At 36.8% G+C, this 72,089-nt stretch overlaps 3 protein-coding genes across 7 annotated transcripts; 2 read left to right on the plus strand and 1 right to left on the minus strand.

Moving 5' to 3' along the window:
* Nucleotides 1-25,704: 25,704 nt before the first annotated feature.
* LOC112701368 (uncharacterized) lies at nt 25,705-26,933 on the plus strand. The gene is made up of 2 exons (XM_025752135.3): nt 25,705-26,039; nt 26,147-26,933. The coding sequence occupies exons 1-2, from the start codon at nt 25,763-25,765 to the stop codon at nt 26,608-26,610; spliced, it is 741 nt and encodes a 246-aa protein (XP_025607920.1). The 5' UTR covers nt 25,705-25,762; the 3' UTR covers nt 26,611-26,933.
* Nucleotides 26,934-29,443: 2,510 nt separating this feature from the next.
* Nucleotides 29,444-30,959, plus strand: LOC112702927 (uncharacterized). Its single transcript, XM_025754164.2, has 4 exons — nt 29,444-29,569; nt 30,113-30,234; nt 30,333-30,402; nt 30,493-30,959. The coding sequence occupies exons 1-4, from the start codon at nt 29,474-29,476 to the stop codon at nt 30,700-30,702; spliced, it is 498 nt and encodes a 165-aa protein (XP_025609949.1). The 5' UTR covers nt 29,444-29,473; the 3' UTR covers nt 30,703-30,959.
* A 586-nt stretch (nt 30,960-31,545) lies between these two features.
* On the minus strand, nt 31,546-36,978 carry LOC112702928 (protein FAR1-RELATED SEQUENCE 5). 5 transcript variants are annotated; one of them, XM_025754165.3, is made up of 5 exons: nt 36,436-36,967; nt 35,446-35,600; nt 32,226-34,490; nt 31,910-32,074; nt 31,546-31,814 (listed from the first exon to the last, which is right to left on the minus strand). In XM_025754165.3, exons 3-5 carry the CDS (start codon nt 33,183-33,185, stop codon nt 31,770-31,772), a joined length of 1,170 nt encoding a protein of 389 aa, XP_025609950.1. In that variant the 5' UTR covers nt 33,186-34,490; nt 35,446-35,600; nt 36,436-36,967; the 3' UTR covers nt 31,546-31,769. The 5 variants fall into 5 exon arrangements, with proteins under 5 accessions (XP_025609950.1, XP_072055470.1, XP_072055472.1 ...); XM_072199369.1 differs by lacking the exons at nt 31,546-31,814; nt 31,910-32,074 and having other exon boundaries at nt 33,056-34,490; nt 36,436-36,978; XM_072199371.1 differs by lacking the exons at nt 31,546-31,814; nt 31,910-32,074 and having other exon boundaries at nt 33,056-34,490; nt 36,352-36,978.
* Nucleotides 36,979-72,089: the final 35,111 nt, after the last annotated feature.

Consider the following 72,089-nt stretch of genomic DNA (forward strand, 5'->3'; position numbering starts at 1 on the left):
CTCAAAGTGGATTTTCTGGAGCTACAGAAGCCCAATTGGCGCGCTCTCGGCGGCGTTGGAAAGTAGACATCCTGGGCTTTCCAGCAATATATGATAGTCCATACTTTGCCCAAGATTTGATGGCCCAAACCGGCGTTCAAAGTCACCCTCAGGAATCCCAGCGTTAAACGCTGGAACTGGCACCCAAATGGGAGTTAAACGCCCAAACTGACACTAAAGCTGGCGTTTAACTCCAAGAAGAGTCTCTGCACGAAAATGCTTCATTGCTCAGCCCAAGCACACACCAAGTGGGCCCGGAAGTGGATTTTTATGTCATTTACTCATTTCTGTACACCTTAGGCTACTAGTTTTCTATAAGTAGGACCTTTGACTATTGTATTAGGGAGTCTTTCGATCTTTGGATCTTTTGATCATGTTTTTATGATTGAACCCTCTTTGGGAGGCTGGCCATTCGGCCATGCCTAGACCTTATGCTTATGTATTTTCAACGGTGGAGTTTCTACACACCATAGATTAAGGTGTGGAGCTCTGCTGTACCTCGAGTATTAATGCAATTACTATTGTTCTTCCATTCAATTCCGCTTGTTCTTGTTCTAAGATATCACTTGTTCTTCAACTTGATGAATGTGATGATCCGTGACACTCATCATCATTCTCACTTATGAACAAAGTGACTGACAACCACTCTGTTCTACAAAGCAATCAAGGCTCTAGTGAATATCTCTTGGATTCTTTAACCGGAATCTTCGTGGTATAGGCGAGAACTGATGGCGGCATTCAAGAGAATCCGGAAGGTCTAACCTTGTCTGTGGTATTCTGAGTAGGATTCAATGACTGAATGACTGTGACGTGCTTCAAACTCCTGAAGGCGGGGCGTTAGTGACAGACGCAAAAGAATCACTGGATTCTATTCCGGCCTGATTGAGAACCGACAGATGAATTCCGCTATGCTGTGACAGAGCATATGCAATCGCTTTCACTGAGAGGATGGGAGGTAGCCACTGACAACGGTGAAACCCTTGCTTAAGCTTGCCATGGAAGGGAGTAAGAAGGATTGGATGAAGACAGTAGGAAAGCAGAGAGACGGAAGGGAAGGCATCTTCATGCGCTTATCTGAAGTTCCTACCAATGAATTACATAAGTATCTCTATCTTTATCTTTGTGTTATTTTCGTTCATCACCATTACCATTTGAGTTTGCCTGACTAAGATTTACAAAATGACCATAGCTTGCTTCAATACTAACAATCTCCGTGGGATCGACCCTTACTCGCGTAAAGTTTATTACTTGGACGACCCAGTGCACTTGCTGGTTAGTTGTGCGAAGTTGTGTAATGCCATGGTATTGAGCTACCAAGTCTTTGGGGCTCATGACCGGGGATTATGAGAGTTGTGAAAAAGTATTGTTCACAATTTCGCGCACCACGTTTTTGGCGCCGTTGCCGGGGATTGTTCAAGTTTTGAGCAAGCTTTTGGTAACATCAGTGCCAAGATCCGGCAACAACACCAAGTTTTTGGCGTTATTGCCCGGGATTGTTCTAGTTTGGACAACTGACGGTTCATCTTGTTGCTTAGATTAGGTATTTATTTTTTTCGAAATTCTTGAAGATGAATTCTAGAGTTTCATGATGATTTGTTGAAATCTGGCTGGCTGAGAAGCCATGTCTAATCTCATTGGACCGAGGTTTCAACTTATCACCACAAAAGCTTGTTGATTTTTTATCAATCTTGCTTTTGGAGCAGTGATCTGCTAAGGCTTGGCTGGCCTCTGGCCATGTCTAGTGTTTTGGACCGAAGCTTTCTTTGAAAGCTTGGCTGGCTGTGAAGCCATGTCTAATTCCTGGACCGGAGTCTTAGACTAGCATTGCACTGATTCCTGGAGTTCTCATTAAGAATTTTGATACCTTTTCCACTTAATTTTCGAAAAACACAAAAAAAATTAAAAAAATCATAAAAGCCAAAAATTTCTTGTTTGAGTCTAGTGTCTCATCTTAAGTTTGGTGTCAATTGCATGCATTCATTCATGTGTCTTAAGGATTTTCAAAAAAATTCTTGATAATTTTCGTGCTCTGATCTTTGAATTCAATTGACTTGAGTGTTTTGTATGTCTCATATGCATTTTCATTTTGTTAGTGTCAGTAGTATACAAACTGCTAAGTTTGGTGTCTTGCATGCATTGTTATTTGATTTTAGTTGCATTTTGATTATTAAAAATCCAAAAATATTTTTAATTTGTGTCTTTTCAAGTCAATAATACAGAGAATTGAAGATTCAGAACATACAGCAGAGGAATTGCACAGAAAAAGCTGGGCGTTCAAAACGCCCAGTGAAGAAGGACAGACTGGCGTTTAAACGCCAGCCAGGGTACCTGGTTGGGCGTTTAACGCCCAAAAAGGTAGTGTTTTGGGCGTTAAACGCCAGAATGTGCACCATTCTGGGCGTTTAACGCCAGGATGGCTAGAAGGGAAGATTTTGTTTTCAAATCAATTTTTTTTCTAAGTTTTCAAAATCTTTTCAAAATCAAATCTTTTTCAAATCAATTTTTCAATTAAATCTTTTTCAAAACCAATTTCTTTCCATTTTTAAAGATACTTGCTACCAATTAATGATTTGATTCAACATTTCAAGTATGCTACCTTTTCTGTTGAGAAAGGTTTAATGTTTGAATCATATCTTTTCTTGTTAGTCAAGTTTTTAATTTTCAAATCAAATCTTTTTAAATTTGTTTTCAAATCCTATCTTTTCAATCATATCTTTTTAAAACCATAACTTATCAATCATATCTTCTTAACCACATCTTTTTCAAAATAGTTTTCAATCAAATCTTTTTGATTTTTAATTTCAAAATCTTTTTCAAAAACCACTTGATTTCTTTTCCACTCTTATTTTCGAAAATGAATTAAGTGTTTTTCAAAATGTTTTCAAAATCTTTTAACTTAATTTTCGAAAACTTCTTCCTCTCTTCTCACATCCTTCTATTTATGGACTAACACTATCCCTTAATGCAAAATTCGAACTTCATCTCCTTTGTTAAGCTCGAATTTTCTACTTCTGTCTTCTACTCTTCTTTTCCTCTGACACCTAAAGGAATCTCTATACTGTGACATAGAGGATTCCACATTTTCTTGTTCTCTTTCATATGAGCAGGAACAAAGACAAAGGCATTCTTGTTGAAGCTGACCCTGAACCTGAAAGGACCTTGAAGCGAAAGCTAAGAGAAGCTAAGGCACAACCCTCTGTAGAGGACCTAACCGAATTCTTCAAAGAAAAAGAACACATGGAAGCCGAAAACAACAACAATGCAAGGAAGGTGCTGGGTGACTTTACTGCACCTACTTCCGATTTCTATGGGAGAAGCATCTCTATCCCTGCCATTGGAGCAAACAACTTTGAGCTTAAGCCTCAATTAGTTTCTCTAATGCAACAGAACTGCAAGTTCCATGGACTTCCATTGGAAGATCCTTATCAGTTTTTAGCTGAATTCTTGCAAATCTGTGACACAGTCAAGACTAATGGGGTTGACCCTGAGGTCTACAGACTGATGCTATTCCCTTTTGCTGTAAGAGACAGAGCTAGGACATGGTTGGATTCTCAACCTAAAGAAAGCCTGGACTCTTGGGAAAAGCTAGTCAATGCCTTCTTGGCAAAGTTCTTTCCACCTCAAAAATTGAGTAAGCTTAGAGTGGAAGTCCAAACCTTCAGACAGAAGGAAGGAGAATCCCTCTATGAAGCTTGGGAAAGATACAAACAATTGATCAGAAAGTGTCCCACTGACATGCTTTCTGAATGGAGCATCATAGGTATTTTCTATGATGGTCTCTCTGAACTGTCCAAGATGTCTTTGGATAGCTCTTCTGGAGGATCTCTTCATCTGAAGAAGACGCCTGCAGAAGCTCAAGAACTGATTGAAATGGTTGCAAATAACCAATTCATGTACACTTCTGAAAGAAATCATGTGAACAATGGGACTAGTCAGAAGAAAGGAGTTCTTGAGATTGACACTCTGAATGCCATATTGGCTCAGAACAAAATATTGACTCAACAAGTCAATATGATTTCTCAAAGTCTGTCTGGAATGCAAAATGCACCAAGCAGTACTAAGGAAGCTTCATCTGAGGAAGAAGCTTATGATCCTGAGAACCCTTCAATGGAAGAGGTGAATTACATGGGAGAACCCTATGGAAACACCTACAATCCTTCATGAAGGAATCATCCAAATCTTTCATGGAAGGATCAACAGAGACCTCAACAAGGTTTCAATAACAATAATGGTGGAAGAAACAGGTTTAGCAATAGCAAACCTTTTCCATCATCTTCTCAGCAACAGACAGAGAGCTCTAAGCAGAATACCTCTGACTTAGCAACCATGGTCTCTGATCTAATCAAAACCACACAAAGTTTCATGACTGAAACAAGGTTCTCCATTAGAAATTTGGAAGGACAAGTGGGTTAGCTGAGCAAGAAAATTACTGAACTCCCCCCTAGTACTCTCCCAAGCAATACAGAAGAAAATCCAAAAGGAGAGTGCAAGGCCATCAACATGGCCAAATTCTGGGAGGAAGAAGAGGCAGTGAACGCCACTGAGGAAGACCTCACTGGATGTCCACTGGCCTCCAATGAGTTCCCCAATGAGGAACCATGGGAATCTGAGGCTCAAAATGAGACCATAGAGATTCCACTGGACTTACTTCTGCCATTCATGAGCTCTGATGAGTATTCTTCCTCTGAAGAGGATGAGTATGTCACTGAAGAGCAAGTTGCTAAATACCTTGGAGCAATCATGAAGCTGAATGACAAGTTATTTGGAAATGAGACTTGGGAGGATGAACCTCCTTTGCTCACCAAAGAACTGAATGACTTGTCTAGGCAGAAACTGCCTCAAAAGAGACAGGACCCTGGGAAGTTTTCTATACCTTGTACCATAGGCACCATGACCTTCAAGAAGGCCTTGTGTGACTTAGGGTCAAGTGTAAACCTCATGCCCCTCTCTGTAATGGAGAAATTAGGGATCTTTGAGGTGCAAGCTGCAAAAATCTCACTAGAGATGGCAGACAATTCAAGAAAACAAGCTTATGGACTTGTAGAGGATGTTCTGGTTAAAGTTGAAGACCATTACATCCCTACTGATTTCATAGTCCTAGAGACTGGGAAGTGCATGGATGAATCCATCATCCTTGGCAGACCCTTCCTAGCCACAGCAAAGGCTGTGATTGATGTTGATAGAGGAGAGTTGATCATTCAAGTGAATGAAGAATCCTTGGTGTTTAAGACCCAAGGGTATCCCTCTGTCATCATGGAGAGGAAGCATGAAGAGCTTCTCTCAAAATAGAGCCAAACAGAGCCCCCACAGTCAAACTCTAAGTTTGGTGTTGGGAGGCCACAACCAAACTCTAAGTTTGGTGTTGAACCCCCACATTCAAACTCTAAGTTTGGTGTTGGGAGGTTCCAACACGGTTCTGAGTATCTGTGAGGCTCCATGAGAGTCCTCTGTCAAGCTAATGACAATAAAGAAGCGCTTGTTGGGAGGCAACCCAATGTTTTATAATTAACTATTTTATTTTGTTATTTTATGTCTTTTGTAGGTTGATGATCATAAGAAGTCACAAAATCAATGAAAAAAGCAAAAACAGAATGAAAAACAGGAAGAAAAACAGCACACCCTGGAGGACGCACCCACTGGCGTTTAAACGCCAGTGAGGTTAGCTGGTGGGCGTTTAACGCCCAGTCTGGCACCATTCTGGGCGTTTAACGCCAGAAAGGGGCACCAGACTGGCGTTAAATGCCAGAAAGGGGCAAGATGCTGGCGTTAAACGCCAGAAATGGGCACCAGCCCGGCGTTTAACGCTAGAATTGGCTCAAAACATGTTTTTGAATGCCATTTGGTGCAGGGATGACTTTTCATTAACACCTCAGGATCTGTGGACCCCACAGGATCCCCACCTACCCTACCACTCTCTCTCTTCTTCACCAATCACCTCAACACCTCTTCCCCAAAAAACCCCTCACCTATCAAATCCCATCTTTCTCTTCACCACTCACATCCATCCTTCATAAAAACCCCACCTACCTCACCATTCAAATTCAAACCACTTTCCCACCCAAACCCATCCTCAAATGGCCGAACATCTCTCTCCCCCTCTCCTATATAAACCCTCCTTCACTCCTCATTTTCACACACCTTCAAACATCATCTCTCTCCCCTTTGGCCGAATACAAAGCCATTCCCTTTCTCCTCATTTCTTCTTCTTCTACTCTCTTCTTTATTCTTTTGCTCGAGGACGAGCAAACATTTTAAGTTTGGTGTGGTAAAAGCGTTGCTTTTTGTTTTTCCATAACCATTTATGGCATCCAAGGCTGGAGAAACCTCTAGAAAGAGGAAAGGGAAGGCAAAAGCTTCCACCTCCGAGTCATGGGAGATGGAGAGATTCATCTCAAGGGTGCATCAAGACCATTTCTATGAAGTTGTGGCCTTGAAGAAGGTGATCCCCGAGGTCCCTTTTTCACTCAAAAAGGGTGAATATCCGGAAATCCGACATGAGATCCGAAGAAGAGGTTGGGAAGTTCTTACCAACCCCATTCAACAAGTCGGAATCTTGATGGTTCAAGAGTTCTATGCCAATGCATGGATCACCAAGAACCATGACCAAAGTGTGAACCTGAATCCCAAGAATTATCTTACTATGGTTCGGGGGAAATACTTGGATTTTAGTCCGGAGAGTGTGAGGGTGGCGTTCAACTTGCCTATGATGCAAGGAGATGAACATCCTTACACTAGAAGGGTCAACTTTGATCAAAGGTTGGACCAAGTCCTCACAATCATATGTGAAGAGGGCGCCCAATGGAAGAGAGATTCAAGAGGGAAGCCGGTTCAATTGAGAAGGCATGACCTCAAACCCGTGGCTAGAGGATGGTTGGAGTTTATTCAACGCTCAATCATTCCCACTAGCAACCGGTCCGAAGTTACCATAGACCGGGCTATCATGATCCATAGCATCATGATTGGAGAAGAAATAGAAGTTCATGAGGTTATAGCCCAAGAACTCTATAAGGTGGCGGACAAGTCCTCTACCTTGGCAAGGTTAGCCTTCCCTCATCTCATTTGTCACCTCTGTTATTCATTTGGAGTTGACATAGAGGGAGACATCCCCATTGATGAGGACAAGCCCATCACTAAGAAGAGGATGGAGCACACAAGAGACCCCACTCATCATGAGATCCCTGAGATTCCTCAAGGGATGCACTTTCCTCCACAAAACTATTGGGAGCAACTAAATACCTCCCTAGGAGAATTGAGTTCCAACATGGGACAACTAAGGGTGGAGCATCAAGAACACTCCATCATCCTCCATGAAATTAGAGAAGATCAAAGAATCATGAGAGAGGAGCAACAAAGACAAGGAAGAGACATTGAGGAGCTCAAGCACTCCATAGGATCTTCAGGAGCAAGAAAGAGCCGCCATCACTAAGGTGGACCCGTTCCTTAATTTCCTTGTTCTTATTTCTTCTGTTTTTCGAATTTTATGCTTATGTTTATCCATGTATGTGTCTTGTGATCATTAGTGTCTTAGTGTCTATGCCTTAAAGTTATGAATGTCCTATGAATCCATCACCTTTCTTGAATAAAAATGTGCTTAATTGATAAAAGAAAGAATTGCATGAATTTTGAATTTTATAACAGTTTAATTATTTTGATGTGGTGGCAATATTTTTGTTCTCTGAATGTATGCTTAAACAGTGCATATGTATCTTGAATTTGTGGTTTATGAATGTTGGCTCTTGAAAGAATGATGAAAAAGGAGACATGTTACTGAGGATCTGAAAAATCAATAAAATGATTCTTGAAGCAAGAAAAAGCAGTTCTATTCAAAAAAAAACCGAAAAAAAAAGGAAAAAGAAAAACGAAAAAAAAAGAGAGGAATAAGAGTTGTGATCCAAGGCAAATAAGAGTGTGCTTAAGAACCCTGGACACCTCTAATTGGGGACTTTGGCAAAGCTGAGTCACAATCTGAAAAGGTTCACCCAATTATGTGTCTGTGGCATGTATGTATCCGGTGGTAATACTGGAAGACAGAGTGCTTTGGGCCACAGCCAAGACTCAATAAGTAGCTATGTTCAAGAATCATCATACTCTACTAGGAGAATCAATAACACTATCTGGATTCTAAGTTCCTAAAGAAGCCAGTCATTCTGAATTTCAAAGGATAGAGTGAGATGCCAAAACTGTTCAGAGGCAAAAAGCTAAAAGCCCCGCTCATCTAATTAATACTGATCTTCATAGATGTTTTTGGAATTCATTGCATATTCTCTTCTTTTTATCTTATTTGATTTTCAGTTGCTTGAGGACAAGCAACAATTTAAGTTTGGTGTTGTGATGAGCGGATAATTTGTATGCTTTTTGGCATTGTTTTTAGTATGTTTTTAGTATGATCTAGTTAGTTTTTAGTATATTTTTATTAGTTTTTAGTTAAAATTCACTTTTCTGGACTTTACTATGAGTTTGTGTGTTTTTCTGTGATTTCAGGTATTTTCTGGCTGAAATTGAGGGACCTGAGCAAAAATCTGATTCTGAGACCAAAAAAGGACTGCAGATGCTGTTGGATTCTGACCTCCCTGCACTCAAAGTAGATTTTCTGGAGCTACAGAAGTCCAATTGGCGCGCTCTCAGTGGCGTTGAAAAGTAGACATCCTGGGCTTTCCAGCAATATATGATAGTCCATACTTTGCCCAAGATTTGACGGCCCAAACCGGCGTTCAAAGTCACCCTCAGGAATCCCAGCGTTAAACGCTGGAACTGGCACCCAAATGGGAGTTAAACGCCCAAACTGGCACTAAAGCTGGCGTTTAACTCCAAGAAGAGTCTCTACACGAAAATGCTTCATTGCTCAGCCCAAGCACACACCAAGTGGGCCCGGAAGTGGATTTTTATGTCATTTACTCATTTCTGTACACCTTAGGCTACTAGTTTTCTATAAGTAGGACCTTTGACTATTGTATTAGGGAGTCTTTCGATCTTTGGATCTTTTGATCATGTTTTTATGATTGAACCCTCTTTGGGAGGCTGGCCATTCGGCCATGCCTAGACCTTATGCTTATGTATTTTTAACGGTGGAGTTTCTACACACCATAGATTAAGGTGTGGAGTTCTGCTGTACCTCGAGTATTAATGCAATTACTATTGTTCTTCCATTCAATTCCGCTTGTTCTTGTTCTAAGATATCACTTGTTCTTCAACTTGATGAATGTGATGATCCGTGACACTCATCATCATTCTCACTTATGAACAAAGTGACTGACAACCACTCTGTTCTACAAAGCAATCAAGGCTCTAATGAATATCTCTTGGATTCTTTAACCGGAATCTTCGTGGTATAGGCGAGAACTGATGGCGGCATTCAAGAGAATCCGGAAGGTCTAACCTTGTCTGTGGTATTCTGAGTAGGATTCAATGACTGAATGACTGTGACGTGCTTCAAACTCCTGAAGGCGGGGCGTTAGTGACAGACGCAAAAGAATCACTGGATTCTATTCCGGCCTGATTGAGAACCGACAGATGAATTCCGCTATGCTGTGACAGAGCATATACAATCGCTTTCACTGAGAGGATGGGAGGTAGCCACTGACAACGGTGAAACCCTTGCTTAAGCTTGCCATGGAAGGGAGTAAGAAGGATTGGATGAAGACAGTAGGAAAGCAGAGAGACGGAAGGGAAGGCATCTTCATGCGCTTATCTGAAGTTCCTACCAATGAATTACATAAGTATCTCTATCTTTATCTTTGTGTTATTTTCGTTCATCACCATTACCATTTGAGTTTGCCTGACTAAGATTTACAAAATGACCATAGCTTGCTTCAATACTAACAATCTCCGTGGGATCGACCCTTACTCGCGTAAGGTTTATTACTTGGACGACCCAGTGCACTTGCTGGTTAGTTGTGCGAAGTTGTGTAATGCCATGGTATTGAGCTACCAAGTCTTTGGGGCTCATGACCGGGGATTATGAGAGTTGTGAAAAAGTATTGTTCACAATTTCACGCACCAATCACGGATGCAAAGTACTATCTTTGGGATGAACCATATCTCTTCAAGAGATGTGCAGACGGAGTAATCCGTAGATGTGTGCCTAAAGAAGAAGCACAGAAGATCCTCTGGCACTGCCATGGATCACAGTATGAAGGACATTTTGGAAGTGAGCGAACAGCCACAAGAGTCCTCCAATGTGGCTTCTACTGGCCTACCCTCTGTAAAGACTCCCGAGTGTTTGTACTTAATTGTGATAGTTGCCAAAGATCTGGCAATCTACCTCATAGTTATGCCATGCCTCAACAAGGGATCTTGGAGATTGAGTTGTTTGATGTATGGGGTATTGACTTCATGGGGCATTTCCCACCATCATACTCAAACACTTATATTCTGGTGGTAGTGGATTATGTATCCAAATGGGTGGAAGCTATTGCAACACCCACTAATGATACTAAGACAGTGCTGAAATTCCTCCAGAAACACATCTTCAGCAGATTTGGTATCCCTAGAGTACTAATTAGAGATGGGGGCACTCATTTATGCAATAAACAGCTTTACTCTGCTTTGGTTTGATATGGAGTTAGCCACAAGGTGGCCACTCCATATCATCCACAGACAAATGGACAAGCTGAAATCTCTAATAGAGAACTTAAAAGAATCCTGGAACAGACTATGATTAACCGTAGAAGGGATTGGGCAAGAAGCTTGGATGATGCTCTGTGGGCATACAGAACAGCATTCAAGACTCCTATAGGGACCTCTCTATACCAGCTTGTGTATAGAAAAGCCTGTCACTTGCCAATGGAACTGGAACATAAGGCCTACTGGGCAACCAGATTCCTAAACCTTGATGCCAAGTTAGCTGGAGAAAAATGATTGCTCCAGTTAAATGAGCTAGAGGAATTCAGACTCAATGCTTTCGAAAATGCAAAAATTTACAAAGAGAAAGCAAAAAGATGGCATGACAAGAAGCTGTCATCCAGAGTCTTTGAGCCAAGGCAAAAAGTTCTGCTGTTTAATTCTAGGCTCAGATTATTCTCCGGGAAATTGAAATCCCAGTGGAGAGGTGCATATGTGATTACAAGTGTGTCACCATATGGATACATAGAGCTTCAGGATAATGACTCTAACAAAAAGTTCATTGTTAATGGACAGAGAGTCAAACATTATCTTGAAAGCAATTTTGAGCAAGAATGCTTAAAACTGAGACTTGATTAAAGCTCAGTAATAATCTAGCTAAAGACAATAAAGAAGTGCTTGCTGGGAGGCAACCCAGCCATTAACAAAGCTTATTTTTCAATTAATTGATTTTTATAGGTTCATATTTTTTCTTCAAGGTAAAATGGAAATTGCATGAGTTCACAGAGTTACAGAAGGATTCAGAGAATAAAACATCAAAAAGAGACTCACTGGTGCGAAAAAGCTAGTAAGAGCTGTTTTGGGCGTTAAACGCCCAAAAGAAGCATCTACTAGGCAGTCAACGCCAGTAGAGATAGCCATCTGGGCGTTCAGAAAAACGCCCAGTGACAAAGGAGTTCCTGGCGTTTAACGCCAGCCAGAAGCAACAGCTCGGCGTTAAACGCCCAGGAGAAGCTACAAATGGGCGTTAAACGCCCAAAACATGCAGTGTTTGGGCGTTTAACGCCAAGATTGTGGGGAGGAGGTGAATTCGTTTTCAACTCAATTTTTTTTCATTTTTCATGTTTCAATTCATAATTTCTTGCATAAACATGTTACAAACTCTAATCTTCCAACCTTCAATTCCGAAAATTTTTAATCCTAATTTCTAAAGTCCCTTTTTCAAAAGATATCAAATGTATCTTAATTCATAAACACAAATCCTTTTCAAATACTCTCCAACTTCTTTTTAAATTTGTTTCAAAACTCAATTATCTTTTCAAATTCATCTCAAATCTTCTTTTTAAAATTCAGATTTATCTTTTTCAAATATCTTTCATAACTTTTAAATTTTAAATTACATCTTTTTCCTATCAAACTTATCTTTTACAAATCATATCTTCTATCTTATCTTTTTCAAAATTTTTGTAAACCCACCCCACCCTTTAAATCCACGTTCGGCCTCTCTTCTCTCCTCCACAATTCAAAAATTAGCTCTCCTTCTATCCCTCTCATTTCCTTTCCTTTGCTTAAGGACAAGCAAACCTCTAAGTTTGGTGTGTTTATCCGTGATCACTAAGCCATACCCACTAAGATCATGGCCCCTAAAGGAAAACAAACCACTCCAAGAGGCAGGAAAGAGAATATTCTAAAACCACTTTGGAATCAAGGGAAGTTCTTAACCAAAGAACATTCAGACCATTACTACAAAATAATGGGTCTAAGGTCAGTGATCCCGAAAGTTAAATTCGATCTGAAAGAAGATGAAGATCCGGAGATCTAAGAGAAAATTCGAAACAGGAACTGGAAAATCCTAGCTAATCCTGAAACAAAGGTGGGAAGGAACATGGTTCAAGAATTCTACTCTAATCTGTGGCAAACAGATAGGCAGAGATTAGCTGGAGCCACCTTCTATGACTATCGAACTCTAGTAAGAGGAAAGATTGTTCACCTTCACCCTGTCAAAATCAGGGAGATCTTTAAGCTACCTCAGCTGAAAGATAACTCAGACTCCTTTAATAAGGGAATGATGAGAACAAATAAAGGCTTGGACAAAATTTTAGAGGACATATGCCTCCCTGGAACCAAGTGGACAACCAGCACAAAAGGTGTCCCAAATCAACTCAAGAGAGAAGATCTCAAATCAGTCGCCAGAGGCTGGCTGGACTTCATTGGGCATTCTATACTGTCCACTAGCAACCGCTCTGAAGTCACCATTAAAAGAGCAGTAATGATCCATTGCATTATGTTGGGAAAAGAAGTGGAAGTTCATCAGCTGATTTCTTGTGAACTTTCCACAATTGCAAACAAGAACTCCAAAGATGCCAAATTGGCTTATCCAAGCTTAATCTCTATGCTATGTAAAGATGCTAGGGTGAAGATGGGAGTAACTGAGTATATCTCAGTTGAGAGACCAATCACCAAAAAGTCAATGGATGGACAACAGGTGCAGGACGACCCCATCAAAAGGAGAGCACAGGAATTCCTCCCGAAAATCCCTCAAATTGAATACTGGGAGCGCCTTGAAGCATCTGTCACCAATTTGCAAGAAGCTATGGATCAACTAAAGGAAGAATAGCAAAATCAAAATAGCATGTTTTGCAAATTGCTTAAGGAACAAGAAGAGCAAGGGCGTGAACTGAGGGAATTGAAGCGTCAAAAGCTGTCTCTTGAATGGCCAAGCACCCCACAAACTAGAGGAACATCTATTTTCCAAAATAAAGGTTGTTGAGCCCTAATCTTAGCTTTAACTCTGTGATAGTTGTTCTTATAGGAATTTACCTTAGAAATTATATATGAGTAGTAGTAATTAGTATATCTATTTTGATTTTATCTCCAATTAAGCTATAATTTATTTTTCTCATCATCATCAAACATGAATAAAATAGTAGATTTTTAGAATAAAGAGGCAATATTTTTTCGAGTTCTTAATAAGAAAAATTCTAATTATTTATATGTGGTGGCAATACTTTTTGTCTTCTAAATGAATTCCTGAACAGTGCATATTTTTTATATTGAATTTTATGAATGTTAAAATTGTTGGCTCCTGAAAGAATAATGAACAAGAGAAATATTATTGCTGATCTGAAAAATCATGAAATTGATTCTTGAAGCAAGAAAAAGCAGTGAAAAAAAAAGCAAAAGAGGTAAAAAAGTCAACAGCCCTTTAAACAAAAGGCAAAGGTGAAAAGAATCCAAGGCTTTGAGCATCAATGGATAGGAGGACCCAAAGAAGTAAATTCAGGCCTAAGTGGCTAGATCAAGCTGTCCCTAACCATGTGCTTGTGGCATCCAGGTCCAAGTGAAAATCTTGAGACTGAGTGGTTAAAGTCGTGATCCAAAGCAAAAGAGTGTGCTTAATAACTCTGGACACCTCTAATTAGGGACTTGAGCAAAGCTAAGTCACAATCTGAAAAGGTTCACCCAGTTATGTGTCTGTGGCATTTATGTATCCGGTGGTAATACTGGAAAACAAAGTGCTTAGGGCCACAACCAAGACTCATAAAGTAGCTATGTTCAAGAATCAACATACTAAACTAGGAGAATCAATAATACTATCTGAATTTTGAGTTCCTATAGATGCCAATCATTCTGAATTTCAAAGGATAAAGTGAGATGCCAAAACGGTTTGGAAGCAAAGAGCTACTAGCCCCGCTCATCTAATTAGAGTCTGAGCTTCACTTGAAACTCTGAGATGTTATTGCTTCTTAATTTCTTTTTATCCTATTTTGTTTATCTAGTTGATTGGGGACAAGCAACAATTTAAGTTTGGTGTTGTGAAGAGCGGATATTTTATACGTTTTTTGGGGATAATTTTATATAGATTTTAGTATATTTTAGTTAGTTTTTAGTATAATTTCATTAAGTTTTTAGGCAAAATTCATATTTATGGACTTTACTATGAGTTTGTATGTTTTTCTATGATTTCAGGTAATTTCTGGCTTAAATTGAGGGAGCCGAGTTAAAATCTGATTTAGGCTGAAAAAGGACTGCTCGGGCTATTGGATTCTGACCTCCCTACACTCGGAATGGATTTTTTGGAGTTACAGAAGTCCAATTGGTGCGCTCTTAATTGGGTTGGAAAGTAGACATCCAGGGATTTCCAACAATATATAATAGTCTATACTTTGCACGAAGATAAATGATATAAACTGGCGTTTAACGCCAGTTCCATGTTGCATTCTGGCGTTCAGCGCTAGAAACAGGTTGCAAGTTAGAGTTAAACGCCAGAAATAGGTTACAACCTAGCGTTTAACTCCAGAAACAGCACAGGCACGTGAGAAGCTCAAGTCTCAGCCCCAGCACACACCAAGTGGGCCCCAAAAGTGGATTTCTGCATCATCCATCTTAGTTTATTCATTTTCTGTAAACCTAGGTTACCAGTTTAGTATTTAAACAACTTTTAGAGACTTATTTTGTATCTCATGACATTTTTAAATCTAAATTTTGTATTCTCTAATGGCATGAGTCTCTAAAATCCATTGTTGGGGGTGAGGAGCTCTGCAGCGTCTCGATGAATTAATGCAATGATTTCTGTTTTCCATTCAAATACGCTTGTTTCTATCTAAGATGCTGATTCGTACTTAACTGTGATGGATGTGATGATCCGTGACACTCATCACCATTCTCAACCCATGAATGTGTGCCTAACAAACACCTCCGTTCTACATTAGACTGAATGAGTATCTCTTAGATTCCTTAATCAGAATCTTTGTGGTATAAGCTAGAATCCATTAGCAGCATCCTTGAGAATTTGGAAGGTCTAAACCTTGTCTGTGGTATTTCGAGTAGGATTCAGGGATTGGATGACTATGACGAGCTTCAAACTCGCGAGTGTTGGGCGTAGTGACAGACGCAAAAGGATCAATGGATCCTATTTCGACATGATCGAGAACCGACAGATGATTAGCCGTGCTGTGACAGAGCATTTGGACCATTTTCACTGAGAGGATGGGAAGTAGCCATTGACAACGGTGATGCCCTATATACAGCTTGCCATGGAAGGAGCCTTGCATGTTTGAAAGTGAGAAAGCATTATGTTGCAGGAATTCAGAAGACAAAGCATCTCCAAAACTCCAACATATTATCCATTACTGTATAATAAGTATTATTTAATCCATGCTCTCTTGTTTATTTGCAAGTCAATTGATAATTATAATTGGTATCTTGACTAAGATTAATAAGATAACCATAGCTTGCTTCAAGCCAACAATCTCCGTGGGATTCGACCCTTACTCACGTAAGGCATTACTTGGACAACCCAGTGCACTTGCTGGTTAGTTGTGTGGATTGCAAAGGTATGATTGCAATTTCTTGCACCAGTGGCCCTTGCTGTTGGTTGCTTTGAGATCCCTGGTTTTTCCTTTGGTGAGGTACTCGGTAAGGCTGGCTTTGGTTCTGCTGAGACCGGTTCTACTGATTGTTGTTGTTGTTCCACCTCTCATTTTCACCGTTATCTTTGCCCCTTGGTGTAGTTGTCCCTCCATCCCTTGTTGGAGTTACCTCTCCATCCCTGGTTGGAGTTGTCTTGCCAACGTTGATTGTAGTTCCCACCTTGGTTATAATTACTGCCTTGCTGATAGTATCCTTGATTTGGGCGATCATAGAAGTTATGGATAGCTGCCAAGGTGTTGTCTTCCTGTTGGAGCTACGGACATTCGTCAGTGTAATGAGTATTGCATGTGCATATTCCGCAAACTCTCTGAGGGGCTGACTATTGATACTGTTGTTGTGGAAGAGGCTGAGGTTATTGTTGATTCAGCTATATCTGCTTCAGTAAGTTGGTCATCTCATACAGAGTTTATATGAGAGCAGTATTCTCACTGCTAGAGGAAACCTCTGCAACAGTCTAGGGATGGTTGTTTCTGTGCTTGGCGTTCCGAGTAGACTCAGCTAGATCGGTGATCAGTTGCCACGCTTCATCTGCGGTCTTGTACTTTTTCAGAGAATCATTACTTGCACCATCTAATGTAGTCTTGTCCTGAGGCTTCATTCCCTGTGTGAAGTAGCTGATCAATACCAACTTGTCAATCATGTGGTGAGGACAAGCATCTAGGAGATTCTTGAAGCGCTCCCAATACTCATACAGAGTCTCTGACTCGCTTTGAATAATGCAGGAAATTTCTTTCCTCAGTCTATCAGTAACTTCAGCTGGAAAGTATTTTTCTAAGAATTCTCTCCTGAGCGTATCCTAGTTAGTAACAACTGCTTTAGGTTGAGTGTAGTACCACTACCTCGCCTTTCCCTCAAGAGAAAATGGGAAGGCGGTTAGCAGAATAGAAGTATCATCTGCACCATGACGCCTAACAGTAGAACAGGCTGTCTGAAAATCTCTGAGGTTCTTGAGAGACTCTTGAGCAGGTAAGCCATGAAACCGTGGCAGTAGATTGATTAGTGCATTTTTCAATTCAACATCTGCACCCAGATTTGGATGGCGCACTTGGAAAGGTGGCAGTGTAAAGTCCGGAACTGCTGCTTCCTGGAGAGTAACCCTTTCGGGGTGCTGCCATGTTATCTGTGCATAAATCAACAGAATCAGTAGAATAGGAGCTTATTTCTCCCTTAAATGACGCTTCAGATTCATCCTCAGATAGGACTAGTGAATTGGTAATAACCACTTCACCACCCTCAGAGGCTAACCAACGCCGACCTCGCCTTATAAGGGAAATAGTTCTTTCAATTTCCGGATCAAACGCGGCTAAGCTCAGATCAGGTAGTGAACGCGTCATTCAATGAAAGAAACATACAGCTCATGGTAATAAAAATAAAATAAAATATGCAAGTATGTAAATAAAAATATTTACACTAATCAATAACTTAGCACATTGTTGCAACTCCCTGGTAACGGCGCAAAAAATTCACGCGCGAAAAATTACAAATTAAGAATTCAAAACAGAAATTAATGTCGCAAGTACAGTTCTTAATCAATAAGAGTTCAGTGTATCAATTTAAAAGGGTTCTCACAAAATTTAGAAATAAATACTAGGAGTAGAAATCCCAGGTCGTCTCCCAACGAGCTGCTAAGAGAATGCAAATTATTGAGTAAGGGTTTTCTAAAAAATTTAGAGTTTGAGGAATGGGCAAATAAATAATTATAAATTAACAAAAGATTTTATGTAATTGAAATAAAGGCCTTGGCTTGGAGAAGATTAATTGGAAGTTCTATCCTTGTTGGATTTCCCAAGATAAATAATGATAGGTTGTTGTTTCTACTTAGTTAACCCTCAACGAATGAAGGAAAGTCAAGTAGTTAAGCTAACCCCAATTCACAAGTCCTAATCCTCTCCCTCGGGAAGGATTAGCGTTAGTGACTAGAGAGTCAGCCAACAATTTCCAATTACTATTTAACTCTTGAGTCTTCCACCTCAAGGGTCTCCAATATTAATCAACTCCAAAGCCAAGTTAAAAGTCTACTCTTGGATGCCAATTCTGCATTCATGTAAAGGGAGTAGAAAGAAGACATAAAAATTTTGGAATTGGGTTGAGATAATAAAGTAAATAAAGAAATTAAATATAAAAAGTACTTTACATTAATAAATTCCAAAATAGAAGAAATTCAATTGTAACTCTGAACAGGGTAAATGGGAAAATAACAAGAGTAAAGGAATAGGAAACAAACTAGAATAATAAAGACTTCACAGAGGTAGTAACTCTTTGTAATATCCAACTCAAAAGCATAAAACTGGAATCTATGAATATGAAGAACCCTAGAGGAAGTAGTGAATTCTCTCTCTAAGATCCCGAAACTAAAACTGAAAACTCTTGAGTGAGTGAATGTGGGAATGTGTTTGAGTCTCTGCTGTCCCCTGGCTCTAGTTTGTGTTTCTGGGCCGAAAACAGGGTCAAAACTCAGCCCAAAATCGCCCCCAGCATTTTCTGCGAATTCTGCACGTAGCGCAAGGCATGCGTACGCGTCATGTATGCGTGCGTGTCGATGGTCCTCTGCGTGATATACGCGTCCACGTCTTATACGCGTCCGCGCCCTTATGGAATGCGCCAAATGGCACGCACGCGTCAGGTGCGCGTGCGCGTCAGTGCTCGCTGGTCAGCTCCTTAGCTTCTTGTGTTCCTTCCATTTTTGCAAGCTTCCTTTCCATCCTTTAAGCTATTCCTGCCCTATAAAGCCTAAAAACACTTAACACACGGATCACGACATCGAATGGTAAAAAGAGGAATTAAAAATACACAAGTTAAGGTCTTAGGAAGCAAGTTTTCAATTATAGAACAACATTGGGAAGGATTTGTAAAACCATGCAAATTATATGAATAAGTATGTAGAGAATTGATAAATACCACTCAATTTAGCACAAAATAAACCATAAAATAGTAGTTTATCACACCCCTATTTTCCAAACACACAACTCGAACAGCAGCTCCTGAACGTGAGTAAATTAGAGACCATCTTCCATTAATGCTTGGGCCAATTCTTCAAGTCCAACCTACTCATCTCAGGTTATCTGCGTAACAATGCTATTAACAAAAAAATGGGTCAGAAAATTTAATTCTTAAAGATAATTTTAGTGTACAATTCTAATTTTAAGGACCACTTTAAAATTTTACTTAGGATAAGTTGAACGAAATAAAAATATATTTTACTAATATAAGAATTTTATTTTTTCCAATATTTATAAAATTATATAAAGTACGAATCTTTAATCATTTAGAACCATGGATTAAATAAGCCAAATTATGAGAATTACCAATCAAACTGATAACAAATATCAAAATATTAATATTGAGGCTAATTTTTTTTTAAATATTGGAGACAAAAGTGACATTCAAGAATATTTGGGTTTGAGATGTTTTACACCAAAGTGGGGGCGTGCATGCTAATTAAGAAACCATTGTCACCGAATTGCAAATTTTGTTTGTTTTAAAAATTTGAAAAAATCAATTTGGTGTCGTTGAATTGTGTTGAAGGGCAACGTTTTTTTGGAAAAGCAACGAATTGTATGGTTGGGACCACCGAATTGTCAGACCGGTATCAACGAAATGTTAGATCAAAAACATCAGGTTGTGGTTTGGCTAGTAAGAAAATATAAGATAAAATTAAACTGAGATGGCAGGTTTTTCTTTGTCATGTTTGTTCCTTCTTCCTCAGTTTGTTATTTTTCTTTGTGCGAGTGTGATTAGAGAAAAAAGTTTTGATTTAGTGACTTAAATGAGAGTATAACACGAAGAGTCGTGTTAGTTTGAAAATATATTACAACAGTTGAATTTTTTTTAAATATTCGAGTTAAGGGGATTAGTTTTTTTTTTTAAGAATCTATGTATTATTTTTTTTGTAATTTTTTTTTGGAATTTAAAATTTTTTTAACAAAGCATTGTTAATCAAATATTGAAGAGAATTATAAATATTTTTTACAGACTATCTGTGTTAGTATTTAGAGATTACGTTCAATTTTAAATATTGTGTGTGACTGACGAATAAGTATACAAACGATGTTTTCAATTTACCATCAAATCTGAACACAAATGCTATATATATATATATATATATATATATATATATATATATATATATATATATATATATATATATATATATATATATATATGTTGAGTTCAAGTAGTTAATTGTTGGGGTTGATTTATCAAAAGTTATGAAAATCGAACCCGTTAGTGAATCACTCTAGTTACTAGAGTATTAATTTAGTAGTTCAATCGGTTCAATCGTAGTTCAACTGAAATAACCGAATTATAATAAAATATAGAAAGTCTAGGGAACCAACTATAGTATAAATCAATAAGCCAATTCTCTTTTATTTTTTATTTTAAAAATCAAAAAATTAGAGTAACGGGAATTATTTTTTGTTTTGCTTTGTAACAGAATTGTTTTTCAATTAGTTGGTTGGAGTTGACTTCATCCTAATTGATTCCCTAACGAAACCAAAATATAAAATATAATGCAGAACACACATTCCAAAAAAAGTACAAATTTAATGATAGAAATCCTTTATAAATGACAGTCTGGCCGTTAGTAAACCCCACTTTATTATTGGCCGTCAATCATCTTTGTCTATAGTAGTGTTACATATGTAAAAATTAGGGTTACTTACTTCTCTGTGATAAAGATGATGCATGGATGTCCATTCATTATTGGTGGCCTACATTCTCAAAACTGAATTATATTAAAGAGGTTTAAAAAAGTAAATATTTTACTTCTATAAGTAGTGAAGCATAGTTTTACATACGTACACACAATCAATAACAATATTTCTCTATCTTTCTTATATCTTCAGTGGCAATATATAAAATAATCTTCTCTCTCTTTTACATATATGTTACTACATATATTAGTAAATAGGGCTTTGCTAGTGTGTAGATTGGCAGAATATTCTATATGTATAGAATACCACTTGTCAAACGGAGAAGTGTGCACATAAGGCTAGGGGCAGAAGCTGTTGGGCAAAGGGACCCACACCTGCATTGGGGTTCGTGTTTGAAGGAGACAAAGTCTGTTTTTGCAGTTAGTTTGGTTAGATTAGAGTTGGTGTTTAGCTGATAATTAAAAGGTAATTATATTAATTATTACCTGGATTTATGGTTGGGCTTTTTTGGGCTTATAATTGTTGCAATTTTTGGCTGTGGTATTTTCCTTTTAATACAGTCCAGATACAAAAACTATATGAATGATTTTTTAAAAAGAGGGCTTTTGTAGTTGATTTAAAATAGCTAACATTGAAGTACTTTTTTTGTTGTAAATTGTAATGATTGAGGAATGATGGTCACATAAAACCAAAAAAAAATTGGAACGGGATAAAAAATGAACCAGCATGAGATACCTTGTCGGAAAAAAAAATAGAAACATTTGCATAAATATTGTTTATACTTTAAATTATTACTGTTAGAGAAAATTGAAAGAAAATAAGTGTTTGTAATGTAATTATCAACATTTTGAAATTTATAATTAGTATTAAGAGGATATTTTAAAGAAATATGTTATGCAGGAAAGATAAAGAAGTTAGGTGATTCATTATTAAGTAATAAATTATAAATTTGTTTTGAAATAATGGTGAAGAGCATTTATGCCAATGATTTGGAAAATATTTCTGTAAGAAGCATGAAAAGAATCTACTTTAATATATTGAAACTGAGTTTTTTCCCCAGTTAATGGAAGTTAATTATCGATTCTTTATGAATCCATTTTCTCGCCAAACTGAATGTACTATCTTCTGTTCTAAGTTTATTTTATAAAAATATCTTTACTACAATGAGCTTATAATTAACATTTTAATAGTAATGCATAATTATACTAATTTAAGAAAATATCTTTATCATAGTTATATAAAATCAATGTTTAATAGATTATTTAACTAATTATCAATTATGAATCGAATATATTTTTAATCATAATAATAATAATAATAATAATAATAATAATAATAATAATAATAATAATAATAATAATAATAATAATATGATAAATATATGAGTGGGCGCAGTTATTAATAGCCAATTTATATTTATGTAAATAAATTTTTTTTTAAAAAATATTTATTATAATTATATTACAATTTTATAGTTAGTATTTAATAGTTAATGCATATTTATGTTAATTTTAAAAAATATTTTTATTATAATTATATAAAATCAATATGTAATGTAATATTTAAAGATTGTTTTTACTCCAACTTATTCTTTTCGTCTAATGTTCCAATGCGATTGTCTCTTGCCGCAATCGTTTACAATGTATCACATCCATGAAATCGCTCATCGAGGAGGGTTCACTGACTTAGGTTCCAATTACATGGATGTCAGCATCCAAAAAAAAGCAGCAAACTCTATTTTACCAAATGATGGTTGGATCTACTCACATATCGTGATCAAGCAGATGAAATGTGGGTAAAATTAGTTTCGTCGACAGGTTCTAGATTTTTAATTGAGGATTTGTATCCACGGAGCTTTGTTGGCCAATTTCAAGTTCCATGCCTTCCGTGATTTGTACGTCTGTTCAGAGATATTCGAAGTGGATTAAATAATGAGATTGACGTCCCTGAATTTAACTTCTATTTTTCTAAATTTGTGTCAAACTGGGACATGAAATTTTAATGATTGGCAATATCTTTAAATTTTCTTATGTTAAGTTTTTTGTTATTAAAATAATTTTATAAGGCATTGTAATTTTTTTCAGAAGTTAGCGACTTTCTTTTGCATCAATGTAATGCCATTAGGGGGAATAAGAAATAGTTTAGTTATTTGGTGTAGCAATTCTATACCTTGCCGTGTTGAACGGATATGGAAGGATGAAACTTATCTAACAATAGGATAGATTGAATTTGCACAAATTCTAAATATCCAAACTTATGATGTTTCAATTGGTTGTCGTTACGAGAATGTAACTTACCTATTTTTCTATTCTTTTATCACAATAATTCATGCTATAAGTCTCACACATCCTTAACTATATAATTCTTTATCTTCTATTTTATTTACTGAATAATAATAGTAATAAAAATAATATTAATAATAACAAAAATTAATAGTGGGGATAGTAGCTGTTAATTTACCAATATTGACGATAAATAAATCATAATTCAAGTAATATTTAATAATTTCGATAAATTAATTCTATATATTTTGATTTTGTTCAAATATTTTTTTTAAATTTAATTATTCTGTTAGTCTTTACTGAATCTCCAAATTTTTAATTAGATCGTTGTATTTTTATTTTTTTTTAACTTGATCAGATATCTACACTACTTTTAAGTGTGTACTGACGTCTTTTTCATGTTAATAATGTTAAGAGTAACATAATATTTTTACGAAGGCACATGCGGTTAAAAAATTAATTAAGATAAAAGTTGAGAAACTAATTTATCAATTCATTTTTATGGTTATATAAACATAAAGTAAGGTTAAATATAATGATCGATATAGGGTGTGTTTGCGAAACATGTTGGAGAGGTTAAAAGTGTGTTTAAGTCCTTTAAACGTTTTTTGATATCTGAAAATTTTTTTTGTATGATTCGGATGAAATTTTATATTCAAAAAATGCGTTCACCAGAAGCAAGTAATTACAGCTTTTGCCTTAGATTTGTTGCTAGTCATTTATTGGTTTTTTTCATAACTTTCTTAAAATAAAAAATACTGAAAGGAGTACCAAAAAATCATTATAATTTTTGTGCAGTGGTTGCTATTCTAATTTTTTACAATATATATTGTTGATCTTATTAAAAATGATAAATTAAATAAAATATTAATTATAGATAATAATAATAATAATAATAATAATAATAATAATATAACTTGTAAAAAATTAGAACTTAATATAATAATAAACATAAAATTATTAAAAATACTTAAAAAAATTACTTAAATTCTAAAGTGTTAAGAGTACAAAAAAGTACCAAAATATGTTAATATATATATATATATATATATATATATATATATATATTATTTTTAAGTTAGTAAATAAATATTAATTTTTACTACAAGTGTATACTTAAGAAATTATCAATTTTTATATGTTATTTTTAAGTTCATAAATAAATATTAATTTTTAATATAATAGGAGAAAATTATAATATACTAAAATTCAATACTATAAAAATATACTAAAGAATTAAATATACTAAAAACATAATATTATAATTTAATATTATATTTTTTGGGGTCTAATTATTTATTTATCTATAAATCATTTTAATTAATATTATTCAAATAAAATTTTCATGCCTTTTTTTATCTTTGCTCTTTGATATTATAATTTATTTATCATGTGAAGCACAAAAACACAAACTTTGACCTTAAACATTGAGTACATGAGTATATTGAATTATAAAAATCGCATAATATAATTTTTCTTACTGTTAATATAAATTAATAAATTATATTTTTTTTCTGATACTATTACTGAGACATTGCAAGACCTGCGCCATCTACCGAATTTAGGAAAGAAACTTGTAATCAACAATATTTTATTTAAATTGAATTTTTACTTAAATACGAATAGTAATTATTAAAAGTAAATTATTATGTGTTAAATTTAAATTACTAACAATAAAAAATGTGTTTGCTTTGTTAGATCCAAGTTGACATGTCTTAAATTTTTTAATATATATATTTATATTCCAAAGCTTAGTAGTTTGTGAAAGTGTGTTATTTCTTACCATGGCTGCGAAGATATTTTAGTCACGATCATTTTTTATGGTTATATATATATATATAGTAAACAATTTCAAAAAAGGATTCAAATCCTAGTTTGGTTACCCTAACTAAACATGTGACTAAGTTCAATTTGTTTATGTTGTTTCATTGAGCAAATAATTTATCCAATGGGATGAAGAGTATACCAGTGAGAATCTGTCACACATCAATGCAGCTTTCCACGATTGATGTGACTATACAAAGAGATATAGTAGGTGATAGTAGGTGATATTATTCCTCGCTGAAAAAATCTCGGTTGATGTTAAGGTAATATCACGTGCGTGGTAGTAATAATAATGGGTTAAAGAACTTTAATTTTGAATGGGGTTTTGTAGGGCATGCGTTGTAGCTTCCAGGTATTTGTTTTCAAAAAACGAAAAGACTGTAATATCCTTTTAAAAATAATTGTAATTACGCAATGAAATTAATAATTAGTGTGGGTTCGATTAATAAATTAAGAATTATTAAATATGCTCTACACAGGTTGGTAAATCCCATAAAGAATATATTTGACGAAACACAATTTCTAGTGTAGTTAAACAATATATTTATGTAAACATCACTTCACTTTTAATGTAAGTAACGAAATTAGAGGCCTTTCTATCATAGTTAATTTTTTTTTTCGTAGATAATTTTAAGTGATCTTTTGTATATCCGATCCATTGGCAGTTAATATATTATGGAAATGCGTTGGCACAGTAGAGATTAAGGGTTTTAATTATAGAAATTGTGATATTAGTACTTCTTTAGGCTTTTTTTGGATAGAGAAACAAATAAATGCATGCAACTTTTTTGAGGGACAATTGTCGTAGTTAGGAAGAAACCAGTAAAAGACAACGTGAATAGGGGAGGGAAGTGTGTTCACGTGAGGGGGTTGGACTATATATGGAGGATGGTCGTTGTTTTCATAATCGCACGGATTTCCCACCACCATCTAAAGGTTGTAAAGTTTCACTAAAGTGGTAGTTAGGGGATGCAGAGTGGACGATACCCTTACTACGCCGTGAGGAAGGACAAATCCCCAGGGATATACACCACTTGGAAGGAATGTGAGCAACAAGTGGTTGGTTTTAGAAGCAACGAGTACAAGGGCTTCCGGATGTTGGAGGAGGCACAGTCTTGGCTAAGGGCGGGGGGAATCATGCTTCATGAGGACCTGCCATCGCACGAAAAAATCCGGACTGTGTATGACATGGATTTGCCCCGTCTGCTTCGTAGGGTTACCACTGTATCAACTGAGAAGTTCGACGGTGGGGGCGACTGATGTGGCAGTTTTGGTTTTTCATTTCTTTTCATGGATTAAGTCCTTTTCTTTCTGCGTTATCTATTTGTTAGGTATTTATTTCCGTTAATATAGATGTAGGTGGCCAATCCAACATGGGGACGAATGGTAGTACGTTCATCCACGTGGAGGATATGGAATTGATGCTGCTAAGGATTTGCGCCCTTTTGCATATTGGGAGTCCTATATATGTCCCACAACCATCCGATTCCAAGGGTGGGGGGTTAATGTTCCGCTATACGGTAGTGCTCCCAGAAAATGGCCGAGGGTTAGACCTTGTGGTGCATGGTCCTGCATATGCAGATGAGAGAAGTGCCAGGCAAGAAGTGGCGTTCCTCATGTTGGAACGGCTGTTAGGCGCAACTGGGTATATGATACATGATTACAACTATAGAGTCATGGTCCGCATGCAAGATCCACATGAATCTTCTAGTGCTGAGACGGTGGCCGGCTTGAGGGAGCGTGTTCGTGTCTTGGAGGAGGAAAATGCAGAACTGGTAATCCAACTTTCAAGGTTTCAAGAAATTTTCGACGGCTAGTGGTTAGTGATTTCTTATATTAGGGGTTCGGTTCTTCATAAGCAAGTTACATGTTGAATCTGTAGTGGTATCATCTTTGTGTGGAAGGTATTTTTAGTGTGGGAGCGCTTGAAACATCACTTTCATGCAGTATTAACAAGTTTGTTTGGGTTCCTTAAAGTTTGATTCGTCTCACATTACTATAGTCCGTGCATGGGCTTCTTCGTTTTATTCATGAAAAATTAAGTTTTTTTACTTTAACAAGAACGAACGATGACGTCAGTTAATTCCACAATTGTACTTAATTTCGATTAGTTGTGCATGTGGTATGCCATTTTACGTTATATATTTTATTCTTTCGGGTTCTGCAGGATCAATATGTTAACGCTCTATAAGGGAGGTTTAGTCCTAAATTTTAGTATAGACTCTACTATGACTAAGCATTTCTATATTGAATAATCATGACCCCAAAATATTTTAATCCTACATTATAGGTAAATAAACTTTGTATAGAAATGGATATTGGTATACTTAAGATATGATCAAGCATAGCTAAAGGTTTAAAATTCCGCAACAATTGGTTCTATGCGTAAAGTAAATTATATACAACTATCCTACGCTTAACGGTAAATTACTAAACGATCATGTTCAAACAAATTGGGGTAATATTAAAAAAAAAAGGAAAATATTATCATCAGGCGGTAATAACCAAAATATTCATACTGAGGGGTAGGGCATCAAGTGTTTCGTAAATTAGAAGAAAATGTGATTCAAATTGTTATAGTCACGTCGTAATTGTCATCTCAAGTATGCTTACACCGTCAATCATGAGTAGCACCTGCATGGTAACTCACGGGTCGTTGTTTTTCCTGAGTGATAATGCGTTGGTAGTGGTTTTAATCTCCCAGTCAAAAGCAGTCAGCCAAATTTGTGCTTCGAACCTATTGTACTCTACTAAAATAAGGCTTTGTAAAACATGGTCTGGAGGGGTGGATGGGCCAATTCTTTATTTGGGCCTTTTGGATAGAGACAACCCGAATATTTGTACGCGACTTGGGTTAAGTTATCTATCAAACCTCGTCTTCGCATAGTCGCTTGTATAAACTGTCTTTAGTTTGTGACAAAAGAGAACTCTAGCAGTGGAGGTCAACAGAATGGAAGGTTTAACGGAATCAGAGAAGAAGGATGATGCAACTCACCCCACTGCAGCAGACCCTTGCGCCGACGGTATATGGTATGGAAACTTTTTTTCCGCAACACCCCTTGCATCGTTGGTTCATTGTCGGGTTAAAATCTAATATATGTTTGTTTCAGTGACATTCCAGAACTGACGGCAGAAGAGTTAATACCAGGCGAAGATCCGTTGGTTGTTGTTTTCAACAAACTTCGCCGGGTCAGTTGTAGTTATCCATTTTTGGCAACGGTTAGATCGTGTTATGTTGTTCTCTGTTTCAAACCATACTGACTGGTATGGTGGTATTTTTTGCACAGCATCTCATGGAAAATGTGAGCACCACACGAGCATTGCAATCTTCCCAAGCCCGTACATTGAAGACGCTCTCCGACTGTATCACGAGCCACGGAAAGATACTAGAGATTTTATGGGAGGAATATGCGGACCGGCGCAGGAAGCAGTATCCCCAAGTTGGGATTGAACCGTACGAGGCAGACTGGCCTGGAAAGAAAGAGGCTGACGTCGCAAACAAGGGTATGACTACAAGGTCCCAGTCAAAAAAAAAGTTGGGGTCGACAGGGGTCGCAGACTTAAATCATCCACTGAAGGTAGTTTTTCCTTCATGTATTTATCCATATTGTGCAAACCTCCCTTTCACCTGGGGATTATGGTAGGTTTTCTACTTTGTTGTGCAGAGAAGGCTAGACTTTGACAGCAGCGACGACGAGCATGAGAGAGAAATGCTAGGGGAGAATCCCGGGGATGTTACACCGTTGCTGTTTGAGATTAAGAAGGACGGGCTGTTATCATCGGATGATATGCCTAAGGTATTTGTATCATCTTTTGATTTTTTGCACAGTTTGCGATGCTTGCTGTCTTACACCATAGTATGCTACGTCAACAGTTTTTGGATGTAGATTTCAGACCACCAAAAGGGATGAAATTTATCGCAACGGAACTAGCCGTGGCAGCCTACATTTTCGCCAGAGACCTGGAACAGGGGTACGTCGTCATAATTTAGTCGTAAAACATGGTGCACACGTACGTTTCTACTCGTGTTCATCATTTCACGCTTGTGGAGATACTCCTTACAATTTCTTCGACTTTTTTTTTTCAGCGAGATTTTGTATTCTGGGGAACACTGCCACGGACCTAGACATGCATTCTGGTCGTTGCGCCCCCGTCAGGAGGTTGTGGACGATGTAAGTGATGTCTTATAACATGCAATTTGTAATGACCATTCAACGGTTTTTTAACGGCTTCATAAGTGTTATTTTGGCTAGAAAGTGGTATTCGACTTCAGCAAATTTTTTTTTATACACGCTTAGGTTATAAACCTCGTAGCAACCATGCTTAACGACGAGCGTCATGACTCCGTATGGTGGCTTCCGACCACGTTTGCTGTAAGTGTCCGTTGGTACCCAGTAAATAATAAACACTTCCTGTGCGTACATGTTACATGAGGTCAGTCATAATCCTTATTCTGTTGATGTAGCAAATAGCTTTGAACCCTTCAACTTATTGCAAGGAAACTCTGGCCTTTATTCGTCAGAAATACATGAAATATGTTGACGAGACGGCAAAGGTTAGACATTTAACGTTGGTCATTTTAAGGAAAAAAAACGCAACTCATGATTTAATGGCTGAAAACGTCCTTTTCTTCCATCCCAGATTTACATTCCCTTAAATAAGGATCAACACTGGTACCTTATGGTTGTGGATTTGCGCGAAAAAGCTCTTATATATCTGGACTCTGCTAAAGACATCGACGCGCGTGAAGGCAGAATGGATCAAATGGAGTACGTGGTATGTAGTTGCCAACTTGGTAAATCCACATAGTGGTGTTTAAAGTTAGCAAACGTATGTGTGGTGTAAGTTTATTTAATGATTTGTACATTGCCTTCATCATTTTATGTTTAAGCATTTTAAATTAAAGTTACGTACTCATCTGATTATAGGTAATCATAGTTATTTGCAAAGTTGGAAGCGGTCTAACATGTATATATCATTGAAATTAATTCAAGATATGAATATAAAGTATAATAATCGCGTCAGTTACACAAGTATTTTTTATTATAAAACTTTTTGGTATAAGACTAGAATATATTTTAACTTTTACGTAGAATTCAGTACTCTGCTTTGTTTGAAATATTGAATAATATTTTCAAGGCTTAGGGTTACATTATGAAATATGTATGGGTGAAAATTTAATTCGGAACACTGTTTCCATTTCTTGGGTGCTTAGCGTACGTAATTATTTTATTTTTCCTTTTGCATTAAGCATATATGTATGTTTTCCATACCGTGCTTATCAGCGTTGTGTTTTGTGAATCGCATATTTCCATGCAGGCATTTTTCCTGCTAAGGCTACTCAAGGATAGGAAATTTTATAGGAAGAAGGAGAGCAAATGTCCAGAAAGGTCAGAGTTTGAGGTCCGAGAGCCCATGACCAGCCAACAGCGGCGTAATTCGTGAGCACACCATCTCCTCTGCATCTTATAAAATTCACATATTTACACGAAGTTGATATCCTGAATTTGTTGCCTTTATTTGCACTATCTTTGATCAGACTAGACTGCGGGGTCTGGGTTACACAATGGATGCAACTGTCTGAGTTGTGGACTTCGTATGATCTTGAGGTACCAGGCCATTATAAATTTATGAGTGCCTTTGCATTACTTATGTAAGAACTCCTTCAACTCATTTACCGAACTGATTATTCTTTGCAGATTGTAAATGACACCCACCGGATGCAGCTGGCTGTGGATTTGGTCATGTCAAGGGCCAACCCAATAAGGTCCAAAATCTGTCAAAGAGCGGTTGAATACTGGGATAATGCGGTGAGGGGTCCTGCTCGAAAGCCCCAGATGGCAACAAAAAGAAAATCCACAAAGGCATCACCGGTGATTAGCGTCAGTAGTCAAAGCCCTACCATATAAGCATCAATCTGAGCATCACTTGGTTATAATTTTTTGTGAAAATGTATGTACTTGAAGTGGACGTCGTGGATGACATGTTATCCTAGGCCTTAGTAATGCGACCCGAAAACACCCGTCCTTGGAGCTTGCCATTTTGGTTGTTTTCTGACTCGCATTATTGCAAGCATTGGATCGTCGTTCACAGTTGTTTGCATGCACAACTCTAATAGGACATGCAAGACTTTATCACCTATTAAGCATCATATGCTAACACTTTATATTACCTTATTATATATCACATCAACATATGCGTGATCTCGTTTTCAACATAATTAAAGGAAAAAAACACCGCTTGTATGTGTGACCTTATCGACGTACACGATAAGAGGGATGAGGCCATCAGATTCTGCAATTTCGATCTCTACATTTAATGGAGGAAATTTTTGCATATTACTTCCAACGACAAAACCTCTTTTATTTTGGGCTCTCAAAAAAGTCTTCAATTCTCTGTTGATTATCAAAATCTATTCTTCGTTTCCGTTTGTACCATAAATTTTGTACCAATTATTTTACTTCTAGTAACCACTCAGGTTTGTACTTCTACCGTTCCCTATATTGTGAACATCTGGCATTCCCTATCGTATGTTGCTGGACCTGATGATTACTATGAATTGGCCTATTAGTGGAGTCAGAGGACCTAGTGATAACTATGAATTGGGCCTTTTAATGGAATACAGAACCTAGTTATAACAATGAATAACTATGAATTGGGCCTTTTGGCACCATTTAATTAGCCCTTACATTTTTGAGGATCCAATTGAAATAAAATGCCCGAAACCCAATTGTTGCTAAATGATCACACAATGACTTAAATGATTTCTCGTAATTTTTTTTATGTTAAAAGGATTGGCAAGGATTATCATCTCCATTAGACCGCCATTTACACATAAGCATCCACAGTCTACAAGGCTAGTATTGTTAAAAACAAACAAAAAAAAACCATAACAATTCATATAGCAATTACACACCGTCCAAAAAAAAAAGAAAAAAATAAAAAAACAATCACACCCATCCGCCAAGCATCAAGACTAGCCGTCCGTTCCTGGATTCAGCTTCCTCAAGATATCCATGACCTAGGATGAAAAAAATTGTCACGATAATACCAATAAGGTAAACTTCCATTCCAACTAAACACACAACATGTATTAGATAGGCAAGATTTACGCACCTTTGTTTCCCAATCAGGTTCATTGTGATCGCCTAACGAATACATGTTCTGGCTTTGAGCTGTGCAAACTATCCGATCACCATTGCTTTTTTTATCACCGCTCAGATGTTTCTCTAAGACATCAACATCAACACCTGCTCGTGTTACTCCTTTCGTGCACTCCGCCTGGACATATTTAACATAACATGAAACAGTAAATACACAATAAACTCATCATGGGTGCACAACTCATTAGTGGGAAACTTAGATACAAATTTAAATTTTCTTACAAAACGAAATTAGTAATCAATTTCAACTGATTATGTATGGAGAATACCTCCGCACGGTCTGTGTTGGATATATCAGCACCTTTCGTGGCATCTGTTTCATTGAAGGTCCTCCTGCTAACTGTACACCTCCGCTTAGTGTGTCCTATTTTTCTACAACTAGTACACCTTCTTTTCTTCGACTTTAACTTCTTTGAAGACGACGCTCCTTTCGTTCTAACAACCACCGGGTCCCTAATGCCGACTTCAACCCTCTTCGAAGCACCATTTGCAGCTTTATCATTTCCATTTTCCAGGTCCCTGCATACGTTTCTAATCCCATTCAAAGCAACTCTAAACAGCTCTTGCTTCTTTGCACCAACGAAAAGCATCCATTGAGAAGTTGCATGAAGGGCACCATGCCTCAGCAAAAAGCCCCTCTCGGATTCCTCTTCGATGTCATCAACATACTGTCCGATGTCCTTGGCATCTTGTCTCCATCTTTTAATTATCAAGCGATCGGGAATAGCTTTCAAATGCTCGTGCTTCATAACGAAAAACATGTGCCTACAAGGGTACCCCACTCGTTCCCAGAACCGACAATGACATTCTAACTTAACCACATTATTCTCAAATAGCGTCATAACTCGTCTTCCCGGATTACCATAGTCTTCTGTCATATACAAAATTGTTGTGGAGACCCTCTTTCTACTAACAAAATTGACTGTGCCCACCCGATCCATCTCTTTTTTAACCTCGTTGAATACAGCTCGAGTATACACGTTGGCAGCAGATCTTTCAATGGAATCCAAGCAACTAGTGATGACCGGCATGCTATATAACGTATTAAACTGTGCAAGAAGCTCATTGTTTCGGTACTCCCGAACAAGCAACTCGAGATTCTGAACAAGTTCTAGAATGCTATGCCTAGAAGTGAGGAATTTTTTTACATTAGCGTTGATTCCCTCGCACCTAGATGTCGTCCGAAAGCCAGCACAAAACTTGTTCCGCAGATATGCGTTGGCCCACATCTCTCACTTCTCGTACATCTGGGAAGCCCATAACTTGTCACTCAATTCAAAGTCTATCACTGCCTGAGCCCACTCAGCCTCAAAGTCGGCAATTTCCATGTCAGCATATAACCACTTTGCAAACACATTCCGAAACATGTCCTCGTTTGAGTTCGAGGTTACATTTCTTTGTAGGTGCCACGCACACAGCCTATGAGTTGCTCGTGGAAAAACTTTCTGCACAGCTGCAATCATTGCATCATCTCCGTCTGTAACAACTACGGACGGTGTCTTGCCACACATTACTTCAACCAGGCTCTCGAGCATCCATGTGTAAGAAGGTATGCGCTCATCCAAAACAAGACCAAAGCCAAAGATTGTTGTTTGTTTATGGTTATTCGTGCCAGAGAATATGACCAAGGGCCTCTTATATTTGTTCTTCTTGTAGGTGGAGTCGAAAGCAAGGACATCACCAAAATATTGGTAATCTACTCGACTTGCTCCATCAGCCCAGAAGAGGTTTGCCAACATACCATCATCGGTGACGTTGTACCTTGCCATCGACATCGGATCCGCTGTGGCCTTTCCCTCAAGGTATATGACGGCCACATTAGTGTCACCATCCATAATCTTGTCGCGTTTGCACTTATCGATGTAATTGTAAGCATCCTTTTTGGTGAATCCAAGGAGAGAATACCCCCCAGAAATTCCTGCCATGTACCCCAGTATCTTTGAGGTTGGTAAGCCGTACCTCTGCATCCCATCTATGTGTGCCTTGGCAGACTCTGACATACGGCGAAATCCTGGAATCATGTGTACGATTGTCCTGGGCGTTAGTGGATGATTATGTTCCAGGTTCACCTTCCTAACCTTCCAAGTGCAAGAAACCCTATCAAGATACACTGACAGCATTGCCTTGCAATTCGTGCGCGTTTCTGGACGATGTGATCTTTTTCTATCCACCCGGTTGTAGTGCTTCTGGTCCCTTAAACCGGCCTTGTTGCAAAAGAATCTCCGCCTTATCAAATTCCCCTCCTCATCTTTCCCGTAGTCACCCTTTCGGACCCCAAACCCAACAAATTTTCCAAGTTTTGCGAAGAAATCATAAGCACGTTCCTCACTCCGAAAGACCTTGTTACATATATCTTCTGCTGTGAGACCGATGACGTCTCCATAATCTGATGCATCATCATCCAAACTGGGCTGACGAGCTTCACTGTCACAACCATTCTCTGCGCTATCATTTTTGCAAATTGATCCAATTGCATTCCCAAATTCCTCGCAACCACCAAACAAACCATTCCTGCCCTCCATCCTCAACCCTACCTATTGGAAATCCAGCCAATTAATTCAGTTGGGAAAAAAATAGAACCTTTAATATTTGCGCTAAAAATTACTTGAAGCGTAGTATAATCTAACAAGAACAGCTTGATAAGCAATCAATACATTCATGACTCAAAAGGGGCTAGGTGACCGCCACTAATATATGTTCACACCCTGATGCATACACATTTCCTATCTTGGGATGCTAACAGAGCATTCATTCAGAGCCAATTAATTTAGTAAGAAAAAATCAATCTTACAATTTTCAAACGATAACTGGACGGGTTAGATAAACAAGGAAGACGCACTTGCTAAGCGATAAGAACATTCAAGAATTAAAGGAGGCTAGTCTAACCCATTAAAATATATGTTCACAACCTGATGCATACATATTTTCTAACCTGTGGCGCCGAAGCACCAATCATTCCGAGCCAAGTTAACTTATGCTAGGAAAAAAAATTCAATCTTACAATTTTCAAGACATTACTAGAAGGGTTAAAAAAGAGAAACAACACGCACCTGCTAAGCAATCAGAACATATAAGACTCACTGGGAACTGGTTGATCCAATTAACATATTTTCACAACCTGATGGATACACATTTTTTGACACGGGATGCTAAATCAGTCATCATTCCTAGCTAATTCCTTTATTTTGGGAAAAATCAAATCTTAAAATTCTCAAATTACTCGAAGAGTTAAACAAACAAACAAGACACGCATGCCACGAAATCAAAACTTTCAACACTCAAAAGGGCATACTTGATCGAATTAACAAACTTTGACCTCCATATACCTATATACTAAGCACCGAAATGAATCCTAGTTTGAATTCAACATACAGACAATAAATTTAACTATTCCATAAACTTAAGTAAGAGGTCCGAACATATACAACAAAGATCTGAAAAATTAACAACAACAAATCGCAACTGAAGAAGTCGTACTTCGGTCCTTACCAGGGAATGGAGCCCGGACACCAAGCAGACTCGTACGCCCAGAGGTGATAAACGGAACAGATGTGACCACGACAACAAGAAGGGCGACTACAGAAGATCGCGACGGTGAGGATAGCACGGCTGTGTAGACGTTGACGACTAGAGGAGAACACCTCCTATCCACCAACGGCAACAACAATTGCAAACACTTACTTTCTTCCAATTTCCCTAACAGGAATAATTTTATGTATAAACAATAGTTATGGAAAAAAAAATTTTCCTGACAACGTTTCCTATGCTAGTTCATTTTTTATCAAGGTTGCAAGAACCAAACCAGTCAATGAACCGGGAAAGTAATTGGTTCACTGAGTTATTAGTTCGACCAGGATTCAACCGGAGATCAACCTATTTAATTAAATATTAATTAACGATTTAATATATAATTTCTAAATTTTTAAATTTGATCATTTCTAACCTACTAAATTCAAAATTGCACCTAATATTCTACACCCAAAAACTAATAACAAAATTCAACTACCCACAGGAACTAATTATCACTAATTACTAATCATCAGAAAATCAGCAACATCATACTCATTTCAGAAACTCAGCATTTCAGAATAAGCAAACATCAACAAAATACACAATATTAACTCAGCAACTCAGAATTAAATCCAGTAACTCAACTATATCCAACCCCAATTCAGAATTAAACTTGGCCACTGATCATCACCAATCAGTAATCGTCCGAAAATCAACAAGCAGCCAACAACATATCAGTAACAACATCATCATCATTTTAGAAAATCATTCTATAATCATAAATCATCAATTAACCGGATTATTCCAGTTTCATAAAATAAGAGACAATGTACTCATTCACAATTTCAGAAATAATGAAAATTTTGATGCCAAATGTAATTATACTTGTCTTAAATCCGTCTGCTTTCGAGTGAAGTGATGTGCAAATATGAACATTGGGACCAACACTCAGAGAGTCAGCGTGCTTACTGCTTCCCAGCGGCGAGGAGGAAGGGGAGTGACGGCGACGACGAAGGACAGGGCCACACCGGCGAACAGAGAGACAGAGCGCTTGAACAGGGGAGATGGCGAAGGCCACAAAGCTTCCACGCGACGGCAACGGAGCTTTCTCCTGCGGCGACACAGCTACCTGGGACGGTGACCGAGGTTCCTACGACGGCGATACAGCTCTTGCGATGGCGACGAAGCTTCCGCGGCGCAGCAGCGGCGAATAGAGAGAAAGCACGCGCGAGCTGAGGAGAGGAGCTCCGGTGTCTGTGGGTTCCGCGGGGCTGTGGGGCTGCGGTGCTTGCGGTGGTTGCGGTGGGTACGGCGGCTGCAGCGGTTGCGGTTGGTGCGGCGGCTGCAGTGGTCGCGGTAGGTGCGGCAGCTGGTCCGCTAGGGTTTCCTTATGTTCTTTCAATCTGATTTTTCGATAGAGAGCGGAGAGGAGATGAGTGGGAGTGTCAGATTTTTGGTGGGGGTTTGTCTCGGCTTCGGGTAGGAGATTTAGTGTTTTCTTTCATAAACAGGCCAAAAACCAGGCTCTATTGAAGGGGTTTTCAAACATAAAGCCATTCATAAATTGTTTCTGTATTTGGGCTGTATTAAAGGAAAATACCACAACCAAAAATTGCATTATTAAATAGTCCACGTCCATAACTATAAGCCCAAAAAAGCCCAACCATAAATCCAGGTAATAATTAATATAATCACCTTTTAATTATCAGCTAAACACCAACTCTAATCTAACCAAACTAACTGCAAAAACATAGACTTTGTCTCCTTCAAACACGAACCCCAATGCAGGTGTGGGTCCCTTTGCCCAACAGCTTCTGCCCCTAGCCTTATGTGCACACTTCTCCGTTTGACAAGTGGTATTCTATACATATAGAATATTCTGCCGATCTACACACTAGCAAAGCCCTAGTAAATATATATGAATCATCTCTATTATATTGAGATTATTATATTCGTGAATATTAATACTAGAGTCTTCTATTTATACTTCTTTATTTTATATTTATTTTCTCTTCCTTATTTATTTATTTTATATCACGTTATCAGCACGAGACTCTAATCAAAATTTTGGAAGACTCAGGTAATAAATTTTTATTATGTCAAATCTCTCTCATCGTGAATTTAATGCTCTTGATATATTTGGAAACAACTACTTATCATGGATACTAGATGCCAAAATTAATCTTGATTCAACGGATTTTGGAGATACCATTAAGGTTGAAAATAATGCATCCCAAAAGGATAATGCCAAAGCCATGATTTTCCTTTGTCGTCATCTTGACGAAGGATTAAAAAATGAATATCTCATGCTAAAAGATCCTACAGATCTGTGGAAGAACCTTGAAGAAATGTATAATCACCAAAAAATAGTAATACTTCCTCAATCCCAATATGAGTGGACACACTTGCGTCTATAGGATTTTAAATTCTTTAATGAATACAATTCATCAATGTTCCGAATTACCTCACGAATAAAATTATGTGGGAAAAAGATAACTGATAATAACATGTTAGAGAAAACTTTCTCAACTTTTCATGCCTCGAATGTGCTCCTACAGTAGCAGTATCGAGAAAACAAATTTAAAAAATATTCTGAGCTAATGTCTTGCCTTTTTATTGCTGAACGTAACAATGAATTTCTTTTAAGAATCATGAAGCGCGCCCAGCTGGCGCCGCCCCATTTTCTGAAGCAAATGCGGCAAATTATAACCCTAGAAGAGGTAAATGGCAAGGTTTTGGTAACAAAAAAAATTGTGGAAGGAAAAAAATTATGTTCACAAGAAAGGATCTCACTAAAAGTGGGATAAAGAAAGAAATAATGGACAAAATAAATCAATAGAAGATAAATATTTTCGTTGTGGTGGAAAGGGGCATTGATCACGTACCTGTCATTCTCCAAGGCACTTAATTGATCTTTATCAAGCATCTTTGAAAAAGGATGACAAAAGAAAGGAGACAAATTTTGTTTTAAAGAATGTTGCTAAAAATTACACCACTCATTATGAAGTATCTGATTTCTTTGAGGATCTTAAAGAAAATATTGGCTATTTGATCAATGATGAAAAAGTTTAATTTTTAGGTTTGTTAAAGTATTTATGTAAATAAATAATATAAAAAAATTCTTGTTAAGTTTTATTCCCTATGTATTTGAATTTCGAGTATGATGTATATAAATAATGTTTAATAATATATTTATATTTATGTTTATGAATTTTAAAATCACTAAATATGTCAAGTTCTAAAATAATAATAGTAGTAATAATAAAATTTTAATATATGACATTATTTTTATGAATAGTGCTTCTTAGAAAAACAATTCCAATCAAGAATACAATTTTACTACGCATGTACTACTACTCATATTATTATTATTATTATTATTATTATTATTATTATTATTATTATTATTATTATTATTATTATTATTATTATTATTATTATTATTATTATTATTATTATTATTATTATTATTATTATTATTATTAGAGTAAAGTATCTTTTTTGTCTCTAACGTTTGGGGTAAGTCATATTTGTGTCCCTAACGTTTAAATCGTCCTATTTGTATTCCTAACATTTATAAAAGTGATTCAATGTTATCCTACTATCAATTATACTAATAAATCAAATTATATTTTTCAATTATTCTCACTTGGATGTATTCATTCTCAATTAGGTCTCACTTGGATGTGTTCGATTTTAATATTATACCCACTATTTGTGTTTAGATTCAATTATGTCCCTAAAAAAGTGAATTATGTAAATATTGTAGGAATTAGTTTCAAATTTTGATGAGCTATTTTTTGGAGTGAATCATCGATTCTATCCCAAATATTTGTATTCTAACTTCAAGAAGAGATTTTTAAAACTCAAACTAAAGTGTTCATGATGTGTAATTGACGGCAGGATAACATTGAATCACTTTTACAAACGTTAGGGATACAAATAGGACGATTTAAATGTTAGGGACACAAATAGGATTTACCCCGAACGTTGGAGACAAAAACGATACTTTACTCTTATTATTATTATTTGTCTTTGAAGAAAATAGTAAGGATATATAATGAAGATGTTTGCCTTACAGATAGTGTAAGTTTGCATACCATTCTCAAAAGTAATATATATATATTTTACTCATCTTGTGCCAAAACAAGAATATATTAATACTATTATTGGCTCAGGTAATGTGATAGAAGGCTTCGAAAGAGCTATGATTTTGTTTCTTGGAGGAAGAAAATTCATAATAAATAATAAACTATTGTCTGCCAAGTCTTTAAGGAACTTGTTAAGTTTTAAAGATATTCGCCGGAATGGATATTATATTGAAACAATGAATGAGAAAAATCATGAGTACTTATGTATCACAACTCATGATTCAAATAAAAGGTTATATTAGAAAAGTTACCCTCGTTTTCATCTGGGTTATACTATACTAAAATTAGTACAATCAAATCACATGTTATTGTAAACTAAAATTTTGCTAGCCCAAATGAATTCATAACTTGGCATGATCAATTGGGTCATCCTAGAACAACCATGATGCAGAGACTTATTATTAAAAATTCTCATGGACATTCACTAAAGAACCAGAAGATTGTTAAATCTAGTGAATTTTGTTATGTTGCATGTTCTCAAGGAAAACTAATTTTAATGTCATCACCAGTAAAGGCTGGATTTGAATCTCCTGAATTCCTTGAAAGGATTCAAGGTGATATATGTGGACCTATTCATCTACCATGTGAATCTTTTAGATATTTTATGGTCCTAATAATAGACGCATCTTCGAGATGGTTACATGGGTGCTTATTGTCTTCTTGCAACCTGGCGTTTGTGAGATTACCTGCTCAAATTATTCGATTAAAAGTACAGTTTTCAGAAAATTCAATCAAAGAAATTTGTCTTGATAATGCTGGTAAGTTCACTTCCCAAGCCTTTGATGTTTATTGTATGGCTAATGGAATAAGCATTGAACATCTAGTAGCTCATGTTCACACACAAAATGGGTTAGCAAAATCACTTATGAAACACCTCCAATTAATTGCTAGGCTCTTGTTTTTGAGAACGAATCTCCCAACATCTGCTTGGGGGCATGCCATTTTACATGCTGCAGCACTTATTCGATTGAGGCCAACAAGTTACCATCAATTCTTTCCTTTGCAATTAGCTTTTGGCTAGCAGCCAAGTATTTCTCATTTAAGGATATTTAGGTGTGTGACATATGTCCCAATTGTCCCACCTTTTCGCACCAAAATAGGACCCCAAAAAATTGTGAATTTATGTAGGATATGATTCTCCCTCTATAGTGAGGTATCTTGAGATACAAACAAGAGATGTGTTTAAAACCCGATTGCATATTGTCATTTTAATGAATTAAAATTTCTAACATTAGGGGGAGAGAATAAGCTTCTTGAAAAGGAACTTAATTAGAATGTATCATCCTTGATGCATTTAGATCCTCGACCAGGACAATGTCACTAGAAATTCAAAAGATTATACATTTGCAAAGAATAGCAAATGAATTGCCTAATGTATTTTCTGATACGAAAAGGATTATTAAATCCTATATACCAGCTGAAAACTCTCCAATTCAAATTGATGACCCAGTCAGACAAATGGCCACTGAAACAAATTCATGACAAAAGTGCAGTAGGCCTATCGGTTCCAAAGATGAAAATCCTTAAAAAAAAAAAAGAGGTCAATATTATTCTTATTGAAAAAGATAAAGACATAATAAATAAACCTATAATTGTCCAAAATTCTGATATAGTTTTGATGTCAGAATATGTTCAAGTACTTGAAAATACTAAAAATTGTGAAAACGATGAGATCTCGATAAATTATGTCTTTACAGGAAAAAAAATAGAATCGAAATAAAACAATTGTCAATGAAACATTTGTATATTATGTGGCATTACACATCATGCCTGAAAGTAAGTGATGAGCAGATAATTTATACGCTTTTTGGCATTGTTTTTACATAGTTTTTACTATGATTTAGTTAGTTTTTAATATATTTTTATTAGTTTTTAAACAAAATTCACATTTCTGGAATTTACTATGAGTTTGTATATTCTTCTATGATTTCAGGTATTTTCTGGTTGAAATTGAGGGACCTGAGCAAAAATTTTATTCAGAGGCTGAAAAAGGACTGCTGATGCTGTTGGATTCTAACCTCCCTGCACTCGAAATGGAATTTTTGTAGCTACAAGAGTCCAAATGGCGCGTCTTTAACTGCGTTGGAAAGTAGACATTCAGGGCTTTTTAGCAATATATAATAGTCCATACTTTGCCCGAGATTAGACGACGCAAACTGCCGTTTAACGCCAGCTTTCTACCCTATTCTGGCGTTAAACGCCAGAAACAAGTTGCAAAGCAGAGTTAAACACCAGAAACAAGTTACAAACTGGCATTTAACTCCAAGGAAGACCTCTACATGTGAAAACTTTAATGCTCAGCCCAAGCACACACTAAGTGGGCCCGAAAGTGGATTTCTGCATTATTTACTTGTTCTGTAAACCCTAGTAACTAGTTTAGTATAAATGGAACTTTTACTATTGTATTTACATCTTGGTATCTATCTTTGATCAGTTTATGCGATCTTAGACATTGGGGGCTGGCCTCACGGCCATGCTTGGACCTTTATCACTTATAGATTTTCAACGGTGGAGTTTCTACACACCATAGATTAAGGGTGTGGAGCTCTGCTGTTCCTCAAGTATTAATGCAAAGTACTACTGTTTTCTATTCAATTCATGCTTATTCTTATTCTAAGATATCCATTCACACACAAGAACATGATGAATGTGATGATTATGTGACACTCATCACCATTCTCACTTATGAACGCGTGATTGACAACCACTTCCGTTCTACATGAAGACAAGCTTGAATGTATATCTCTTTGGTTTCAGATCAACGATTCACATCGACTCCCCTCTGACAATGGGGCATCTGAATCTGAGATTGGAACCTCCGTGGTATAGGCTAGAATCAATTGGCAGCATTCTTGGGATCCGGAAAGTCTAAACCTTGTCTGTGGTATTCAGAGTAGGATCTGGGATTTGATGACTGTGACGAGCTTCAAACTCGCGACTGTAGGGCGTGGTGACAGATGCAAAAGGATAGTAAATCTTATTCCTACACGATCAAGAACCAACATCTGATTAGCCATGCGGGAAACCGTAGAGGACCATTTTCACTGAGAGGACGGGAAGTAGCCATTGACAACGGTGGCACCCAACATACAGCTTGCCATAGAAAGGAGTATGAAGGATTGGATGAAGGCAGTAGGAAAGCAGAGATTCAAGAAGGATAAAGCATCTCCATACACTTATCTGAAATTCCCACCAATGATTTACGTAAGTATCTCTATCTTTATTTTACGTTTTACTTATCTTTTAATTATTAAAACTCCGTAACCATTTGAATCCGCCTGACTGAGATTTACAAGGTGACTATAGCTTGCTTCAAGCCAACAATCTCCGTGGGATCGACCCTTACTCACGTAATGTTTATTACTTAGATGACCTAGTGCACTTGCTGGTTAGTTGTACGTAGTTGTGAAAAATAGTGATCTTACAATTGTGCGTACCAAGTTGTTGGCGCCATTGAGATCACAATTTTGTGCACCAAGTTTTTGGCGCCATTGCCGGGGATTGTTTGAGTTTGGACAACTGACGGTTCATCTTGTTGCTCAGATTAGGTAATTTTCTTCTTGTTTCAACCTTTATTTTATTTTCAAAAAGTTTTCAAAAAATATTTCAAAAACTTTTCTTCTTTTTCGTTTTTATAAAAATAATTTTCGAAAAGATCCAAAAAAATTAATAAAATCATAAAAACCAAAAATATTTTGTGTTTCTTGTTTGAGTCTAGTGTCAATTTTTAAGTTTGGTGTCAATTGCATGTTTTAAAAATTTGTGCATCTTTCAAAAATTTCATGCATTGTATTCTTCATGATCTTCAAGTTGTTCTTGACAAGTCTTCTTGTTTGATCTTCATATTTCTTGTTTTGTGTCTTTTGTTGTTTTTCATATGCATTTTTGCATTCATAGTGTCTAAACATGAAAAATTTCTAAGTTTGGTGTCTTGCATGTTTTTCTTTTCTTGAAAATTTTTCAAAAATAAGTGCTTGATGTTCATCATGATCTTCAAAGTGTTCTTGGTATTCATCTTGACATTCATAGTGTTCTTGCATGCATCATTGGTTTTGATCCAAAATTTTCATGTTTTGGGTCATATTTGTATTTTTCTCTCTCCTAATTAAAAATTCAAAAAATATCAAAAAATATATATCTTTTCCTTATTTGTCTCATAATTTTCGAAATCTTTGGGTTGTCTTAGTAAAAAATTTTTAAAATTAGTTGTTTTCTGTTAGTCAAGTCAAGATTTCAATTTTAAAAATCTTATCTTTTCAAAAGTTTTTCAAAAACCAAATCTTTTTCATTTTTTATTATTTTCGAAAATTTTAAAAATTGTTTTTCAAAATCTTTTTCTTATTTTTCTTTAATTTCAAAAACTTTACTAACAATTAATGTGAGTGATTCAAAAAAAATTGAAGTTTGTTACTTTCTTGTTAAGAAAGGTTCAATCTTTAAATTCTAGAATCATATCTTTTAGTTTCTTGTTAGTCAAGTAATCAATTTTAATTTTAAAAATCAAATCTTTTTCAACCATATCTTTTTAATCATATCATTTTCAAATCATATCTTTTTCAAAAATTTGATTTCAAAAATCTTTTTTTTTTAACTTCTTATCCTTTCAAAATTGATTTTCAAATCTTTTTCAACTAACTAATTGACTTTTTGTTTGTTTTAAAATTCTTATCCTTTTCAAACCCATCTAACTACTTTATTCTCTCTAATTTTTGAAAATCACCTTCCTCTTTTTCAAAAATTTTTTTATTTAACTAATTGTTTTAACTTTTAATTTCATTCCCTTTCTTAATTTTCGAATTCTAACTAATAATTAAAATAAAAACAAAAATATTTTTCTTCTCTTTTCTTCTAATTTTCAAATTTCCCTCTCTCTCTTTCTATTTATTTTATTTATTCACTAACACTTCTCTTCTCAAAATTCGAAGCCCTCCCTTCTCTGTGTTCAAATTTTTCTTCTTCTTCCTTCATTCTTATTCTTCTACTCACATAAAGGAATCTCTATACTGTGACATAGAGGATTCTTCATCTTTTCTATTCTCTTCTTTTTCATATGAGCAGGAGCAAGGATAAGGACATTCTTGTTGAAGCAGATCCTGAACCTGAAAGGACTCTGAAGAAGAAGCTAAGAGAAGCTAAAGCACAACAATCCAGAGAAAACCTTACAGAGAATCTCGAAAAAGAAGGAGACATGGCCGAACCCAATAACAATGGTAGAGGCGCAAGGAAGATGCTTGGTGACTTTACTACACCAAATTCCAACTTCCATGGAAGAAGCATCTCAATCTCTGCCATTGGAGCAAACAACTTTGAGCTAAAGCCTCAATTAGTTTCTCTGATGCAACAGAATTGCAAGTTTTATGGACTTCCATCAGAAGATCCTTTTCAGTTCTTAACTGAATGCTTGCAGATCTGTGATACTGTTAAGACCAATGGGGTTGATCCCGAGGTCTACAGGCTTATGCTTTTCCCTTTTCCTGTAAGAGACAAAGCTAGAGTATGGTTGGACTCTCAACCTAAAGATAGCCTGAACTCTTGGGATAAGCTGGTCACAGCTTTCTTAGCCAAGTTCTTTCCTCCTCAAAAGCTGAGCAAGCTTAGAGTGGATGTTTAAACCTTCAGACAGAAAGAAGGTAAATCCCTCCATGAAGCTTGGGAGAGATACAAGCAACTGACCAAAAAGTCTCCTTCTGACATGCTCTCAAAATGGACCATCCTGGATATATTCTATGATGGTCTGTCTGAATTGTCTAAGATGTCATTGAACCATTCTGCAGGTGGATCTATTCAGCTGAAGAAAATGCCTGCAGAAGCTTAGGAACTCATTGACATGGTTGCAAATAACCAGTTCATGTACACCTCTGAAAGGAATCCTGTGAATAATGGGATGCCTCAGAGGAAGGCAGTTCTTGAAATTGATGCTCTGAATGCCATATTGGCTCAGAACAAAATGTTGACTCAACAAGTCAATTTGATTTCTCAGAGTCTGAATGGATTGCTAAATGCATCCAACAGTACTAAAGAAGCATCTTCTGAAGAAGAAGCTTATCCTGAGAACCCTGCAATGGCAGAGGTGAATTACATGGGTGAAGCCTATGGAAACACCTATAATCCCTCATGGAGAAATCATCCAAATTTCTCATAGAAGGATCAACAAAAGCCTCAACAAGGCTCTAATAATGGTGGAAGAAACAGGTTTAGCGATAGCAAGCCTTTTCCATCATCCTCTCAGCAACAAACAGAGAATTCTGAGTAGAGCCCCTCTAGCTTAGCAGACATAGTCTCTAATCTATCTAAGGCCACTCTAAGTTTCATGAATGAAATAAGGTCCTCCATTAGAAATCTGGAGGCACAAGTGGGCTAGCTGAGTAAAAGAGTCATTGAAACTCCTCCTAGTACTCTCCCAAGCAATACAGAAGAGAATCCAAAAAGAGAGTGCAAGGCCATAACCTTGCTTGGTGTGGCCGAATGCACAGAGGAGGAGGAGGACGTGAATCCCAGTGAGGAAGACCTCATGGGACGTCCTCTGGACAAAAAAGGGTTCCCATTTGAGGAACCTAAGGAATCTGAGGCTCATCTAGAGACCATAGAGATTCTATTGAACCTACTTCTACCATTCATGAGCTCTGATGAATATTCTTCCTTTGAGGAGGATGAAGATATCACTGAAGAGCAAGTTGTGAAATACATTGGAGCAATCATGAAGCTAAATGGCAAGTTATTTGGTAATGAGACTTGGGAGGATGAACCCCCCTTTTTCACCAATAAACTGAATGACTTGGTTAGGCAGATATTACCTCAAAAGAAACAGGATCCTGGTAACTTCCTAATTTTTTGTACCATAGGCACCATGACCTTTGAGAAGGCTCTGTGTGACCTGGGGTCAGGCATAAACTTAATGCCACTCTCTGTAATGGACAAACTGGGAATCTTTGAGGTACAGGCTGCCAAATTCTCATTAAAGATGACAGACAATTCCATAAAAAAGGCTTATAGACAGGTAGAGGACATGCTAGTAAAGGTCAAAAGCCTTTACATCCCTGCTGATTTCATAATCCTAGACACTGGGAAGGATGAGAATGAATCCATCATCCTTGGAAGACCCTTCCTAGCCACAGCAAAAGCTGTGATTGATGTGGACAGAGGAGAGTTGATCCTTCAATTGAATGAGGACTACCTTATGTTTAAAACTCAAGGATCTCCTTCTTAACAATGGAGAGGAAGCAAGAAAAGTTTCTCTCAATACATAGTCAAACAAGGCCCTCACAGTCAAACTTTAAGTTTGGTATTGGAAGGCCACAACCAAACTCTAAGTTTGGTGTTGAACCCCCACATCCAAACTCTAAGTTTGGTGTTGGGAGGTCCCAACAATGCTCTGAATATTTGTGAGGCTCCACAAGAGCCCACTGTCAAGCTATTGACATTAAAGAAGCGCTTATTGGGAGGTAACCCAATTTTTATTTATCTATATTATTTCTTTTTTTTTTAGGTTGATGATCATGTAGAGTCACAAAAACAACTACAAAAATTTAAGAAAAATCAAAAACAGCATTTTAAATAGTACACCCTGGAGGAATAGGCTACAATCTGGCATTAAAGTAGACATCCAAGGCTTTCCAGAAATATATAATAGTTCATACTTTGCCCGGGTTTAAACGATGCAAACTGGCGTTTAACGCCAGCTTTCTGCCCTATTCTGGCGTTAAACGCCAAAACAAGTTGCAAAGCAGAGTTAAACGCCAGAAACAAGTTACAAACTGGTGTTTAACTCCAAGAAAGACCTCTACACGTGAAAGCTTCAATGCTCAGCCCAAGCACACACTAAGTGGGCCCGGAAGTGGATTTCTGCATCATTTACTTGCTTCTGTAAACCCTAGTAACTAATTTAGTATAAATGGAACTTTTTACTATTGTATTTGCATCTTGGTATCTATCTTTGATCAGTTTATGCGATCTTAGACATTGAGGGCTGGCCTCACGGCCATGCCTGAACCTTTATCACTTATGTATTTTCAACGGTGGAGTTTCTACACACCATAGATTAAGGGTGTGGAGCTCTGCTGTTCCTCGAGTATTAATGCAAAGTACTACTATTTTTTATTCAATTCATGCTTATTCTTATTCTAAGATATCCATTCGCACACAAGAACATGATGAATCTGATGATTATGTGACACTCATCACCATTCTCACTTATGAACGCGTGATTGACAACCACTTCCGTTCTACATGAAGACACGCTTGAATGTATATCTCTTTGGTTTCTAATCAACGATTCACATCGACTGTACTCTGACAATGGGGCATCTGAATCCGAGATTGGAACCTCCGTGGTATAGGCTAGAATCAATTGGCAGCATTCTTGAGATCCGGAAAGTCTAAACCTTGTTTGTGGTATTCTGAGTAGGATCTGGGATGCGATGATTGTGACGAGTTTCAAACTCGCGATTGTAGGGTGTGGTGACAGACGCAAAAGGATAGTAAATCCTATTCCTACACAATTGAGAACCAACAACTGATTAGCCATGCGGGAAACCGTAGAGGACCATTTTCACTGAGAGGACGGGAAGTAGCCATTGATAACGGTGACACCCAACATACAGCTTGCCATAGAAAGGAGTATAAAAGATTGGATGAAGGCAGTAGGAAAGCAGAGATTCAAGAGGGATAAAGCATCTCCATACACTTATCTGAAATTCCCACTAATGATTTACATAAGTATCTCTATCTTTATTTTACGTTTTACTTATCTTTTAATTATTAAAACTCCATAACCATTTGAATCTTCCTGACTGAGATTTACAAGATGAGCATAGCTTGCTTCAAGCTGACAATTCCCGTGGGATCGGCCCTTACTCACGTAAGGTTTATTACTTGGACAACTGATGAGCGGATAATTTATACGCTTTTTGGCATTGTTTTTAGGTAGTTTTTAGTAAGTTCAAGCTACTTTTAGGGATGTTTTCATTAGTTTTTATGTTAAATTCACATTTTTGGACTTTACTATGAGTTTGTGTGTTTTTCTGTGATTTCAGGTAATTTCTGGCTGAAATCGAGGGATTTGAGCAAAACTCTGAAAAAGGCTGACAAAAGGACTGCTGATGCTGTTGGAATCTAACCTCCCTGCACTCGAAATGGATTCTCTGGAGCTACAGAACTCCAAATGGCGCGTTGTTAACGGCGTTGAAAAGTAGACATCCAGAGCTTTCCAGCAATATATAATAGTTCATACTTTATTCGGGAATTGACGACGTAAAGTGGCGTTCAACGCCAAGTACATGCTGCTGTCTGGAGTTAAACGCCAGAAACACGTCACAACCCGGAGTTGAACGCCCAAAACATGTTATAACTTGGAGTTCAACTCCAAGAAAAGCCTCAGCTCGTGGATAGATCAAGCTCAGCCCAAACATACACCAAGTGGGCCCTGGAAGTGGATTTATGCATCAATTACTTACTTATGTAAACCCTAGTAGCTAGTTTATTATAAATAGAACTCTTTACTATCATATTATCATCTTGGTTTTTGGATCCTGGATTGTATTTTGATCCAGTGACCACGTTTTGGGGGCTGGCCATTCGGCCATGCCTAAACCTTTCACTTATGTATTTTCAACAATGGAGTTTCTACACACCATAGATTAAGGGTGTGGAGCTCTGCTGTACCTCAAGTTTCAATACAATTACTATTACTTTCTATTCAATTCTCTTTTATTCTTATTCCAAGATATACGTTACACTTAACTTTGATGAATGTGATGATCCGTGACACTCATCATCATTCTCACCTATGAACGCACGTGATTGACAACCACTTCCGTTCTACCTTAGGCCGGGCGCATATCTCTTAGATTCCCCAACAGAATCTTCGTGGTATAAGTTAGATAGATGGCGGCATTCATGAGGATCCGGAAAGTCTAAACCTTGTCTATGGTATTCCGAGTAGGATTCTGGGATTGAATGACTGTGACGAGCTTCAAACTCCTGAAGGCTGGGCGTGATGACAAGCGCAAAAGAATCAAGGGATTCTATTCCAACCTGATTGAGAACCGACAGATGATTAGCCGTGCTGTGACAGAGCATAGGAACATTTTCACTGAGAGGATGGGATGTAGCCATTGACAACGGTGATGCCCTACATACAGCTTGCCATGTAAAGGAGTAAGAAGGATTGGATGAATGTAATAAGAAAGTAGAGATTCAAGAGGAGCACAACATCTCCATACGCCTATCTGAAATTTCCACTATTGATTTACATAAGTATCTCTATCCATTTTATTTTCTGTTTATTTTTATTAATCATATTTGATTTTCTAAATTCCATAATTTTATCTTCCTGACTGGGATTTACAAGATGACCATAGCTTGCTTCATACCAACAATCTCCGTGGGATCGACCCTTACTCACGTAAGGTATTACTTGGACGACCCAGTGCACTTGCTGGTTAGTTGTGCGGAGTTGTGAATTGAATTTTAGACACCGTGATATTGAGCACCAAGTTTTTGGAGCCATTACCGGGAATTGTTTCGAGTTAGAAAAGAATGAATCACAATTTCGCCCACCAAGTTTTTGGCGCCGTTGCCGGGGATTGTTCGAGTATGGACAACTGACGGTTCATCTTGTTGCTTAGATTAGGTAATGTTTATTTTATTAAAAAAAATTCGAAAATCTTTTCAAAATCTTCTCCCTATTTTCGAAAATTATTCAAAAAAATTTTTAATATGCATTCTATAGTTTCATGAAGCATGTTGAAGCCTAGCTGGCTGTAAAGCCATGTCTAAATTCTTTTGGACTGAGGCTTCAAAACCATCTTCATAGAGGCAAGCTAATTTGATTATTAGCTGTATGCTAAAGCTTGGCTGGCCATTAGCCATGTCTAGTGTTTTGGACCGGGGCTTTTCACAAAAGCTTGGCTGGCTATTAAGCCATGTCTAATTCCTGGACTGGAGCTTTAAACTAACATTGCGAAGATTCCTGGAATTCATATTAAAAATTTTGAATTTCTTATTTTATTTTTCCTATATATTTTACGAAAAAAATCAAATAAAATACAAAAAAATTAGAAAATCATAAAAATAAAAAATATTTTGTGTTTCTTGTTTGAGTCTTGTGTCAAGTCATAAGTTTGGTGTCAATTGCATGTTCATCTTTTTCTCGCATAAAATTTTTGAAAAAGTTCATGCATTCATAGTGTTCATCACGATCTTCAAGTTGTTCTTAATGAATCCTCTTGTTTGATCTTCATATTTTCTTGTTTTGTCTTGTATGGTGTTTTTCATATGCATTCTTGCATTCATAGAGTCTAAACATGAAAAATTTCTAAGTTTGATGTCTTGCATGTTTTCTTTTCTTGAAAATTTTTCAAAAATATGTTCTTGATGTTCATCATGATCTTCAAAGTGTTCTTGGTGTTCATCTTGACATTCATAGTGTTCTTGCATGCATCATGTGTTTTGATCCAAAATTTTCATGCATTGAGTATTTTTAGTGTTTTTCTCTCTCATAAAAAAAAAATTTCAAAAATAAAAAAATATCTTATCTTTTTAAATCTTATCTTTTTAAAATCTTTTTCAAAAATCATGTCTTTTCCATCTTTTCATCATTTTCGAAAATTTCAAAAAAAATCTTTTTCAAAATATTTTCAAAATCTTTTTCTTATCTTTACATCATATTTTCGAAAATTGCATCAAAAATTAATGTTTTGATTCAAAAATTTCAAGTTTGTTACTTTCTTGTTAAGAAAGATTCAAATTTTAAGTTCTAAAATCATATCTTGTGATTTCTTGTGAGTCAAATCATTAATTGTGATTTTAAAATTCAAATCTTTTTCAAAACTAAATTCAATCTTATCTTTTCAAAACCATATCTTTTTAAATCATATCTTTTATATCATATTTTTTTTCAAAATTTTATCTTTTTCAAAAAAAATTTTAAAATATCTTTTCTAACTTCTTATCTTCTTATCTTTTCAAAATTGATTTTAATATCTTTTTTTCAATCAACTAACTAACTTTTTGTTTGTTTCTTATCTTTTTCAAAACCATCTAACTACTTTTCCCTCTCTAATTTTCGAAAATACCTCCCTCTCTTTCAAAAATTCTTTTTAATTAATTAATTGTTTCAAATTTTAGTTTTAATTTTCAACCCATTTTTCAAAATTATTTTCGAATTTCTCTCCCCCTCATCTCTTTCTATTTATTTTATTTATTTACTAACACTTCTCTTCACCTCTCTTCATCTCCAATCACTGCCTCTATCCTCACCATTGTGATTGGATTCTCCACTTTTATTTCTTTCTTCTTCTACTAACAATAAGGAACCTCTTTACTGTGACATAGAGGATTCCTCTTTCTTTTCTTGTTCTCTTCTTCCCTATATGAGCAGGAGCAAGGACAAGAACATTCTTATTGAAGCAGATCATGAACCTGAAAGGACTCTGAAGAGGAAGTCAAGAGAAACTAAAAAAAATCAACAATTCAGAGAAACCTCAAAAAAAAAAAAGAAGAAAAAGAAAAGAGAAAAAGGAAAGACAAAAAGCTTCCACCTCCGAGTCATGGGAGATGGAAAGACTCATCTAAAGGGTCTATAGCTCAGTGGTAGAATATTTGACTGCAAATCAAGAAATCCCTGAGATACCTCAGGGGATACATGTTCCTCCACATAATTATTGGAAGCAACTAAGGATAGGAACACCAAAATCACTAGGGATCATGCAACAGAAGCAAGGAAAAGACATAAAGGAGCTTAAAAAGCACCATTGGATCTTCAAGAAGGCGCCACCCTCACTCAGGTGGACTCATTCCTTGTTCTTATTTTCTCTATTTTTTTTTCGGTTTTTATCCTTCATGTTTATCTATATTTTGTGTCTCTACTTCATGATCATTAGTATGTAGTAACTATGCCTTAAAAATTATGAATAATTCCATGAATCCTTCACCTCTCTTAAAAGAAAAATGTTTTAATTCAAAAGAACAAGAAGTACATGAATTTCGAATTTATCCTTGAATTTAGTTTAATTATATTGATGTGGTGACAATACTTCTTGCTTTCTGAATGAATGCTTAAACAGTGCATATTTTTGATCTTGTTTTTTATGAATGTTAAAATTGTTGGCTCTTAAAAGAATGATGAACAAGGAGAAATGTTATTGACAATCTGAAAGATCATAAAATTGATTCTTGAAGCAAGAAAAAGCAGTGAAAAAGCAAAGGCTTGCGAAAAAAAAAATGTGGCGAAAAAAAATAGAAAGAAAAAAAAAAGCAAGCAGAAAAAGCCAATAGCCCTTAAAACCAAAAGGCAAGGGTAAAAAGGATCCAAGGTTTTGAGCATCAATGGATAGAAGGGCCCAAGGAAATCAAATCCAGGCCTAAGCGGCTAAATCAAGCTGCCCCTAACCATGTGCTTGTGTCATGAAGGTCCAAGTGAAAAGCTTGAGACTGAGTGGTTAAAGTCGTGATCCAAAGCAAAAGAGTGTGCTTAAGAGCTCTGGACACCACTAACTGGGGACTCTAGCAAAGCTGAGTCACAATCTGAAAAGGTTCACCCATTTATGTGTCTGTGGCATTTATGTATCCAGTGGTAATACTGGAAAACAAAATGCTTAGGGCCACGGCCAAGACTAAAAAAGTAGCTGTGTTCAAGAATCAACATACTTAACTAGGAGAATCAATAACACTATCTGAAATTCTAAGTTCTTAGAGATGCCAATCATTCTAAACTTCAAAGGAAAAAAATGAGATGCCAAAACTGTTCAGAAGTAAAAAGCTACAAGTCCCGCTCATCTAATTATAATTAATATTCATTGATATTCTGGAATTTATAGTATATTCTCTTCTTTTTATCCTAATTGATTTTCAGTTGCTTGGGAACAAGCAACAATTTAAGTTTGGTGTTGTGATGAGCGGATAATTTATACGCTTTTTGGCATTGTTTTTAGGTAGTTTTTAGTAAGTTCAAGCTACTTTTAGGGATGTTTTCATTAGTTTTTATGTTAAATTCACATTTTTGGACTTTACTATGAGTTTGTGTGTTTTTCTGTGATTTCAGGTAATTTCTGGCTGAAATCGAGGGACTTGAGCAAAACTCTGAAAAAGGCTGACAAAAGGACTGCTGATGCTGTTGGAATCTAACCTCCCTGCACTCGAAATGGATTTTCTGGAGCTACAGAACTCCAAATGGCGCGTTCTCAACGGCGTTGGAAAGTAGACATTCAGAGCTTTCTGTACCTCAAGTTTCAATACAATTACTATTACTTTCTATTCAATTCTCTTTTATTCTTATTCCAAGATATACGTTACACTTAACTTTGATGAATGTGATGATCCGTGACACTCATCATCATTCTCACCTATGAACGCGCGTGATTGACAACCACTTCCGTTCTACCTTAGGCCGGGTGCATATCTCTTAGATTTCCCAACAGAATCTTCGTGGTATAAGTTAGATAGATGGCGGCATTCATGAGGATCCGGAAAGTCTAAACCTTGTCTATGGTATTCCGAGTAGGATTCTGGGATTGAATGACTGTGACGAGCTTCAAACTCCTGAAGGCTGGGCGTGATGACAAGCGCAAAAGAATCAAGGGATTCTATTCCAACCTGATTGAGAACCGACAGATGATTAGCCGTGCTGTGACAGAGCATAGGAACGTTTTCATTGAGAGGATGAGATGTAGCCATTGACAATGGTGATGCGCTACATACAGCTTGCCATGGAAAGGAGTAAGATGGATTGGATGAATGTAATAAGAAAGTAGAGATTCAAGAGGAGCACAACATCTCCATACGCCTATCTGAAATTTCCACTATTGATTTACATAAGTATCTCTATCCATTTTATTTTCTGTTTATTTTTATTAATCATATTTGATTTTCTAAATTCCATAATTTTATCCTCCTGACTGGGATTTACAAGATGACCATAGCTTGCTTCATACCAACAATCTCCGTGGGATCGACCCTTACTCACGTAAGGTATTACTTGGACGACCCAGTGCACTTGCTGGTTAGTTGTGCGGAGTTGTGAATTGAATTTTAGACACCGTGATATTGAGCACCAAGTTTTTGGAGCCATTACCGGGAATTGTTTCGAGTTAGAAAAGAATGAATCACAATTTCGCCCACCAACAACCCAGTGCACTTGCTAGTTAGTTGTACAAAGTTGTGAAAAAGAGTGATATTACAATTGTGTGGCGTACCAAGTTGTTGGCGCCATTGAGATCACAATTTCATGCACCAGTAAGGATCTTGAGCCAAGAACAGTCGAAGAATGTTGACAAAGAAATTATTAGCCAAAATAAGAGGAAGCTATAAAGGCTGAGTTAGACTCACTTGCAAAACATGAAGTCTTTGGACTTGTAGTCCATAGCCAGAGGATTTAAAACCTGTTAGATACAAATGGGTATTTGTGAGAAAATGAAATGAGAAATATGTAGTTGTACGATACAAAACTAGACTTGTGGCGCAAGATTTTTCATAAAGGCCCAGTATAGATTATGAAGAAACATATTCTCCTGTAGTAGATGCAATAACATTACGTTATTTGGTCAATTTATCCACATACCATAAACTACATATGCATCTAATGGATATAGTAACATCATATTTATACGAATAATTAGATTGTGATATCTATATGAAAGTCCTTAAAGGACTAAGGATATCTAAACCATCCCATAAATATTTGCAGGGTTTATACTCAGTAAAACTGTAAGGATCTTTATTTGGTCTAAAGTAGTCTGGACAAATGTGGTATAATCGTCTTACTGAGTTTCTAACCAAAAACAGATTTAAGAATGATGATATCAGTCCATGTGTTTTCATAAAGAAATCTACATATGGATTCATATAATTGCTGTGTACGTTGATGATTTAAATATCGTTGGAACCCTTGAAGAGATTCCACCAATTATAAAAGTTCTAAAAGAAGAATTTGAGATGTAACATTTTGAAAAGACTAAATTTTGTCTCGACCTACAGATCGAGCATATAAAAAATGGGATCTTTATTTATCAAACGACATACACAGAAAAGATCTTTAAAAGATTTTGTATGAACAAGTCACATTCATTAAGTACCCAAATGATCGTAAGGTTTCTGGATGTGGAAAGTGATCAATTCCGTCCTAAAGAAGAAAATGAAGATATCTTTGGTCTTGAAGTACCATATCTTAGTGTCATTGGAGTGCTAACGTACCTTGATAATAATACATGACCTAACATATCATTTGCTGTAAATTTACTAGCAAGGTATAGTTCCTTTCCAACCCGAAGATATTGGAATGGAATCAAACAAATCTTTCGATATCTTCATGAAACGGTTGATATTGGACTATTTTATCCATATGAATCCAAGTCACAATTAGTTGGCTATGCAGATACAGGATACTTGTCTAATCCATACAAAGGAATATCTCAAACAGAATACCTATTCACATATGGTGGTATAGCTATATCATGGAGGTCCACGAAACAGACGATTGCAGCAACATCCTCTAATAATGCTGAAATACTAGCGATACATGAAGCTAGTCGCGAGCATTTTTGACTCAGGAGTTTGATGCAATATATTCTGTCATCATGTGGACTGATTGATTATAAGATAGCTCTAACTGTTCTGTTTGAAGATAATATAGCATGCAGTGCTCAACTTAAAGGTGGATACATCAAAGGTGATAGAACAAAACATATTCTGCCAAATTCTTCTTCACTCTTGACCTTCAAAACCAATGAACAATTGATGTCTAACAGATCTGCTCAAGCGATAATCTGGAGATTTATTTACTAAGTCACTTCCAAAATTCTCCTTTGAAAAATTGGTACATCAAATTGGGATGCACCGATTTCGATATATTAAATAATATCGAAAAGAGGGAGAGACTGTACTATTTTTTTCTTGGTCAGATTTTTTTCCATTGGATTTTCTTGACAAGTTTTTTAATGAAGCAGTCTCCATCACAAAAAATATTGTACTCTTTTTCCTTCACTAAAGTTTTTTCCATTAGATTTTTCTTTAGTAAGATTTTAACGAGGCATAATCCTAAATAATCATCTAAAGGGGAGTATTGTGATAAAGATGATGATATGGATGCCCATTCATTATAGGCGGCTCACATTTTCAAAACTGAATTATATTAAAAAAGTTTAAAAAAGTAAACATTTTACCTCTATAAATAGTGAAGCATAGATTCACATACGTACACACAATCAATAACAATATTTTTCTATCTTTTTTTATATTTTAACTGTCAATATATAAAATATTCTTTTCTCTCTTTTACATATATGTTACTGCATATATTAGAAAATATATATGAATCATCTCTATTATATTGAGATTATTATATTAGTAAATATTAGTATTAGAGACTTCTATTTATACTTTTTATTTTATATTTATTTCTTTTATTTATTTATTTATTTTACAATACTCATTAGAATAAATAATTTTTTAATTAAATATATATGTTAATACAGTAATAAAGTCTGTTCGGCTTTTGCAACCATGAATAAATCAGATTGCTTCAATTTTGTTGGGTTAACCAAGTTATGCAGACCCTGCCACATCTTTAATTGCACATGTTTTTGTTTCAGTTCTCTTTTTCTTTTTTGTGTTTAACAATTATTAATTCTTTTTCATTGTTCATCTACTCATGGACAAATGGCTAATCATGAGATGCTTTTTACGTCCGAAATGAAATTCGAACTCAACTTCTTGATTAAAAGATTCGGTAATGAACTACGAGGCTATACCCACATAGTTGTATTGAAGTTTTTATATTTTATTTAATGAATGTAATAATAAAGTTGGATGTGGCTTGAGAATTTGGTAAATTTGAGTACATGTGAAAATTTTGTAAAAGTTGGTTTTTGGTGAACTTTGTCTGATCATAATTTTTGTCTCGATTTTTAAAATTTGTTAAAATTTGTTTGAAATTAAAGCTTATTGAAAACTCTCCAATTGATATAAAGATTGTAAGATTTGGATTTTTGTAAAGGAAGTTATGATCATTCAAAGATTGGTGTCAAAATCTGAAATTCTGCAAAGTTACAAAATTTTGTGATTTCTGGTATGTGCGCACGCACACCCCACCGAAATTTTCAACCTGTGCGCACACACAGACCTGTGCGTACGCACACGCAGAGGCAGGCAATCTGTTAAGAGCCCTAGCACAGCTTGTGCGCACGCACACGTTGGGAAAGGCAATTTGTAGAAGGCGCTAGCACAGCTTGTGCGAGTGAACAGAATTGCAAAAAAAATTTGGTACCTATGCATACACACACCTCTATGTGTATGCACACATTTTAAAACTTCTCCTGTGCGTGCGCACGCACACCCCTGTGTGTACGCACACGCCCTGTTTCTCAAATTTAAATTTTGCTTTCAACTATTTCACCTTCCCAACAAGATTGTAAGCTTTTATAACACCATTTTAAGACTTTTGGGCTAAATTTTGAGTATGAGAACATGGGAAATAACCTAACGGTTTTAGTTGATATTATTCTGAAAAATTAGAAAACGGATACTTTGGTTTCTGGTGTGCTGAGGATGGGTTTAATGGCGTGTAAAGAAGGATTGGTATATGAGATGAGAACTGACGAACTGTTGAGTTCGGAACTGAAATGTGAACTGACAGTAGTTGAGCTAAGTCGAGGACTCGGAATGGAAATGTTGATTGGACAGTGGTTGAGATGAGTCGAGGACTCCAATGTGCAATGATGATTCATTGATGCATTGAAAATGTTTTTCTAAAAAACCACTTAACTACTGTTTTATAGTGAGATTGTTGAGACGCTATGTGCCCGGCAGGGACGGCGGTTGGATCCCACCTGTCGAGGTAGCAGCGGCGGTGTAAGGGTGGTGGTTCGTCCCACGCGTTGAGATTTGAGGTCCGTGGCAAGAGTATCCCGCTCGCATCCCTTCGGATCAATAGAGTGTGCAGGCACAAAATCCTGGATGGTGATCCGAGCACCATATCTTGGGGGTTCCCAATGATGATTCCGATGGGCGACATCTCCATGGAGATGTGTCGGGTTGGCACTTGAATCGCCAATGTGATATCACAGCCAATAGGATAGGCATTCATCATATGCATCTTCTACCTGTTTGTTTGCTTTGCCGACTTTTCAATGTATGCCTAATTGAATAACATGCATATTTGCTTACTTGAACTACTTGCTTTTTATGCTCCTACTTGTGCTTTACTTGCATTGTAATTAATTGTGATTTCTACTGGGATTGAGGAGGTTCAAAAGGCTGTGGTGATGGGATCGCATAGAGGATAGATTGGTGAAGGCTGTGGGACAGCGATGTTTGGTTAGAATAGAAATCCCCTAAGATAAAGTACCCTGTTTATTTATGATAATACTTATATGTATATGCTTTACTATTCTAGTTATGCCTTAAGATAAATCTTGTGATGGATATGAAGTCTAGGATTGCCTTTGGCATCCCGGGGTCTTATATTCTACATCACTGGGCACTGTTACCATACTGAGAACCTCGGGTTCTAATACCATATTTATGTTGTATTTTTCAGATGTAGGTCGCAACCCACCTTGGTGAGTTGCTTGGATGGTGGCAGAAGCAGAGGATCCTGTTACTTTTGGAGTCTTTTGTTTATTTTGTGTTTGTCTCTCACTTTTGTATTTTGCTTTTACCTAGAGGCTTGTATTTGGGAGAGAAAACTCATATAAGCTATTTTAAACTACAGGTTCTGTTTTGTCTGTATATATATATATATATATATGGCTAGCCGGCTTAAACTCCGCGAGCCGTAGCTAGATTCAGTCGATATTATACTATTATCTTCTGTTACACTATATCTGTTTCTTGTGCCTTAAGTTGGAAGCTTTGTTAGTACGATTTGCGCTTTTCAAATCCTGTTTTTAAGCTATATTATTCATCGGGCTTCTAGATTATACTACTCTTTATGTATATTATATATGTTTGAGCTTAGAACTGTCATATCCTCTGATTACCCTTTGCTTTACGACACGAGATAAAGCTTAGGCTAATTAGGGTGTTACAAAGGGTGCACGGGAACAAGCTGTGCGAGTGCCCTAGATAAAAGGGGTGATAAGGAGTGTGCGTGCACACAGGCTTGTGCATGCGCACAGATGTGAAAATTTAGGGAACGTGTGTGTGCACGCACAGAACTCTGTTTCTGCTACAAAATTTATGCCTCTAAGGTACCAAACATGACATCTAAAATAGTTTTCAAGCCCCAAAACATTTTAAAGCTCCAAAAACACAATATTTCACTAAGATTACCAAACAAACACCAAAATGCAACTAACTAACTAAGCAACATAACCAATTATTCAAGAAATAAAAGCTAAAAGAGAGAATAGTTAGAAGGATATTACCATTGTGGGGTGTCTCCTACCTAGCACTTTGATTTAAAGACCTTGAGTTGGACTTTTTTGAGGAGATTCTTGTTAGGGCTGCTTATGTTTCCATTCTTCCTTGAATCTCCATCAAAGTTTGCTCTTGATTTGACCTCCAAGGTCCCAAATGAAATGCATCAAACTCTTGAGCGATTCCAAATTAGCAACTAGGATCCATAAGTATTGACTCTTGAAACTAATGCCCAGATCCCATACTCTAGTCTCTTGTTCATCTTCTTGTTGATCTTCATTTTTGCACTTGGATGAATGACTTCTTGAATCACCATTGACACACTTGTACACTCCCCAGAATCCACTCAATTGACTCTTGCACCATAGTTGAACTTCAAATGTTGCATTGGGTTCCTTGATGAACTTTTTATTTTCTTGCCAATTAACATTCTTCTCTCCACCATCTACTACTCCAAGAAGGGTTTAAAGTTGATGATCCGTCTCCAAGATGGCATATTGACGTGGGCCTAGGAAACTTGTTGGTACAATTTTCACCTACTCAATTTGCTCTTGTACATGTATCGCCACTTCTTGGTAGCTAAAATCTTCCTCAACCTCCTTTAGATCTTCCTCATCATCACTCAAGTTAAAAATTGGAGGTTGTGTGAAGTCCACATAAACATCGCCTTCAAATTCAATGGAGGGAGGTTCATGAAGGTCATTGAAGGGATTGACCAAGTTGGACAAAAATTCATGAATGAATGGAATCCACTTGATTAATTTCCATCAACTCTTCATTTACCTCCTCTTGTGCTTCATGTTGTGACATCTCATCTTCTACTTGATTTTGCAATTTTTCCTTCGCTCCACACTCTTCACTTGATTCCGCATATTCATCCATGAGAATTTCTTAGTTGTGGCATGAACGTAATGAAGCTAACCGATCCAAGGTTTCCGTTAAGGTAGATGATGACCAGAATTCACTACCTACATATAATGAATCCGTTCTTTGGTAAGCGCACCAAATTATCGTCAAGTAATAACCCACAATGGAGTGGGATCGTATCCACAGAGATTAATGGATTAAGCAAACAATAGTTGATTAATTAGACTAGTTTAGACGATTCATATTGAAGTGATAATCAAACAAGAAAATGTAAATGACATGAAAGTAAAGGAAAGCAATAAATTACAAGAAAGTAAATGGCAAGGAAAGTAAAGTACAAAAAAGTAAAGTGTTGGGAATGTAAAGTGTAGAAAATGTAAACAACCATAAAGTAAAGGAAAGAAAGAAAGATAAAATAAACATTGGGATCAAGAGATATTGCATTCTCCGGATTAATTGATTTCATCTCATCTTCAATCATGCAACTCATTGACCTCTTGGCAATCATGATTGATTGAGCCCCAATTCCTTGGTGACTCAATCTCTCAAATCTTGATCAATAGCCAATTCCTTGGTCTAATTGCTCATGAGAAGAGATGAAGAATGGCCCCTGATTATACCACACATCATCATAGGTCCAAGTAGAGGGAGGATTATATGTCACCATATCCAAACACCGAAACCCAAATCCTACTCAAGTGTGAGAAAGAATTTCAAGCATGGTTTTATGTTTTCTCTTCCAAGGTTCTCATAAAACTCAATTGCATTCAATCTCTTTTCCAAGATAATTGAATGCTAGAATGAAGAACGAAATCCTTTCTAGTAAATCAAAGAGAGATGAATAAAAGAAAAAGAATAAAAATAATCAGTCCATTGAAAAATAATAGAGCTCTCTTTCCCAATGGAAAGAGTTAGTAATTCATAACTAAATTATTTACAAAGTAAGAAAGAAAAGAGAAGAAATTGATGGTGAATGGAAAGGGTCCTAAGACTTCCCCCAATCCAGCATGACTAATTATATGAAACTAAGGCCTTTATATAGGCTCTCCTAGATTACAAACTTAAATAAAATTAAAAACAAATTACAATGAAATGAAAATAAACTATTCTAGATGCTTCTTGTGGCCTTGATTGGTTGACAATTGTAGCTTGAATGAGAGTTGGAGTGGGCTTGGTTGAAGGTTGGGGGCTGTAGGAAGAAGTTGGCGTGTGGTTCCAAGTGCCACTCCCACTTGATTTTGCCCTTTCGAGTATGACCCACTTTGTAATGTTGAAAGTATGGAGTTGGTTGGGCCTGAAAATAAATGTCCACTATAAAGTATTATATATGGTTGGAAAGCCCTGGATGTCATATTTCTAACGCCTTTAGAATCAACTCATTTGAACCTTTGTGGCTCAAGTTATGCCCATTTGAAGATGACTAGGTCAGTCTGTCAGGTAGCCCGGCGTGCCACGTCCACTTCTGGTGTGCCACGCCCCATATGTTGTGAAACTGGCGTGCCATGCCCAAAACTGGCATGCCACGCCTTCAATGATACACCAAAATCTCGTCTCTGGCCATTTGAACTGGCGTACCATGTCCAAGACTCCAAATGGCACGCCCATTGTATGAAAGGGGTTGGCGTGCCACGCCTTCGATATCAAGTGGCACGCCCAGGTTTTGCAACGCTAAAATAATGGCCATTTTTACCTTTGGTTTTAATGTCCACCCTAGAGTGTTATATATCATTGAAAGGCTCTTGATGTCGTCTTTCCAACGCCACCAAGTGCACCTCATTTGGACTTCTACAACTCAAGTTATGTTCCTTTGAAGATGAAGAGGTCAGGCTGGTAACTCTGCAGTGACGTGTTTTTCTCCTTGTGTTTTTAGGGTCAATATCTTCCTCAAATCTAGTTTCCATTATAAATTCTTATATATGGTGGGAAAGCTCTGGATGTCTACTTTCTAATGGCACTGGAATCACTTCATTTGGAGTTATGTAGCTCAAGATATCTTCATTTGAATGAGAGGAGGTCAGGCTGGCATATGCCCCGGTGTGCCACGCCACTTCTTGGCGTGCCACGCCCATAGTGGGGTGCAAAACTACTCCTCTGGAATTTAAGCTTGGCGTGCCACGCCCAAAATACCAAGTGGCACACCCTCTTTGATATCTTGGCCTCACAAACTTAGTGTGCCATGCCCATAGCTCTAAGTGGCACGCCCAAGTCACAATTGAGGTTGGCGTGCCACGCCTTCAACATCAAGTGGCACGCCCATGTTGAACTCTTCAATCTCCCTTGCTGGAATGCTGGCCTGGCGTGCCACGCCTAGAGCATCAAGTGGCACACCCAGCTTTATTTGCTTGTTTTGTGCTTTTTTTGCTTCTTTTTCCACCCGAAATTTAACACAAACCATTTCAAAGCAATGTACTATAATATATATCATTTGTTCCATGAAATTGCATTGATTTAATGGGATTGTGTTCTTTTTATGGCCTTTTTAGATAAGAAAAAGGGTACATGATGCGCAGTCATCAGTAGACATGACTTGCTCTTACTTCTTCTGGAACTCTTTTTGTTTTTGAATAAGCACTTGGAGTGCTTCTTGTGTGGCTTGATCCATATATGAAAATGAAACTTGAGATAATGAAAGTTGACAATTAAGCTCATGAGGGTAAGGATTTTGGTTTTGTATGTAATGAGGTGATGGTATATAGAATTAGTGACTAGAAAGGTAAGTGTTTGGGTTCCATGGGGGTGAATTGTGGTAATGGTGGGGATAAGTCATAGAGAAAGTATAAACAAAACTTACTAACAAAAGCAAACAAACAACCAAAAAGTTCTATTTACACTATTAACATATTCACAACAACAAAAAATATAACACCAATTGCATGTCCCTGGCAACGGCGCCAAAAACTTGATGCGAGAATAAGTGTTAATTTAGAATTTCACAAAATAGAATCTCTTCGTTGCAAGTATAGCCCAAACCAACAACTAACTCCCACCATCAAAGTTTAATTTCCATAAATATAACCGAGAGTAATTAAACCTCGGATCATCTCCCTCGGACAATGCAATTAAGTTGTCACACTCTTAGTTGTGAGAAAAAGGGGTTTTAAAATCAAAGAACGAAAGATTGAAATTAATGCAAGTAAAAAGGGAAATAAGGTCAAAACATGTGAAAATGATATAAATGCATAAAAGGGGCCTTGACTTGGGAATGGGAGTTAAGGAATCCTATCATCGTCAACCTCTAACATCGAGGAGTAAGTCAAGCAAGCATAATTGACCTTAATCCATAAGTCCTAGCTAAGTTACTAATTTCTTAGTAAAAAGTTAGCGTCAATGGAAACAAGAATCAACTAACTACCCAAGAATTACCACTAAATGTCGGATATTATGACTCTAGTATCCTAGGAACTCATTTCCTAAGACAAGGTGTGAAAATCTCCTCAAAATTACCAAGTGGCATTTTCACAAACACTTGGTGAGCATAAAACCAAAACATCAGAAATTGCAAAGAAAAATAAAAACTATAACCAAACTATTCACAATATCAACAATAAACATTCAATCAAGCAAATATAAACCATAAAATAATAGATTCATCAACCAAAACTTCAAGAAACCAAAATTGCATATATTAACAAAGTAACTTGAACCATAAAACAAAGTAGCAAGAGTAGTGAAATTAAAGAGGAAATTAAAGAATACTTACAATGAGATAAGCAAAATCCAAGATGAAAACTTGACTATAAAATGCTACAATGAGAATTAAATGAATCCTAAGAGAGCATTTCCTAATCTACACTACGCCTAATTATGTTGTAAAACTATCTAAGTGAGCTCCCCCTTGATATGAAAATGATCCCCCTTGATATAGCACTTTCAACCAGCTTCAGCACACTCAAAACTGGGCTAAAAGGCCCCCAAAATCATGAGCCACGTGTCTTATTAATGAAGTCATGCACTGGTACCTATGCATATGCACACTTGCTGATTTCTCTTCTTGTGCGTACGCACAGATGTATGCGTACGCACACTTACTGGTTTCTCCACTTGTGCGTCCGCACAGGTGGTTGTGCGCACGTACACTTGGTTGTGTGCGTCTCCTTTGTTTTCTTCATGTGTTCTCCCTTTTTGCATGCTTTCTTCCACTTTTGCCCAGACATTCTTGCCTATTGGACCTAAAATCACTCATAAAATATATCACGGCATCGAATAGAATAAAAGTGGGATTAAAATGATCAATTTAGGCACAAAAACGTATGTTTTCATATTTAGGTCCAAATTAGGGAGAAATCACAAAAGTATGCTATTTTGGTGATTAAGTGTGAGTTTATGTGATGAAATCCATCCAATTTATACCAAAATTTATCGTCAAATTTCATGGCTAAGTTCATTTCAAGAGGTAAATGAAAGAGAGTCTCGAGAGAGTGGAAAGAAACCGTGACCCTCACCAAGGACTTCCAACTTCGATTTCTTGAGATCCGTAACTTCAATAAAAAAATCTAATCCGATAAAAGTGTTCATATCTTCCTCTTCTACATGTTGGTATCATTTTTGTCCAGTAGAAGTTGATGGTGAAATATCTCCCCTTTCCTTTGAGTTCGGCCAACTGGATTTCTAGGAGGCACAAACGATTTCTAACTTTTTCTTGTTCAGCAGCTCGGTTAGAAAGCTTCTACGTATCCTCGAGTATTTTGACTTTATATGGAGGTAGGGTTTGGTAATTTTATAATAATTAAATTTGAAATTGATAAGTGAATGTTGATTTGGTTGATGATTGTTTGAGTTTAAATGAGTTTATGTTGAATTATTGTTGTTGCTTGTGATTTGTTGGTTTGGCTTTGAAAAAATAGCTCAGTGATGGTTGTTTTAATGATTTTGGAACTGTTGTGATATGATATTTTTGAGAAAATTGGTGAGATTTGGTAGTTAAAAGATTAAATTAAAAACTGAAAAAAAAGTTGGTAATAGTAAAGGTTAAAAAATGGACTTAAAACTCAAGCTAAAAACTTGAAGAATTTTGGAAATGAGATTTAGTTTTTTGATAAAGCTATAATCGGGGAATTAAGATTTATATTTGAGAATGGAATAGTAATTTAATAAAAATTAAAGTTAATTTTATAGTCATATATGTTTTCGGGTATTTTGGGTAATAAGTAAAGTTTAGGGGTAAAATGGATATTTTATAAAAGTTCAAGCTATTTTTATAAATATGAAATAATTGAGGATTTGAATATAATTTTATAAAATATTGATATTAAAAAATAGAATATTAAAAGATTCGTGATTTAGAAAGTAATTGATAGAAGTTTAAAAGCAAGGTTTTATAAACTAAGTTTTAAGAAAAGATATAAATATATTATTTATTTACTATTTAAAATATCTTATTTATATTATTGTTATTATTATTTTATTGAGAATATTATCTATTAAAGATATTATTAATATTATTATATGTTAAAGAAGAGCAAATAGAGTAATCTTAAAAGTTTTAGAGAACGTAAACTTAATTAAAGTACTTTATAATTCTTTTCCATAAGATACTTAGGAAAAGGCGAGAAAAGAATGTGAAGTTGAGTTATGATAAAGAATTAAAAGATTGAAGAAAACAAGAGAGAAAGAAAAGAAGTAAGAAAATAAAAAGAAAGATGAGAAAGAAAAGAATGTATTAACTAAGGGGATATCCGCCACATGAGAGCAGATCTTTGTCATAGGAGAGCAGAGAGCAAAGGCTAAAAGATTTTAATGAACGACTGCCACAATAGAGCAGATAGAAAATAAGGTATTAAGTAAAGAGATCTCTACCACAGTAGAGTAGAGAGCAAAGATTGAAAAGAAATTGAGTGTTGTTTGGGCCTTAGTGCCAAGTGTCTAGTGGAGACGGTGATACGTAACGCTCACTTGACACTGTAAGGACGGTTCAGTGAGGATGGCGATGTGTAACGCTCACTGGAGACCGAAAGGAAGGTTTCCCCCATAAGGACAGTGATGCATAATACTCATGGAGTGGACGTTAATACTATAGGGATGGCTCAGTGAGGACAGCGATGCGTAACGCTCACTGGAGACCATAAAGAAGGTTCCCCCATGAGGACAGCAATGCGTAATGCTCATGGAGGGGACGTTGGCTGAGATAAGGACGGTGGTACGAAACCCTTATCTCAGGACCAGTGTCGGAAATTTGGGCAACAAACCGACGCATGAGCTCATGGCCTCTATAGGACTAAACATGCATCATACTTATTTACGCATACTTGTTGTGATTATGTTTTCATGATTGTGTGTGCTTGTGATTGGATTCTATGTTCTGTAATTACTCTTTGATTTGTGTTTGTCTTGCTGGTACACGAAATTGCAATCACATTTTTTGCAATCCGCACAACTAACCAGCAAGTGCATTGGGTCATCCAAGTAATACCATACGTGAGTAAGGGTCGAATCCCACAGAGATTGTTAGTTTGAAGCAAGCTATGGTTATCTTATTAATCTTAGTAAGGATACTGACGAGCTTCAAACTCCTGAAGGCGGGGCGTTAGTGACAGATGCAAAAGAATCAATGGATTCTATTCCGGCCTGATTGAGAACCGACAGATGGATAGCCGTGCCGTGACAGGGTGCGTTGAACATTTCCACTGAGAGGATGGGAGGTAGCCACTGACAACGGTGAAACCCTTGCATAAGCTTGCCATGGAAAGGAGTAAGAAGGATTGGATGAAGACAGTAGGAAAGCAGAGAGACGGAAGGGACCAAGCATCTTCATACGCTTATCTGAAATTCCCACCAATAAATTACATAAGTATCTCTATCTTTATCTTTATGTTTTATTCGTATATCACCCATATCCATTTGAGTTTGCCTGACTAAGATTTACAAAGTGACCATAGCTTGCTTCATACCAACAATCTCTGTGGGATCGACCCTTACTCGCGTAAGGTTTATTACTTGGACGACCCAGTACACTTGCTGGTTAGTTGTGCGAAGTTGTGATAAAAGAGTTGAGAATACAACTGTGCGTACCATGTTGATGGCGCCATTGATGATCACAATTTCGTGCACCAAGTTTTTGGCGCCGTTGCCGGGGATTGTTCGAGTTTAGACAACTAACGGTTCATCTTGTTGCTTAGATTAGGTATTTTTTTTTCAGAATTCTTGAAGATGAATTCTAGTGTTTCATGATGATCTGTTGAAGTCTGGCTGGCTGTGAAGCCATGTCTAATTTCATTGGACCGAGGTTTCAACTTATCATCACAAGAGCTTGTTGATTTCTATCAATCTTGCTATTGGAGCAGTGATCTGCTAAGGCTTGGCTGGCCATTGGCCATGTCTAGTATTTTGGACCGAAACTTTCTTTGAAAGCTTGGCTGGCTGTGAAGCCATGTCTAATTCCTGGACCGGAGTCTTAGACTAAACATTGCATGATTCCTGGAATTCTCATTAAGAATTTTGATACCTTTATTTTCTTTTTCCACTTAATTTTCGAAAAAAAAAATTTTACAAAATCATAAAATCCAAAAATGTTTCTTGTTTGAGTCTAGTGTTTCATTCTAAGTTTGGTGTCAATTGCATGCATTCATTCATGTGTCTTAAGTGATCTTCAAGATGTTCTTGATGATTTCATTACTCTGATCTTTGAATTCTCTTGACTTGAGTGTTTATGTGTCTCATATGCATTCTCATTAGTGTCAGTAGTATACAAACTGCTAAGTTTGGTGTCTTGCATGCATTGTTATTTGATTTTAGTTGCATTTTGATTATTCCTCTTTAGTAAAAATCCAAAAATATTTTTAATTTGTGTCTTTTCAAGTCAATAATACAGAGAATTGAAGATTCAGAACATACAGCAGAGGAATTGCACAGAAAAAGTTGGGCGTTCAAAACGCCCAGTGAAGAAGGGCAGACTGGCGTTTAAACACCAACCAGGGTATCTGGTTGGGCGTTTAACGCCCAAAAGGGTAGAGTTTTGGGCGTTAAACGCCAGAATGTGCACCATTCTGGGCGTTTAACGCCAGGATGGCACAAGAGGGAAGATTTTGTTTTTAATGCAGATTTTTTTTAAGTTTTCAAACTTTTTCAAAATCAAATCTTTTTCAAATCATATCTTTTCAATCAAATCTTCTTCAAAATCAATTTCTTTCTATTTGCAAGGATACTTGCTATCAATTAATGATTTGATTCAACATTTCAAGTATGTTGCCTTTTCTGTTGAGAAAGGTTTAATGTTTGAATCATATCTTTTCTTGTTAGCCAAGTTATCAAAATCAAATTTTTTTTAAATGTTTTTCAAATCATATCTTCTCAATCACATCTTTTTAAAACTAATCATATCTTCTTAACCACATCTTTTTAAAAATAGTTTTCAATCAAATCTTTTTGATTTCTAATTTCAAAATCTTTTTCAAAAATCACTTGATTTCTTTCCCACTATTATTTTCGAAAATCAATTAGTGTTTTTCAAAATGTTTTTAAAATCTTTTACTTAATTTTCGAAAATTTCTTCCCCTCTTCTCACATCCTTCTATTTATGGACTAACACTATTCCTTAATGCAAAATTCGAACTCCATCTTCTTTGATAAGTTCGAATTTTCTACTTCTGCCTTCTATTTTTCTTTTCCTCTGATACCTCAAGGAATCTCTATACTGTGACATAGAGGATTCCACATTTTCTTGTTCTCTTCTCTTTCTTATGAGCAGGAGCAAGGAGAAAAGCATTCTTGTTGAGGCTGATCCTGAACCTGAAAGGACCTTAAAGCGAAAGCTAAGAGAAGCTAAGGCACAATTCTCTGTAGAGGACCTAACAGAAAACTTCAAAGAAGAAGAACCCATGGCAGCCGAAAACAACAACAATGCCAACAATGCAAGGAAGGTGCTGGGTGACTTTACTGCACCTACTCCCGACTTCTATGGGAGAAGCATCTCTATCCCTGCCATTGGAGCAAACAATTTTGAGCTTAAGCCTCAATTAGTTTCTCTAATGCAACAGAATTGCAAGTTCCATGGACTTCCATTGGAAGATCCTCATCAGTTTTTAGCTGAATTCTTGCAAATCTGTGACACTGTCAAGACTAATGGGGTTGACCCTGAGGTCTACAGACTTATGCTATTCCCTTTTTCTGTAAGAGACAGAGCTAGAATATGGTTGGACTCACAACCTAAAGAAAGCCTGAATTCTTGGAAAAAGCTAGTTAATGCCTTCTTGGCAAAGTTCTTTCCACCTCAAAAACTGAGTAAGCTTAGAGTGGAAGTCTAAACCTTCAGACAGAAGGAAGGAGAATCCCTCTATAAAGCTTGGGAAAGATACAAACAATTGATCAGAAAGTGTCCATCTGACATGCTTTCTGAATGGAGCATCATAGGTATTTTCTATGATGGTCTGTCTGAACTATCCAAGATGTCTTTGGATAGCTCTTCTGGAGGATCTCTTCATCTGAAGAAGACGACTACAGAAGCTCAAGAGCTGATTGAAATGGTTGCAAATAACCAATTCATGTACACTTCTGAAAGGAATCCTGTGAACAATGGGACTAATCAGAAGAAAGGAGTTCTTGAGATTGACACTCTGAATGCCATATTGGCTCAAAACAAAATATTGACTCAGCAAGTCAATATGATTTCTCAAAGTCTGTCTGGAATGCAAAATGCACCAAGCAGTACTAAGGAAGCTTCATCTGAAGAAGAAGCTTATGATCCTGAGAACCCTTCAATGGAAGAGGTGAATTACATGGGAGAACCCTATGGAAACACCTATAATCCTTCATGGAGAAATCATCCAAATCTCTCATGGAAGGATCAACAGAGACCTCAACAAGGTTTCAACAACAACAATGGTGGAAGAAACAGGTTTAGCAGTGGCAAGCCTTTTCCATCATCTTCTCAGCAACGGACATAGAGTTCTAAGCAGAACACCTCTGACTTAGCAACCATGGTTTCTGATCTAATCAAAACCACTCAAAGTTTCATGACTGAAACAAGGTCCTCCATTAGAAACTTGGAGGCACAAGTGGGTCAGCTGAGCAAGAAAATTACTGAACTCCCTCCTAGTACTCTTCCAAGCAATACAGAAGAAAATCCAAAAGGAGAGTGCAAGGCCATCAACATGGCCGGATTTTGGGAGGAAGGAGAGGCAGTGAACGCCACTGAGGAAGACCTCAATGGACGTCCACTGGCCTCCAATAAGTTCTCCAAAGAGGAACCATGGGAATCTGAGGCTCAAAATGAGACCATAGAGATTCCATTGGACTTACTTCTGCCATTCATGAGCTCTGATGAGTATTCTTCCTCTGAAGAGGATGAGTATTTCACTGAAGAGCAAGTTGCTAAATACCTTGGAGCAATCATGAAGCTGAATGACAAGTTATTTGGAAATGAGACTTGGGAGGATGAACCCCCTTTGCTCACCAAAGAACTGGATGACTTGTCTAGGCAGAAACTGCCTCAAAAGAGACAAGATCCTGGGAAGTTTTCAATACCTTGTACCATAGGCACCATGACCTTCAAGAAGACCTTGTGTGACCTAGGGTCAAGTGTAAACCTCATGCCTCTCTCTGTAATGGAGAAGCTAGGGATCTTTGAGGTGCAAACTGCAAAAATCTCACTAGAGATGGCAGACAACTCAAGAAAACAAGCTTATGGACTTGTAGAGGATGTTCTGGTAAAAGTTGAAGCCCATTACATCCCTGCTGATTTCATAGTCCTTGAGATTGGGAAGTGCATGGATGAATCCATCATCCTTGGCAGACCCTTCCTAGCCACAGCAAAGGCTGTGATTGATGTTGATAGAGGAGAATTGATCATTCAAGTGAATGAAGAATCCTTGGTGTTTAAGGCTCAAGGATATCCCTCTGTCACCATGGAGAGGAAGCATGAAGAGCCTCTCTCAAAACAGAGTCAAACAGAGCCCCCACAGTCAAACTCTAAGTTTGGTGTTGGGAGGCCACAACCAAACTCTAAGTTTGGTGTTGAACCCCCACATTCAAACTCTAAGTTTGGTGTTGGGAGGTTCCAACATTGCTCTGAGCACCTGTGAGGCTCCATGAGAGTCCTCTGTCAAGCTACTGACATTAAAGAAGCGCTTGTTGGGAGGCAACCCAGTGTTATATTTTATTTTCCTTTGTTATTTTATGTTTTCTGTAGGTTGATGATCATCAGAAGTCACAAAATCAATTGAAAAAGCAAAAACAGAATGAAAAATAGAAAGAAAAACAGCACACCCTGGAGGAAGATCCTGCTGGCGTTTAAACGCCAGTAAGGCTAGCAGTTGGGCG

The sequence above is a fragment of the Arachis hypogaea genome, chromosome 7 (genome assembly GCF_003086295.3).
Source record: "Arachis hypogaea cultivar Tifrunner chromosome 7, arahy.Tifrunner.gnm2.J5K5, whole genome shotgun sequence".
NCBI lineage: Eukaryota > Viridiplantae > Streptophyta > Magnoliopsida > Fabales > Fabaceae > Arachis > Arachis hypogaea.

Coding starts and splice junctions, on each gene's coding strand:
- LOC112701368 (XM_025752135.3), top strand. CDS start 25,763: ATGCAGAGTGGACGATACCCTTACTACGCCGTGAGGAAGGACAAATCC. Junction 26,040..26,146: donor ATCAACTGAGAAGTTCGACG/GTGGGGGCGACT, acceptor CCGTTAATATAG/ATGTAGGTGGCCAATCCAAC.
- LOC112702928 (XM_072199372.1), bottom strand. CDS start 34,478: ATGGAGGGCAGGAATGGTTTGTTTGGTGGTTGCGAGGAATTTGGGAAT.
- LOC112702927 (XM_025754164.2), top strand. CDS start 29,474: ATGGTTGTGGATTTGCGCGAAAAAGCTCTTATATATCTGGACTCTGCT. Junction 30,235..30,332: donor AGCCAACAGCGGCGTAATTC/GTGAGCACACCA, acceptor ATCTTTGATCAG/ACTAGACTGCGGGGTCTGGG. Junction 30,403..30,492: donor GGACTTCGTATGATCTTGAG/GTACCAGGCCAT, acceptor TATTCTTTGCAG/ATTGTAAATGACACCCACCG.